Below are 72,089 nucleotides of genomic sequence, written 5' to 3' on the forward strand. Positions count from 1 at the left end.
ATTTTTAAGTTTATTATTATCTTATCAATATTATTATCATTATTAATTATAATTAAAAATTATCATTTTTATCATTAATATTGTTATCATTATTTTTACCATTAATAATATTATTATTATCAATAGTATTAAAAGAATAATTATTATTTGTATTATTATTATTATTATTATTAATATTATTATTATTATTATTATTATTATTATTATTTATATTATTAATATTATTTTGATATTATTATTATTAATATTATCATTATTAATTCTATTATTATCAAAAGCATTATTATTTATTAATAAAAATTAGGTTAGAAATTAGGTAATTTACTTTTTAGTTTTTTATTTATTTCCTTGTAATCAAAATCTGCTTTTAATAAAATCAGATCCAGCTTTTTATTTTTTTAATCGTGATTATTATTTTTTTTTTTATCGTGATATTTTATTATTATTGCTACTGGTTATAATCTTGTTTTCTATCGACTCTTAATCCATTATAAATCAATCAATTCAGTTGTTAAACAAATTCATTCGACTTCCTTTCAGCAATTATCAAATTTAACAAGATATATTATTTATTTATTTTTTTAAAAACCCGTCTGTACTCTGTCGCCATAGCTTTTTAGCATTTGATCGATTTTATTTTCAATTTAAAAATATGGAAATGCAGTTTGGTTTGTAATCTATCACTTAAACTATCTAGAAAATCTCGAGTCTCAATTTTTTCTATCGAGTTCGAATTCTTGAGTCAAACTTTAAAATTCAAAAAGTCAACTAAGTGTTCATCGTAAAATTCGAGTTTGTTTTTATGTTTCAATTTAAATTGAGGATTTTAGAAGTTTATAGGAAGGATTTTGAACCTTTTTCATGTAGGAAACACGAGCTAAATCATTTTAAAATTTAAAATCGCCATTGGAGTTTATTCGAGTTCATCTCATTACAGCAAGTTTTTATTTTTTTTATTGATCAATTATACCCTTCACAAGTCGTGTCTGTTTTTAATGATGAACTAAAATTATTTAGTATTCGATTGTTTTGCCCTTTGGTTGATTTGATTCTGGTCGTTTGAATTAAGAGGGAAGAAGAAGAAAGAAACACAGAGATAGTTTAAATAAAATTTAGTTGTGATATAAATCAGATATGAACGAATAGAGGCATGGTTAAGGGTGTTAGTGAGGTAGCGTGAGGTCTCGGGTTCGAGCCCGATTCGGGGCGATTTTTTTTAGAAAAGCTTTTAGATGTAGTTTTCTTAATCAATATTTTTATTATTATTATTGTTATTATTATTAGAATTATAATTATTATCATTATAATTATTATGATTTTAATTATTATTAATAATAATGGTATTATAATTATTATTATTACTAATAAAAGTTACCATTTTAGTATTATTATCATTATTATGATTATTATTATTATTATTATGAAAATAACACAATTTATTAATATTAGTATTAGTATCATTTTATAATTAATAATATTATTATTATCATTTTTAACATAAGTATAATTATTATTAGTATTGTTATTATTAAAATTATTATCGTTATTATCATTTTTACAAAAATTAACATTTTTGCTATCATCAAAACTATATTATTATTATTATTATTATTATTATTATTATTATTATTATTATTATTATTATTATTATTATTATTATTATTATTATTATTATTATTATTTTTAAAACCTTATTATGATTATTATCATTTTTACTACTAGTATTATTATTGTTATTACAAAATAATACAACTCATTATTCATTATCATTATTAATATCATTTTTTCAAATAAATACTTATATATAGAATATATATATATATATATATATATATATATATATATATATATATATATATATATATATATATATATATATATATATATATATATATATATATATATATATATATAAAAGTATATATATAGAAATATATAACAACTAAAATATATATATATAAACTTATTCGATTACGAGTATATGTGTTAATATATATACTTGATATAGGTTCATGAATCCGAGGTCAACTCTGTACTTGTTCAGTGCCATCCTATGCATATTTACTACAAACTATCGTATCGTATCGTATCGTGAGTTTTCATAGCTCCCTTTTTATCTATATTTTTGGGCTGAGAATACATGCGCTACTTTTATAACTGTTTTTATGAAATGAATACAAATACTAAAACTGATTTTTCGTGAGTTTTCATAGCTCCCTTTTTATATATATTTTTGGGCTGAGAATACATGCGCAACTTTTATAACTGATTTATACGTTAGACACAAGTACCAACTAATAAACTGTGCTATATCTTGCTATGTCCTGCAAGTCCCCACTGTGATATTTTTAATTGCTTTTACATAACACATTCTTAATTATTGGGGGTAGGCCTATCGGGAGTAACGTCCGCGATACATTTGACCAAGTCATTGTATTACAATACAACTTGTCACGGGGCAAACTTTGAAACTGTTTAGTCTAAATATCACAAACTTGGCACTACGTTTATATCCCTGCGAGATCTACTTTTATAGATAAAAATCTTGTGGTCTATATCTCTTACTGAAATTATTATTTATGACAAACCTATGAACTCATTCAACCTCGTGTTAACTTTTTAAAGCATGTTTATTCTCATGTACTTAAATATTGCTTCCGCTGTATATCTGCTGCTTTGATGATGATTTCTTGCCGTGCTTGGAGTCTCATTGCATTACTTACCTCATTTAAAAATATTTAATGCTCTAAATACAATGTAATCTATTTATCTTTCGCTGCAAAACTCAATAAAACGTCTCATATAGAGTTGTTCTTATTTATACAACTGTGATTTGATATAATTAGTCACAAATACCCCAGGCCCTATTTGGGGGTGTGACAGATTGGTATCAGAGCAGTACTGTTATAGAGAACTAAGATTGCATTTTATGTGTGCCTTACGTGTTAGCTAGGGTGCCTTAGCAATCTTTAGGACTATAGCATTTCCTGCTTTAGTTTTAATTACCTATCTCTTATTATCTTGCTATCTGTTATCTATACTTTTACCTCTTGCCTTACGTCTTCCTTAGAACGCTTGTAACCTTCCTTCTCTCATTCTTTTAGGATGACTAGCATGAACCCTATCATCATTACAGACACCGAGGGCTATCACTCATGATTATTGAAATTCTTGACATTCCTATGTCATCTATCATGGTTTTGTGTATTACATATGTATTACATGAAATGTTATCCATGATTCTTGAAATCTCTACCATTCATATTCATTACTTCCAAAATCTTTGCTTTCTCGTTATTTTTTATCATTGAATTTTCTTGACGGGTGGCGTCTATGAAACTCTAGAATGGAAGGGTTTGGATTACCGATTTAAAGGATCCTATAGCTCAAGCCCCTAGACCTGAATAGGCCATTACGAATTGAAAGTTTATCTGATTACATATTTATCATTTTTTTATAGACACGTCATACTGCAATTATTGCATAAATGGAGTATAGACAAATCATATCTTATCATATCTATCCCAATAGACTTTGTCTAACACTTTTCCTAAATTTCCTCCGTAATTTACTGAAATCATTTTGCTATGTATACGTATTCAAGGAGACGAATATATCATTCAGTATCCAACACCCATTTCATATCAAACCCTATTCCTAACACATAATATGGATTTCTCACCTGATTCCTCAAGTTCCTCTAGCTCAGAAGATAGCGTGACGGGAGCACACCCACCGATCAATTACCTCGATTTCTTCAGAAAATGGGGATGGGTTCGCAAAATACTCACCCTATGGAGAAATGTAGAAGGTACTCCTTATCACGAACCAAACTTACCACCAAACGTCGGAGTACTCGATCCGCTTACCGATGAACCTGTTCGCAATACCATTTTCACTCTTTTCGCAAGGATTTTCCGCCTCGAAGGTCGACTCGATGTAGCCCAAGAGAGTATTCGTCCTTTACTCCCGAATTCTAACCAGATAGGGTTATTAGAAGAAGTTAGAAGACTTCGAACTAAATATCAAGAATTGATAAACCTTACGGAGGAATGGGTAGAACAAATCCATAGACTAGAGCGTAAAGTAGAAACCATGGAGGAAACAGTGCACGATTTGGAAGCTAGGCTCACATCTACTACCCAAGTACCATAAGCAATACCAACAGCAACCGCAACACCACCAGCAGTATCGTCAACATCACCAGCATCGACGACACTACCAGAATCAGTAACAGCCTTAATAGTACCGCCAAAATCATCAACACAGCAAGCATTATAAGCACCAGTAGTTGCATCAGTATCAGAAACAACATCAGCACCATCATCTTCATCAACAACAACATCTCATCACAAGCCTCAACATCACAATCTGTGCCACGTGCATCAACATCATACGCACCATAGACACCAAGGAATACCAGTAACAAAAAACGAAGAAGTATTGATTCATAACTACATTGAAAAAATACTCTGCAGAGAATATGTAGTTTCTAAAAGTTTTTGGAGATTATTTATTCTTGTTCCAACCTCAAATCAGATGAGACTAATATGATATTAACTCATTAAATCCATGATTTATATCCGAAGAAAATATATATGTGGGTATATATTCAAATTCTTTTGTACAAAATGTTGATGTTAAAAATATTTTAACGGGTAGGTAATACCCAAGAAATATTTAGAATTCACATTAACATGTTACACTTTACAATCTTCAATTCTGATTCAGCAGACATTAACTATCCTACTCACATCCACAGAAATATGTACCTGTTCACCGAAGAACAACCATTTCATTCAAATTCAATTGGACATCCAAAGCTTTAGCATGTGTTATCTTCCTAAGATCACTACATTCGTAAATTATATTCATTCGCATTCTTATCACATCAAACCACCGAAACCATCATTCATTACTTTTAAGATTTACAACATTTCTAGTTACATCCTACGCTTAAACACTTCAACTCCAAATTCTTGAAAACACCTCAGAACTATAACCAATTATTCAGATTCATTAAACGAGAATGCTGATGAAGCAGCAAAAGCTGTAGAGGGTCTTAATGACCAAAAGCTTGATAATAAAGAATAGTACGATGGAGAAGCTCAAAAGAAAACTTGGTACCCATGAAGGAGGATGTTGACAAATCACGAAGATTAAACCTATACATAAAGAATCTAGATGATTCGATTTCTGATGGATATCATCAAAGATCTCTTTACGCATTCTAAATTTCTACAGAAGAATTTTCCTCGATTATAAATTTTAAGAAATCATCGTATCTTTCGTTATAAATGTGACCAAAATTTAAACTTAATCTTTATATGATTCCGACACGAATAAGCAAAATCTGTAATGTTGAGTCTCAAAATTTTTAAACTATTTTCATTACATTCATTTAACCTCGACCAGTTTCGACGATTTACGAACAATTAATTGTAAATAGATATGTGTGTATATACATATATATGGTAAATTGGAAATATAAATTGAAATATTATATGTTGCTGCTATTAAAATGTAATTATGTAAAGTAAAATAAAAATAGGATATTATAATGATTATTATTTAAAAAGTATCTAATATATATAAATAAAGTATATTGAATATATATATATATATATATATATATATATATATATATATATATATATATATATATATATATATATATATATATATATATATATATATATAGTTTTGAATTTATTTGGAAAATGATAGTAACACTCAATTATCATTCGATTAATAATAAACAAGTTATAAACGAACTTATATGATTTTAAAATAAACGGTGATCCGAAAATGAGCTATATAAATTTTAGGCTTATTAAAATTATATTTAGAAGCTAATTAATAAAATTCAACATTTTTCATATTTTACCCATAATAGAGAGAGACAGTTGGTGTAATTTTGATTTATTAAATTAATAATTGAATTTTATACCATAATGACCAAAATAAATAAATATAGTTAATTTAAAATTTTGAGAATTTTTTGAAGACTTTTATTTGCCATTGATTATCAATGGAGCACAAATTTCAGTCCGTGAATGAAATAGTAGATGACGGCTAAAAATTTACACGTTTATATTTTAAATTATATTATAATTATTATCATATTATTATTATTATCAAATTGGTAATTGAGGTTACTGTACGTCCGTGTATTGATTGAAAACAATATGTTACTGTGCCAAATTCCAATCATACTATACTATTACAAGTCACTACTTCATTTCAATGCAAAATCACACGTTTATTTTCTCTAATAGTTACTTTATCATATTGAGAATATATATATATATATATATATATATATATATATATATATATATATATATATATATATATATATATATATATATATATATATATATATATATATATATATATAATACATGGGTAAACAAACAACCATATCCACCATATATGATCGACCTACGGCTCATCACCTCGATCACCTTTATCACCGCCACCTTGCACCATTCTTGACACCATCACCTTGGCACTTTCCATGTTTCTTAATTCCTGGAGCCAACCGCCACCACCAATTAACCATTACAACACCTTAAACTACTACTATTCGCCACTACTAAATCTATCTATTTTGCTGCGGTATCATTCAAAAACCATCACCAAAACACCATGACCATCGAACTCGTTCTACAACTTGTTGATATTGTATCCCCGTCGTTGTTTCTGTCGGAGCAAACAAACCCCATCCATCTCTCTCCTCTCTCTCTCTCTCTCTCTCCCCTTCTTAGCTTTGCCCTCTTCTTCGTGAAACAAACCAAACACCATTAAACCACTTCTGTTTTTCTTGCAGATTGAATCAACTACTGCTGCTTTAAGCTTTCTGTTTCTATCGGGCTGCTTTAGTGTTCCGTTTCACCTCGAATCAAAATTAAAACACTACCTGCAACACCTATATATCTTGTTTCTGTTTCAGTTTAAATCAACACCACAAAACCATCACGATCCCACCTTAAACTGTTGCTCGTTGTTGTTAGGACAGCCACGAAGCACGATTAACATTACTGAAATCTTTTACTGTTTCCATTCAATGGTGTAACAGTGATAATGATGACGAGAATGATGATGATGAACGAAGAAGAAGATTACGAAGATAAAGAATGATGATAATTAACGAGCATGATGTTTATGATCATGAAGAAGCTAAAGACGATTGTGATATCTATGATATCATTATTCAAGAATGACGATGAGTGACTGCATAATCTTTTTGTTTTTGCCTGCCGTTCCAAGTTTACTTGTACCAAACCAAAACTCGTAAATTTGATTTTAGATCGGGCTTTAGTTAAATGGATCATGTAAATGAGCTGCAATTTTAAACGGGCTTTAATTATAATAGGAATGGTTTAATGGGCTTATGAACCGAATTCAATTTTTGGGCTCGTCATCTTGCTAATAGACCAAGCACACTAAATTTTTGTATGACGATGACGAGAATGATGATGAAATTAGTTGATGATCATATCACGATGATGCTCATCATGATATGTATGATGATTTTATGATAATGATGATGATGTTAAATGATGATGGTTGATGATGATAGAAGTTGGAAGGGATAACAGTTTCATACATATTAATTATATAAACGAGCGAGTTTAAAACAAATACAAACGAATGGTGGAGTGGTCTGGAGGGTGTTTATTGATCGAGAGGTCGCGGGTTCGAGCCCGGGCAGTGGCATTTTATTTTTAGAAGCTTGTTTCTTCAAAGGTTGTATTCTAAAATCATTTATTATTATTATTATTATTATTATTATTATTATTATTATTATTATTATTATTATTATTATTATTATTATTATTATTTGTATTATTATTATTATTATTATTATTATTATTATTATTATTATTATTGTTATTATTATTATTATTATTATTATTATAACTATATTATTATTATTATTATTATTATCAAGATTACTATTAATATTATTATTATTATCACAATAGAATTTGTTATTAAAATATTTATATAAAACATATATATAAGTATATATATATATATATAAAAATATAAATAATGGAAATAATATATAATAATATAAAACTTATTCGACTTCAATTATGTGTTTTAATATATATATATATATTACTGAAATAGGTTCGTGAATCCGAGGCCAACCTTGCATTGTTCAGTTCCATCGTATGAATATTTTTACTAAAAAATATCGTATTGTGAGTTTCATTTGCTCCCTTTTTAAATGCTTTTGTAATATATATTTTTGGGACTGAGAATACATGCGCTTTTATAAATGTTTGACGAAATAGACACAAGTACTTAAAAACATTCTACGATTGAGTTACGAGTACACCAGATATCACCCTTTTATAGTATGGTAATCTAAGAATTAGGGAACCGAGCCCCTAAATGACGTGAATCCTAAAGATAGATCTATGGGCACTCACAAGCCCCAGTCAGAGAATTTGAACTGCTTTACTAATTCGAAATAGGTATACAACTGTCAGCTTTAAAAGATATGATCTGTTTGTGAGGTGTACACAACCATCATATTTAAAAGAGTGGCATGTTTGTATGCTTTTGCATGACCGTGCGAAATGCCGGTATGTGGGGGATATTCTATATGCATCTTGTTAAGGTCGATTACCAGGTGTTTATATATCGTTTGAATGATTTTACAGCAGTGAGCAGACCTGTACAGATTGTTTTCGAAATATGAGTATCTTGTGGTCTATTATATTATTGGAAATGATTGTTTATGATAAACTAATGAACTCATCAACCTTTTGGTTGACACTTTTAAGCATGTTTATTCTCAGATATAAAAGAAATCTTCCGCTGTGCATTTGCTCATTTTAGAGATATTACTTGGAGTCATTCATGACATATTTCAAAAGACGTTGCATTCGATTCGTTGAGTTCATCAAGATTATTATTAAATCAATTATAGTTGGATATATTATGAAATGGTATGCATACCTGTCAACTTTCGATATAATGAAAGTTTGTCTTTTAAAAAACGAATGCAATGTTTGTAAAATGTATCATATAGAGGTCAAGTACCTCGCGATGTAATCAACTATTATGAATCGTTTATAATCGGTATGAAAGGGGCATTTCAGTTGGTATTAGAGCGGTGGTCTTAGCGAACCAGGTCTGCATTAGTGTGTCTAACTGATAGTCGTTAGGATGCATTAGTGACTCTGGATTTTGACCGTGTCTGCGTGTCAAAAGTTTTGCTTATCATTTTTTTCAGAAATTACCTGTTTATCATTCTTAGTCTAGACACATCTTATTGCATTGATTGCATGAACAGTGTATAGACAAAATTCATATCTTAGCGTATCTATTACTGTAAACTTTGTCTGACATATTTCATAAATTCCTTCGTAATCTATGAAAATCTTTTGCTCTATATATATAGATATTCTATGTAATTTGAATACCCCACGATAGCCGAAAAATCATTTCATATCTAAAAATCCTTTATTCAATCGTACAAAATGAAATTCGTCATTAGTTCAAGTCACTCGGATTCCGAAATGGAATCCCACTCAAGCTCCGAAAGCAGTGTGACTGGAATGGATCAACTAATCAGCCATCATCTATTCTGAATGAATTAGGGAGAAGGCGATCCTTTCCATCCACCATATTGCCCTCTTGGGCAAAAAACCTGAAGCACTTACCAGCGAACCTGTCCGAAACACCATTTTCTCTCTCATTTCCAGAGTATCTCGTCACGACTATATACTATACCAAATTCTAGATCTTATTTATCCGTTTGTCCAAACCGACAATCACCCCAGAGTAATGGAAGAAGTTAATGAAATTCGTTCCCGAGTTGTAGCCTTGGAAAATATGGTGCAAAACGTACCAGCTTCAACAACATCACCGGCACCAACAGTACCAGCAACATCAACACCAGTACCACCAACAAACCAAGCTTCAACACCACATGCCTCAACATCTCATTCTGTACCTCGAGTATAATTATCATTCTACGAATCGTTCTACATCAATTATCTTCATTCTACGTGACGATTATATAATTTCTAATGTATTAGAGATTATGTGTTCTACTTCTAACGATAAATCAAATGAGATTAATATAATGTTGACTCATTAAATCCATGATTACATTTGAAGTAAATATATATGTATATATATTTTCATAAAGATTGTGATTAAAAGTCTGGTTGTACAAACTATTAATTGTGAAAATATTTTAACGGGTAGGTATTACCCGAGGAATATTTAGATTTCACCTTAATAATTTACACTGTACATTCTTCGAATCTGATTCAACAGTCATTTATTATCCTACTTACACCCACAGATATACGAATCCGTTCACCGCAGAATAACCATTTTCATTCAATTTCATATTTGGATTTTAACCTATCAGAATCCAACAAGTGGCATAATGAAGAAAACATTTGACAAAATAAAATTTGTTAGAAACAAACAAATTAATTATGAGAAATTTTGTTAAGAATCCACTCTAACAGAATCCTAGCTAACTGTTCCTAGCTAACTGTTAAATTCCTTATTACATTTATTTATCGCAATTTATTTATCGCAATTTTAATTCTCGCAATTTTATTTATCATCATTTAATTTCTGTTATTTATTTTACGCACTTTATCGGGACACGTATACAATGTTTTGACATATCATATCGACGTCATCTATATATATATTATTTGGAATAACCATAGACACTCTATATGCTGTAATGTTCGAGTTCGCTATACAGGGTTGAGGGTGATTCTTAAATAATATATATACTTTGAGTTGTGATCGAGTCTGAGACATGTATATAATGGGTCACGATACGTATCAATTAATTCGAATATTATATATTATACTATATATGAATTGTTGAACTATTAATTGTGGACTACTAACTGTGAACTAATAACATTGGACAATTAAAATGAATTAAAATATTGATTTATAACATATGCGACTTGATTTCATCTTAAACCTCATTTGTATCTTGACGATTACAATCTACGTTTAAACCTTTCATGATTCTTGAAAACACCTCAATCGAGAGGATGAACCAACCGCACTTCATCTACGGAAGGAAAGATTGATGCATACAGTTATGCACCCGAAAACACTCGGAACCTGAGTAAACATTTAACACGTAGCTGTGCTAATTTCTTTAGCGTTATTGTTACCGAAAATAACTTTGCAACTCCTGTTCGAGATAGCCAGTTTTGTCACAGCTCCATCAAGTCAACTTCGACTTTTCATTCGAAACAACCTTATTATAACCTTGATATATATGCGTGCTCTTTTATTGTTACAGGGGAACCTTTTATATTCCATCATATTACCAGCAGACGTACCAGCAACCTCGTTGCTCCTTGGCTTAAATCTCTCCGACAAATCTCTATATTTATCTATTGAAGTCTTATCATGAACTCATCGGCATCTTGTAACGATAATTACCATACCAAATACCAAGAGGCATCAATCGATAATCTCGGATTTCTCAGCGATTCTACGATAATAATTATATATATATATATATATATATATATATATATATATATATATATATATATATATATATATATATATATATATATATATATATATATATATATATATATAACTTCTATCTCCTGGATTTACGAACTTCAATTCTGAATTTCTGAAAAGTGCTTTCGCCTATGAATCAGTTTTCTGAGTTTTGAAAAATCTGATAAAGCAGTGAAAACTGAAGACTGCCTTAACAGTCAAAAGTTTGATGATAAAGAGTGGAGTGTTGAAAAAGCTCAAAGATTTTGATACAAAAAAAATAAAAAATGAATTGAGCAAACCATGAAGGAGACTCTGAACAAATCACAAGGACTAAACTTGTACATAAAGAATCCTGATGATTCTGTTCTGATGAAATCTTTAGCGAATACCTTGCTCCTTAGTTATTCTAAATTATTGTGAATTAATTTCTTCATCACAATTTGATTATAAAAACATAAGATATCATCGTATCTTTCATTATAAATATCCTCAATATTTCTGAATATATTGATGTGCGTTTTAGTGGTGTACGAAACAGTTATCAGTTTTATATTATTTACTATAGGAAATTACCTAAATTAAACTAAAACACAATAGGCAAGTATACCTATCGTGTAGTAATATAGCTAAGGTAAAGTCCGGGAGGTCGATCCGTGGACACTTTTATTGGGTGCTCTACTAGGGTTAACTAGGTAAATTAAGTAATTAAGTTAGAGTTAGTAATTTATATTAATTTTAGTAACTTTGGGGGATTTACCGTTTAACGACCGGATTGTCTTTTTAGCTTTTCTTTTTAATTTAAACCACAAGATAATAAATTTAAACTAGATTATAGCAATGAAGTAAATAAAAATTACTGCGGTAAATAAATATTACTTTAACTAAACGAGATGAAAATACAATAAAAAGAGTATTATGCTTATTTAACTTCCGTAGTTATAATGTTTGACTTTTACTTTTTTACTTTTTTTTTTACCCTGGGTTACTTTTCCTTGCACCCGTAGAATATTTAATATGTCCACCTGGAGTTGTCCAGCGCAGTCCTATAATTACAAGCATCAAATGTGAGTGTCCTCGTCATTCTATCTTGTAACCACAGTTAAATATTCTAACTAATTACTATTTAGATGGTTTGGCGCGGTTGTCACGTATATCAATAATTACACCAGTTGTCACTGAATGTAACCCACCTTAATTTTAACTAGTCTTTTAACCATTAATCCATTCACATGTCCGTTTCAATGAATAATATACCATATATAAATAACCCGTCTTCCGTGTCCGGTCAACGTATGTGATTATTTATACATATAGTAAATTATAAGTAGTGGTAATTTAATAAGTTGTCACGTAATTATTTTACCATACCCATTAATAGTAAAAACCCCAATTTCCCTTAAGGTCATTCTTTATCTAAATATTAATCGTTGTACAAATTTAGATTAACCCATTTCCTATTTTTAGTCAAACATAATAACTACTTTGGTTAAATAAGCATAATATTAAATTAGTTACTACACATGGTAAAAGAATAAATAACACTTACAGAAAAGTTCTTAGCTTCCATTATTTCGATGCGGTAGAAACTTGATAGAAAATCACCCGTGCAATAATCTTTTTACAATACCCAAACTACTAATTACTAGAAGTGAAATAGAAATTGAAATTGAAAATAGAAGTACTCCGTAACTACACCACTTCTCAGCTCTCTCTGACTCCTCCTCTATCTTCTTATATCACATAAAGCAAGATTATAATAATGATTGGTGTTTGTGAGTTGTCTCCTCCCATATGCATCTATGACTTTTATCCAACTCAAAAGTACAAAGTAATTATTTTTAATATATAAAGAATTATGAGTTATGGGTTGTGATTTGTGAGATGTATCCCCAACCATATACGTACTCATCTTCATTTAAATATCAATTTTTGAATTGAATATATGATTGTGCCTTGAGTTGGTGAGCATTTGTCTGACCACTTGAATTATATATATGTTCAGTTCTATTGAGCATCCAATAATATACTCCGTAAAATCCATCATGCATACCCCAACCATCCATGAATTCCGTATTGAAATTCTTCTTCTTATTTCTTTAAGATCAAAAGTAGCAGCCAACATGATAAGTGGAGACCAAGACCAACTTATTAATTTTATTTATATCTTGTGTGCTTTATTGACTTGTATCTTGCATTTCTTTCACTTGTACACTTTTAGATGATAATTTGTACCTTGCGTGTTTTGGCGTTTTCTTGACATATTCTTTAATCTTCATTTTCGCACTCCGTGTGCACTTTTATTTATTTATACAATCACAATAGAAAAGTGATATAAAAACATATACAAACTTATTATTTCGGACTGATATTGTGCCTAAATATATGTTCATTTTGAGCAATATCAAAATTCTCACACTTGAACATTGCTTGTCCTCAAGCAATTACTGAATTAAAACTGCTCCGATAATAGAAAATCACACTTCACACAATTTACTCCTTTATTTTCACACTCTATTTTTCACACTTTATACAATGATAATGATTTCTTTTTCATGTCACGATACAAATTCCATTAATTCAATTCATAACACGAACAGGTTTCAAGTTAATGAAACTTAAGGGTCGTAGTTAAAGTCTTACGTGACTTAGAAAAATTTGGATCCTTAGGGAAAATAGGAACCTGATGAAAATGTTTTGTATTTTGAAAATGCATGCTAGTTTTTACACTAGACACGTTTTTCGGATTAACCCATCACCGATGTAAGTTTTCATAAACATTTTGTGGGTTGTGGGTTTCGTATCTTCTTTTGATTTTAAGCTAAAAACTTTCAGTTTTGTGTACCCACTGCTAACCCTGTGTTTCGAATTAATTAATACGTGTCGTGACCCGTATACGTCTCAGACTCAATCACAACTCAAATTATATATATATTATTGTAGAATCAACCTCAACCCTGTATAGAGAACTCGATCATTACTGCATATAGAGTGTCTATGGTTATTCCAAATAAAATATATAAATGCGTCGATATGATTTGTCAAAACCTTGTATACGTGTCCCGATATTTAAGGTGCGAAAAATAAATACAGAAATTAAATGACAATAAATAAAGTGTGTAAAGTAAATAACAGAAATTAAATGACGATAAATAAAATTGCGAGGATATAAATTGCGATAATTAAACTGCGATAAATAAATTAAATGGTAATAAGGAATTAACAGTTAGGTAGGAACAGTTAGCTAGGATTTTGTTAGCGTAGATTCTTAATAGAATTTCATGTTGTTAATTAGTCTGTTTCTAATCAATTTTTTTTATTGTGTTTATTATTTCTTCATTATGCCACTTGTTGGATTCTGGTAAGTTAAAATCCAAATATGAAATTGAATTTGAATGAAAATGGTTATTCTGTGGTGAACGGATTTGTATATCGGTAGATGTAAATAGGATTGTAAATGACTGTTGAATTAGATTCGAAGAATGTACAGTGTAACTTATTAATGCGAAATCTAAATATTCCTCGGGTATTACCTACCCGTTAAAATATTTTCACCATTAACAGTTTGTACAATAAAAATTTTAATTACAATCTTTATGAAAACATATATACATATATACATATATATTTTCTTCAGACGTAATTATGGATTTAATGAGTCAATGTGATATTAAACTCATTTGGTTTACCATTAGAACTAGAATACATAATCTCTAAAACATTTAGAGATTACTTAATCGTCATGAGGAAAGAAGATAATCGATGTAGAATGATACGTAGAACGATTATTATACTCGAGGTACATAATGAGATGTTGAGGCATGGATTGTTGATGGTACTGGTGCTGTTACAGATGGTACTGTTGGTGCCGATGATGTTGCTGAAGCTGGTACATTTTGTACCATATTCTCCAGATTGATTACTCGAGCGCGAAGTTCGTTGACTTCTCCTATTATTCCAAGATGATTGTCGGTCGGAACAAGCAGATGAATAAGGTTCAGAATTATGGATAGAATATAGTCTTGTCGAGTTACTCTGGAAATAAGACTGAAAATGGTGTCTCAAACAGGTTCGCCGGTAAACGCTTCAGGTTCATTGTCAAGAGGTGAATTCGGTTGGTGAAAGGGATTGCCTTCTGCGCGTTTCCATTAATTAAGTCGACTATGAAGGCATCAGATGAATTGGGGATGGCTGATTGATTGATTCATTCTGGTGACATTGCTTTCGAACCTTAGGTGAATATCCATGTCGAAATAGCTGTCAGAATAACTGTCGGAATAGTTATCAAAATCTGAGGGACTCGAACTGGTTGAGGGATTCATCTTATACAATCAGATGAAGGATTTTCGATAAGAAATAGATTATAGGATGTAAATTAGTACCCTGCAATACATAATTTACATATACATATATAATACTAAAATCCCATAAGTTGCGGAGGAATTTACGGAATATGTCTGATAAAGTTACAGTAACAGATACGCTAAGATATGAAGTAGCATATATGCTAAGATATGAATTTTGTCTTTACACTATTCATGCAGTCAATGCAGTAAAACGTGTCTAGACTAAGAATGATAAGCAAGTGATTCTCTAAAAATGATAAGCAGGTAATTTTTCGACACGAAATGATAAGCAAAACTTTTGACATGCAGACCAGGTTCAAGTCCAGACTCCTTAAAGTAACCTAACAACTATTAAGTCGAAGTCCAGACTCACTTATGTATCCTAACAACTCCTAGTTAGACACACTAATGCAAGACCTGGTTCGCTACGACCACGGCTCTGATACCAACTGTGAAGACCCGTCCTAATCCATCCGGACGAAGTCCATATAAATTATAAACGATTCACAACAGTTGATTACATCGCGAGGTACTTGACCTCTATATGATACATTTTACAAACATTGCATTCGTTTTTGAAAAGGAAATCTTTCATTACATCTAAGGTTGACGACATGCATACCATTTCATAATATATCTTACTATAATTGACTTAATAATAATCTTGATGAACTCAACGACTCGAATGCAACGTCTTTTGAAATATGTCATGAATGACTCCAATTAATATCTCTAAGATGAGCAAAAGCACAGCGGAAGATTTATTTCGTACCTGAGAATAAACATGCTTTAAAGTGTCAACTAAAAGGTTGGTGAGTTCATTAGTTTAACATAAATAATCATTTCATAATTTTAATAGACCACAAGATTTCATATTTTCATTTCTCATAAACATACGTCCCATGCATAGAGACAAAAATATCATATGGATTGAACACCTGGTAACCGACATTCACAATATGCATATAAGAATATCCCCATCATTCCGGGATCCTCCTTAGGACATGATATAAATTTAGAAGTACTAAAGCATCCGGTACTTTGGATGGGGCTTGTTGGGCCCGATAGATCTATCTTTAGAGTTCGCGTCAATTAGGGTGTCTGTTCCCTAATTCTTAGATTACCAGACTTAATAAAAAGGGGCATATTCGACTTCGATCATTCAACCAAATAATGTAGTTTCGATTACTTGTGTCTATTTCGTAAAACAGTTATAAAAGTTGCGCATGTATTCTCAGTCCCAAAAATATATATTGCAAAAGCATTTAAAAAGGGATTAATGAAACTCACGCATATAAATATTGTAAAACAGTTAATAAAGAATTTGCATGTATTCTCAGTCCAAAAACGTAAAGAGTAAAAAGGGCAAATGAAACTCACCATACTGTATTTTGTAGTAAAAATACATATAACATCATTGAACAAGTGCAAGGTTGACCTCGAATTCACGAACCTATATCAAGTATATATATATATATATATATATATATATATATATATATATATATATATATATATATATATATATATATATATATATATATATATATATATATTAACACATATCATATTTAATCAACTAAATTTATTTATATTTTATAATGTGTTAAGATTAATATCTTTATATATATTTAATTACATTATTGCTTATAATTTGTCATAATATATATATATGATATATAATTTATGTTATATCAATATGAATACTATTATATTAGTTTGTATATTAAAACATATTAGTATGTATTATTAGTTTACTTGTAATCTATTTTTATATAGATATCAATCGTATGTTGAAATAATACTACAGTAATAATAGTTTTGATAAAAATATAATAATGATAGTTTTTAATGATAATAATAATAATAATAATACTTATTTTAATAATAAAAATGATAAAGTTAATAATAATAGTAACAACAATATATAGTGATAATAATAATATTGATATTAATAATAATAATAATAATAATAATAACAAAAATAATAATAATAATAATAATAATAATAATAATAATAATAATAATAATGATAATAATAATAATAATAATAATAATAATAATAATAATAATAATAATAATAATAATAATAATAATAATAATAATAATAATAATAACAAAATTGCTACCTTCATGGAACAAGCTTTTAAAAAAAATCGCCCTTGCTCGGGCTCGAACCCATGACCTCCCGCTCAACCGCAACACCCTTAAACCAATCTGCTAATCTAATTTTCTGTTATAATTCATATCCCATATTTATCTATCCTATTATTTTTGGCCCAGCCATAATTTACAGCCCAACATGGATTTCCAGCCTAACAATAACCCAGACAGCTTCTGTGGTTAATTAAAACCAAAAAAAAATTATGCTGTAGCCAAGTTTCGAACCTCAGACCTCCAGTTTAAATCCACACTCGCAAACCATTCTACCAAGCTTGTTTATCTGATTTATACCCATCTTAGTTATTTATTACCCTTATTTAAATTCATCAATATTTACCTCCTTCATCATCATCTTACATAACCTTATCATCATCATCTAAACTTAATCCTAATCATAACCATTTATAAACTTCGAAGCCCAACAGAAATATATTAGCTCTCAGCCCAAGCAACAACAAAGAAACAACCACTAATCTTCATAAAAAAAAATATGATGTTGGCTCATCACCGTGATTAAAAACCTTCGGTCTATACTAAACAAAGATATCTTGACATTTAATCAAAATGGAGCCCATTTGCAGCATATACTTTATTCTAGGATTCGGTTTTTGTAACAACAACACAGACATAAATGATGCCATGTGCAACATCCAAGCTACCACTCCCATTATAAAAAAAATAATACTTAAATACCACCTTTAGGATTTATAGTGTCGGCCATGAAAATCAACTAGTCCCACATGTATAGTTATATTATACCAAAGCACTTGAATCCAATACAAATCGTTATATATATAGCTGTGACCCATCGTGTATTTTATTTTATTTTTTTATCCTTTATTGGCTGAAATAGAAATCCAAAAAAAAAATATAATGGCGTGTGGTTTTGTTTGGGTCAAGCTGAAGCATCGAAGAGGAAATGGAAGAAAAACAAAGTAATTGAATGGTGGCGGTAATGGAGTGCTTCCGACTGTTTACAACGATATTAACAACCATATAAAAGTGTGGTTTAGATACACGTGATTAAAGGTGGTTAGTCGATGGTTTGTGGTGTAGTGCAGGATATGAGGGTGTGTTGGTGTTCGATGAAATTGGTTAGAAAACAGAAATCATGGCATCGTTAATGGAGATTAGGAGAAAGAAAGATGAGACGGGTTGTGGTGATATTAGGTGGTTTATGGTTTAGTGTGGTGATTCACACGACTTAGAACCGAAGATGAATAGTTGTAGTAGCAATCATATTGTAGTAGCATATGATGGTCGTTCTTGGTTTAAAACAGAAAATAAATAAAGTATACGATGAATAGATGATAGTTCTTGGTGGTGATGTTCGATTATGCATGTGATTTATGGTTGTACTTAGCAGGAGGTTTGTAATGGTGATTGCAAGTGGTGAAAGAAGGTGGTTAATCAATGGTGGTGTAGCCTGTGATGGTTCTCGCAAAAGAGTAGAAGAAAGATTTTGAAATTTTGAACTCAAGAACAGGGTATATCCGGGTTTCTTTCTGTTAGATTTTTAATTTAGAAATTTCTATCTGTGAATGATGTAGTTGATAGTAGAAGTAAAGAGTTGGATGGTTCTTCCCAAGATAACATAGTGTAATCGCTTGTTTTATTCCCAATTATGTCGACAGATACTTCAGTCAGATATAGATAGGTAACGGAATTAGATCAAAACAAAATATAGAAAGTAGATGTGATTGAGTTTTGTAAGGTTGTGGTGGATGACAGAATATTTGGGAGTAGACATGACATATGAAAATGATTTAGAACAGACATGGAGGATATTTGTATGATCTTTATATATAATAAATAATAATGATTAATAAATATAAATATAGTAATAATATTAATACTAATAATATTAAAAATATTAAGAATAATAATAATAGAATCAATAATAATAATAATAATAATAATAATGTCCAACTAACACTAGTGATAATAATATTATTGTTAAGAGTAATAAAAGGAATGATAAAAATAAATTTAAACACAAATGTGAATTTTTAGTAATAACAATAATAATAATCCTAATAATAACTACATTTATAATTTATAATATTACTAATAATGATATTCAAAATAATAATAATATCAATAATATTAGTAATACTATAACAAATTAAATGTATCAGATTTTCGTATATATATATTATAATAAATTTAATAATAAATATATTTATATTAATATTTATCTTAATAATAATGAAAATAATAATAATAATAATAATATTAACTATAATAACTATATTTTAACTTGAAATTTTTAATATATATATATATATATATATATATATATATATATATATATATATATATATATATATATATACACTTTTATATTTATTTTTATTTACGTAATTACTTACACACAATGGTTCGTGAATCGTCGGGAGTGGTCAAAGGTTAATTGAATCCATATAAATAATTCAATAGTCAAATGTATGCATGAACACAGTTTAAAGTTTATGAGACTTCAATATTACAGTTTTTGCTTATCGTATCAGAAACATATAAAGATATAAGTTTAAATTTGGTTGGAAATTCCCGGGTCATCACAGTACCTACCCGTTAAAGAAATTTCGTACCGAAATTTGAGTGAGGTGGTCATGGCTAACAATAAAAATGTTTTTATGACCAATATGAGTTGATAATTAGAGGTTTATCATCATTGAATAATAATGATAAAATAATTCGATTATTCTAAGAATACGAATGAAGCTATCGCAAAAGGGTGAATTGAAGAAAATAAGATTTTCTTTAGCTTTTGACGTAAACAGGGTTGAATTCCGGAATTCAAGGGATTTAAAGAAAATCTTCGAAATCTAAAAGATTTGATTCTCCGGCGAGTAAGGAAATTAAAATCTCTATAATTAAATACGGTGATCTGCCTCAATTGCTTGGTCTGGTATTTTCACTATAAATGAACTTCTTCTGTTCTATTACTTCCTACCACTCCCATTTTCTATATTTTAATTCATACTTTCAAATCATCAGTCTATATGCTTCATCTAGTTCTAATCCTTAATATTTTCCTAATTATCCTTTCTGTCATCCTTCTTTTTAATCTTCCTCCAGAAGAATTTGTTTACTTCTACTATTATCTTGGGGTGATACTATTCTTAATTATACCGTGTCTTTATATTGCTATTCGTATTAATATCCACGATTTGTAATCTCCGTGTTGTTGTTAGGCTTTATATTTTCTCTTATATTTGGGAGCTCTTTTGCCTTTTTATTCTTTTCTCGACCTCTAGTAAAGCGAGTAATGGTCCAGAATTCGTAAGTATGAAGTTTTGAATGAACTTAATGTTCTAAGCAGGAAAGAACGTGATAGCACGATTTGATTTGTCAAATTACCAGAGTCACTAAGAATAGAACTATCAAGAATATACTTTCTTGATATGTTCAGAAGTTAAGCAGAATAAAAGAGTTATGTAACATGGCACGTGATGACGTTAGGATCTGTGAATCATCACGTCCCATTAGAAACTCAGCATGACTTACTGTAATATAATCACGTTGATCAAGTGTCATTATATTATACTAATTCATGCATCAATTTCTTTACATTTCTCCAGAATTTATTTATAAATTAAACCTAGATTTTTCAGAAGTTTCCAATATAATAAAACACAGGAAGCACGAAGAGGTATATAATTTCGGACGAGAATATTTATGAAAATATCCTCAGAAATATCGAAGATATTGATGATGATATTTTGGAATTTCTAAGTTCGATGGTTGCTGGAGAAAGATTTTCCGCAAGATTTTAACATGACTTCGGAGCAAGATATTCTCTAAAGATTTCAATGGATTCAGAATTACTTGGATTCTTTGAATATAGGGTATGACCCTTGTATTTGTCCTTGGTCTCCTTCGTGATTAGCTCAATCCATTTTACAGTTCCAACTTTTCTGAGCTTTTCCAACATACAATTTTTTTATCATCAACTTTTGGCTGTTGAGGTCGTTTACAGTTTTTGTTACTTCATTCAACTTTTCAAAATTCAGAGTATTAATTCGTAGATTAGGTGCTTTTCAGAATGGAAGATCATAGTTCTAAGAGATAAATGTTATATGGATACATATAACTGTTGATGTGGAAATGTTGCGAGGCCCACAATACAGATTTGCCGATTTTCGGTAATTGGTATGGCAATTCTTGTTACAAGATGCGGATGAGTACATGATGAGACTTCAATAGATAATTATAGTGATTTGTCGGAGAGATTTAAACCAAGGAGCGACCAGGTTGATGGTACATCTGCTGGTAATATGGTGGAATATAAAAGGTTTCCCAGTAACAATAATGAGTACGTATATATATCATGGTTATAATGAGGTTGTTTAGGACGAAGATTCGGAGTTGACTTGTTGGAGCTGTGACAAAATTGGCTAATTTGAAAAGAGATTGCAAAGTTATTTTCGGTAATAATAACGCTAAAGGAATTATCACAGCTACACGTTAAACGTTTACTCATTTTTTGAGAGTTTTTAGGTGCATAACTATATGCATAAATCTTTCCTTCCATAGATGAAGTGCGGTTGGTTCATCCTCTCGATTGAGGTGTTTTCAAGAATCATGAAAGGTTTGAATGCAGAATGTAATCGTGAAGATACAAATGAGGTTTAAGACGAAATCAAGTGGCAAACTTGAAGAATTGTTTAGTTTCATATGTTATAATCAATATTTTAATTCATTTTAATTATCCAATGTTGATAGTCCACAGTTAGCATTTCAATAATTCATATATAATATTCGAATTAATTAATACGTGTCGTGACCCGTATACGTCTCAGACTCGATCACAACTCAAATTATATATATATTATTGTAGAATCAACCTCAACCCTGTATAGAGAACTCGATCGTTACTGCATATAGAGTGTCTATGGTTATTCCAAATAAAATATATAAATGCGTCGATATGATTTGTCAAAACCTTGTATACGTGTCCCGATATTTAAGGTGCGAAAAATAAATACAGAAATTAAATGACAATAAATAAAGTGCGTAAAGTAAATAACAGAAATTAAATGACGATAAATAAAATTGCGAGGATATAAATTGCGATAATTAAACTGCGATAAATAAATTAAATGTTAATAAGGAATTAACAGTTAGGTAGGAACAGTTAGCTAGGATTTTGTTAGCGTGGATTCTTAATAGAATTTCATGTTGTTAATTAGTCTGTTTCTAATCAATTTTTTTTTATTGTGTTTATTATTTCTTCATTATGCCACTTGTTGGATTCTGGTAAGTTAAAATCCAAATATGAAATTGAATTTGAATGAAAATGGTTATTCTGTGGTGAACGGATTTGTATATCGGTAGATGTAAATAGGATTGTAAATGACTGTTGAATTAGATTCGAAGAATGTACAGTGTAACTTATTAATGCGAAATCTAAATATTCCTCGGGTATTACCTACCCGTTAAAATATTTTCACCATTAACAGTTTGTACAATAAAAATTTTAATTACAATCTTTATGAAAACATATATACATATATACTTATATATTTTCTTCAGACGTAATTATGAATTTAATGAGTCAATGTGATATTAAACTCATTTGGTTTACCATTAGAACTAGAATACATAATCTCTAAAACATTTAGAGATTACTTAATCGTCATGAGGAAAGAAGATAATCGATGTAGAATGATACGTAGAACGATTATTATACTCGAGGTACATAATGAGATGTTGAGGCATGGATTGTTGATGGTACTGGTGCTGTTACTGATGGTACTGTTGGTGCCGATGATGTTGCTGAAGCTGGTACATTTTGTACCATATTCTCCAGATTGATTACTCGAGCGCGAAGTTCGTTGACTTTTCCTATTATTCCAAGATGATTGTCGATCAGAACAAGCAGATGAATAAGGTTCAGAATTGTGGATAGAATATAATCTTGTCGAGTTACTCTGGAAATAAGACTGAAAATGGTGTCTCAAACAGGTTCGCCGGTAAACGCTTCAGGTTCATTGTCAAGAGGTGAATTCGGTTGGTGAAAGGGATTGCCTTCTGCGCGTTTCCATTAATTAAGTCGACTACGAATGCATCAGATGAATTGGGGATGGCTGATTGATTAATTCGTTCTGGTGACATTGCTTTCGAACCTTAGGTGAATATCCATGTCGAAATAGCTGTCGGAATAACTATCGGAATAGTTATCGAAATCTGAGGGACTCGAACTGGTTGAGGGATTCATCTTATACAATCAGATGAAGGATTTTTGATAAGAAATAGATTATAGGATGTAAATTAGTACCCTGCAATACATAATTTACATATACATATATAATACTAAAATCCCATAAGTTGCGGAGGAATTTACGGAATATGTCTGATAAAGTTACAGTAACAGATACGCTAAGATATGAAGTAGCATATACGCTAAGATATGAATTTTGTCTTTACACTATTCATGTAGTCAATGCAGTAAAACGTGTCTAGACTAAGAATGATAAGCAAGTGATTCTCTAAAAATGATAAGCAGGTAATTTTTCGACACGAAATGATAAGCAAAACTTTTGACATGCAGACCAGGTTCAAGTCCAGACTCCTTAAAGTAACCTAAAAACTATTAAGTCGAAGTCCAGACTCACTTATGTATCCTAACAACTCCTAGTTAGACACACTAATGCAAGACCTGGTTCGCTACGACCACGGCTCTGATACCAACTGTGAAGACCCGTCCTAATCCATCCGGACGAAGTCCATATAAATTATAAACGATTCACAACAGTTGATTACATCGCGAGGTACTTGACCTCTATATGATACATTTTACAAACATTGCATTCGTTTTTGAAAAGGAAATCTTTCATTACATCTAAGGTTGACGATATGCATACCATTTCATAATATATCTTACTATAATTGACTTAATAATAATCTTGATGAACTCAACGACTCGAATGCAACGTCTTTTGAAATATGTCATGAATGACTCCAATTAATATCTCTAAGATCAGCAAAAGCACAGCGGAAGATTTATTTCGTACCTGAGAATAAACATGCTTTAAAGTGTCAACTAAAAGGTTGGTGAGTTCATTAGTTTAACATAAATAATCATTTCATAATTTTAATAGACCACAAGATTTCATATTTCCATTTTTCATAAACATACGTCCCATGCATAGAGACAAAAATATCATATGGATTGAACACCTGGTAACCGACATTCACAATATGCATATAAGAATATCCCCATCATTCCGGGATCCTCCTTCGGACATGATATAAATTTCGAAGTACTAAAGCATCCGGTACTTTGGATGGGGCTTGTTGGGCCCGATAGATCTATCTTTAGAGTTCGCGTCAATTAGGGTGTTTGTTCCCTAATTCTTAGATTACCAGACTTAATAAAACGGGGCATATTCGACTTCGATCATTCAACCATATAATGTAGTTTCGATTACTTGTCTCTATTTCGTAAAACAATTATAAAAGTTGCGCATGTATTCTCAGTCCCAAAAATATATATTGCAAAAGCATTTAAAAAGGGATTAATGAAACTCACGCATATAAATATTGTAAAACAGTTAATAAAGAATTTGCATGTATTCTCAGTCCAAAAACGTAAAGAGTAAAAAGGGCAAATGAAACTCACCATACTGTATTTCGTAGTAAAAATACAAATAACATCATTGAACAAGTGCAAGGTTGACCTCGAATTCACGAACCTATATCAAGTATATATATATATATATATATATATATATATATATATATATATATATATATATATATATATATATATATATATATATATATATATATATATATATATATATATATTAACACATATCATATTTAATCAACTAAATTTATTTATATTTTATAATGTGTTAAGATTAATATCTTTATATATATTTAATTACATTATTGCTTATAATTTTTCATAATATATATATATGATATATAATTTATGTTATATCAATATGAATACTATTATATTAGTTTGTATATTAAAACATATTAGTATGTATTATTAGTTTACTTGTAATCTATTTTTATATAGATATCAATCGTATGTTGAAATAATACTACAGTAATAATAGTTTTGATAAAAATATAATAATGATAGTTTTTAATGATAATAATAATAATAATAATAATAATAATACTTATTTTAATAATAAAAATGATAAAGTTAATAATAATAGTAACAACAATATATAGTGATAATAATAATATTGATATTAATAATAATAATAATAACAATAATAATAATAATAATAATAATAATAATAATAATAATAATAATAATAATAATAATAATAATAATAATAATAATAACAAAATTGCTACCTTCATGGAACAAGCTTTTAAAAAAAATCGCCCTTGCTCGGGCTCGAACCCATGACCTCCCGCTCAACCGTAACACCCTTAAACCAATCTGCTAATCTAATTTTCTGTTATAATTCATATCCCATATTTATCTATCCTATTATTTTCGGCCCAGCCATAATTTACAGCCCAACATGGATTTGCAGCCTAACAATAGCCCAGACAGCTTCTGTGGTTAATTAAAACCAAGAAAAAATTATGCTGTTGCCAAGTTTCGAACCTCAGACCTCCAGTTTAAATCCACACTCGCAAACCATTCTACCAAGCTTGTTTATCTGATTTATACCTATCTTAGTAATTTATTACCCTTATTTAAATTCATCAATATTTACCCCCTTCATCATCATCTTACATAACCTTATCATCATCATCTAAACTTAATCCTAATCATAACCATTTATAAACTTCGAAGCCCAACAGAAATATATTAGCTCTCAGCCCAAGCAACAACAAAGAAACAACCACTAATCTTCATAAAAAAAATATGAAGTTGGCTCATCACCGTGATTAAAAACCTTCGGTCTATACTAAACAAAGATATCTTGACATTTAATCAAAATGGAGCCCATTTGCAGCATATACTTTATTCTAGGATTCGGTTTTTGTAACAACAACACAGACATAAATGATGACATGTGCAACATCCAAGCAACCACTCCCATTATAAAAAAAATAATACTTAAATGCCACCTTTAGGATTTATAGTGTCGGCCATGAAAATCAACTAGTCCCACATGTATATTTATATTATACCAAAGCACTTGAATCCAATACAAATCGTTATATATATAGTTCTGACCCATCGTGTATTTTATTTTATTTTTTATCCTTTATTGGCTGAAATAGAAACCCAAAAAAAAAATATAATGGCGTGTGGTTTTGTTTGGGTCAAGCTGAAGCATCGAAGAGAAAATGGAAGAAAAACAAAGTAATTGAATGGTGGCGGTAATGGAGTGCTTCCGACTGTTTACAACGATATTAACAACCATATAAAAGTGTGGTTTAGATACACGTGATTAAAGGTGGTTAGTCGATGGTTTGTGGTGTAGTGCAGGATATGAGGGTGTGTTGGTGTTCGATGAAATTGGTTAGAAAACAGAAATCATGGCATCGTTAATGGAGATTAGGAGAAAGAAAGATGAGACGGGTTGTGGTGATATTAGGTGGTTTATGGTTTAGTGTGGTGATTCACACGACTTAGAACCGAAGATGAATAGTTGTAGTAGCAATCATATTGTAGTAGCATATGATGGTCGTTCTTGGTTTAAAACAGAAAATAAATAAAGTATACGATGAATAGATGATAGTTCTTGGTGGTGATGTTCGATTGTGCATGTGATTTATGGTTGTACTTAGCAGGAGGTTTGTAATGGTGATTGCAAGTGGTGAAAGAAGGTGGTTAATCAATGGTGGTGTAGCCTGTGATGGTTCTCGCAAAAGAGTAGAAGAAAGATTTTGAAATTTTGAACTCAAGAACAGGGTATATCCGGTTTTCTTTCTGTTAGATTTTTAATTTAGAAATTTCTATCTGTGAATGATGTAGTTGATAGTAGAAGTAAAGAGTTGGATGGTTCTTCCCAAGATAACATAGTGTAATCGCTTGTTTTATTCCCAATTATGTCGACAGATACTTCAGTTAGAAACAGAAACATGAATAAAAAATATTTAAAGCAGATATAGATAGGTAACGGAATTAGATCAAAACAAAATATAGAAAGTAGATGTGATTGAGTTTTGTAAGGTTGTGGTGGATGACAGAATATTTGGGAGTAGACAAGACATATGAAAATGATTTAGAACAGACATGGAGGATATTTGTATGATCTTTATATATAATAAATATTAATGATTAATAAATATAAATATATTAATAATATTAATACTAATAATATTAAAAATATTAAGAATAATAATAATAGAATCCATAATAATAATAATAATAATAATGTCCAACTAACACTAGTGATAAAAATATTATTGTTAAGAGTAATAAAAGGAATGATAAAAATAAATTTAAACACAAATGTGAATTTTTAGTAATAACAATAATAATAATCCTAATAATAACTACATTTATAATTTATAATATTACTAATAATGATATTCAAAATAATAATAATATCAATAATATTAGTAATATTAGTAATACTATAACAAATTAAATGTATCAGATTTTTGTATATATATATTATAATAAATTTAATAATACATATATTTATATTAATATTTATCTTAATAATAATGAAAATAATAATAATAATAATATTAACTATAATAACTATATTTTAACTTGAAATTTTTAATATATATATATATATATATATATATATATACTTTTATATTTATTTTTATTTACGTAATTACTTACACACAATGGTTCGTGAATCGTCGGGAGTGGTCAAAGGTTAATTGAATCCATATAAATATTTCAATAGTCAAATGTATGCATGAACACAGTTTAAAGTTTATGAGACTTCAACATTACAGATTTTGCTTATCGTATCAGAAACATATAAAGATTTAAGTTTAAATTTGGTCGGAAATTTCCGGGTCATCACAGTTGACACCCGATTTAGTTCAGGTGACCTAGTGAATTTCGGTAAATTCCTAGGATTTTACGTTCAACAGTAATGAACGTACTGAAAATAATTTCTTTGAAAACAAATCAGTTTTTATTTTTCAAAACATTTTCTCGATCAAGTTCGAGTATAGATATCATCGAATTCCATGAGTTTGTAATTCTCAATCTTTAATGTCAATCTCAAAGATTGAGTAATATCAGGCTTAAATGCTGATTTTTAATCTTTAAGGAGATTATCCTTTCTGGAGATCTGGTTCATCAGTCTTATCCAGCTGATTTGCAAGGCGTCCTCCCCATTTTACGAGACAGATCCTCTCATGGATAGAATAAGTCTGACCACTTGGCTGTAGTGACCCGAACTTTTCCATGTTTATATATATATATTAAATAAAATTGTTATTTACATGATTAAGTGTTTCCAACATGTTAAGCAATCAAACTTGTTAAGACTTGATTAATTGAAATAGGTTTCATATAGACAATTGACCACTCAAGTTGACCGGTAATTCACGAACGTTAAAACTTGTAAAAACTATATGATGACATATATATGGTTATATATATAGTTAACATGATATTATGATAAGTAAACATATAATTAAGTATATTAACAATGAACTACATATGTAAAAACAAGACTACTAACTTAATGATTTTGAAACGAGACATATATGTAACGATTATCATTGTAACGACATTTAATGTATATATATCATATTAAGAGATATTCGTACATCATAATATCATGATAATATAATAATTTAAAATCTCATTTGATATTATAAACATTGGGTTAACAACATTTAACAAGATCGTTAACCTAAAGGTTTCAAAACAACACTTACATGTAACGACTAACGATGACTTAACGACTCAGTTAAAATGTATATACATGTAGTGTTTTAATATGTATTCATACACTTTTGAAAGCCTTCAAGACACTTATCAAAATACTTCTACTTAACAAAAATGCTTACAATTACATCCTCATTCAGTTTCATCAACAATTCTACTCGTATGCACCCGTATTCGTACTCGTACAATACATAACTTTTAGATGTATGTACTATTGGTATATACACTCCAATGATCAGCTCTTAGCAGCTCATGTGAGTCACCTAACACATGTGGGAACTATCATTTGGCAACTAGCATGAAATATCTCATAAAATTACAAAAATATGAGTAATCATTCATGACTTATTTACATGAAAATAAAATTACATATCCTTTATATCTAATCCATACAGCAACTACCAAAAACAACTACAAACACTTTCATTCTTCAATTTTCTTCATCTAATTAATCTCTCTCAAGTTCTATCTTCAAGTTCTAAGTGTTCTTCATAAATTCTACAAGTTCTAGTTTCATAAAATCAAGAATACTTCCAAGTTTGCTAGCTTACTTCCAATCTTGTAGAGTGATCATCTAACCTCAAGAAATCTTTCTTATTTACAGTAAGATATCTTTCTAATATAAGGTAATACTCATATTCAAACTTTGATTCAATTTCTATAACTATAACAATCTTATTTCGAGTGGAAATCTTACTGAACTTGTTTTCGTGTCATGATTCTACTTCAAGAACTTTCAAGCCATCCAAGATCCTTTAAAGCTAGATGTAGTGACCCGAACTTTTCCATGTTTATATATATATTAAATGAAATTGTTATTTACATGATTAAGTGTTTTCAACATGTTAAGCAATCAAACTTGTTAAGACTTGATTAATTGAAATAGGTTTCATATAGACAATTGACCACCCAAGTTGACCGGTGATTCACGAATGTTAAAACTTGTAAAAACTATATGATGACATATATATGGTTATATATATAGTTAACATGATTTTATTATAAGTATGTATCTCATTAGGTATTTTAACAATGAGTTATATACATAAAAATGAGACTATTAATTTAAGAAACTCGAAAACGATATATATAACGATTATCGTTATAACAACGTCTTACTAGGTACATATGAATCATATTAAGATATTGATACACTTGGTTAATTATGTTAAATGATAAGTAATTATATCATTAAGTATATTAATAATGAACTACATATGTAAAAATAAGACTACTAACTTCATGATTTTGAAACGAGACATATATGTAACGATTATCGTTGTAACGACATTTAATGTATATATATCATATTAAGAGATATTCGTACATCATAATATCATGATAATATAATAATTTAAAATCACATTTGATATTATAAACATTGGGTTAACAACATTTAACAAGATCGTTAACCTAAAGGTTTCAAAACAACACTTACATGTAACGACTAACGATGACTTAACGACTCAGTTAAAATGTATATACATGTAGTGTTTTAATATGTATTCATACATTTTTGAAAGACTTCAAGACACTTATCAAAATACTTCTACTTAACAAAAATTCTTACAATTACATCCTCGTTCAGTTTCATCAACAATTCTACTCGTATGCACCCGTATTCGTACTCGTACAATACACAGCTTTTAGATGTATGTACTATTGGTATATACACTCCAATGATCAGCTCTTAGTAGCCCATGTGAGTCACCTAACACATGTAGGAACCATCTTTTGGCAACTAGCATGAAATATCTCATAAAATTACAAAAATATGAGTAATCATTCATGACTTATTTACATGAAAACAAAATTACATATCCTTTATATCTAATCCATACACCAACGACCAAAAACACCTACAAACACTTTCATTCTTCAATTTTCTTCATCTAATTGATCTCTCTCAAGTTCTATCTTCAAGTTCTAAGTGTTCTTCACAACAACAACTACAACAATCATCCTAACAACAATAACAATGGCAACAACAACAACAATCAGAAGCATCTATGCCAAAGGTGTGAAAAGTATCACTTGGGGTTCTGCACCAAATTTTGCAACAAGTGTAAAAGAAATGGTCATAGCGCAGCAAAGTGTGAGGTCTACGGACCAGGGGTTAACAGAACGAAAGGAACAAATGGTATCAGAACGAGTAATGGTGGAGCAAGTAGTGTCAGAGCAAGTTATGCCAATGTAGTTTGTTATAAATGTGGAAAACCGGGCCACATTATTAGAAATTGCCCAAACCAGGAGAACACGAATGGACAAGGCCGCGGAAGAGTTTTCAATATTAATGCGGCAGAGGCACGGGAAGACCCGGAGCTTGTTACGGGTACGTTTCTTATTGACAATAAATCTGCTTACGTTTTAATTGATTCGGGTGCGGATAGAAGCTATATGAGTAGAGATTTTTGTGCTAAATTAAGTTGTCTATTGACGCCGTTGGATAGTAAATTTTTACTCGAATTAGCAAATGGTAAATTAATTTCAGCAGATAATATATGTCGGAATCAAGAAATTAAACTGGTTAGCGAAACATTTAAGATTGACTTGATACCAGTAGAGTTAGGGAGTTTTGATGTGATAATCGGTATGGACTGGTTGAAAGAAGTGAAAGCAGAGATCGTTTGTTACAAAAATGCAATTCGCATTATACGAGAAAAAGGAAAACCCTTAATGGTGTATGGAGAAAAGGGCAACACGAAGCTACATCTTATTAGTAATTTAAGGCACAAAAACTAATAAGAAAAGGTTGCTATGCTGTTCTAGCACACGTCGAGAAAGTACAAACTGAAGAAAAGAGCACCAATGATGTTCCCGTCGCAAAAGAATTTCCCGATGTATTTTCGAAAGAATTACCGGGATTACCCCCACATCGATCCGTTGAATTTCAAATAGATCTTGTACCAGGAGCTGCACCAATAGCTCGTGCTCCTTACAGACTCGCACCCAGCGAGATGAAAGAACTGCAAAGCCAACTGCAAGAACTATTAGAACGTGGTTTCATTCGACCAAGCACATCACCATGGGGAGCTCCTGTTTTGTTTGTCAAGAAGAAGGATGGTACATTTAGGTTGTGTATTGACTATAGAGAGTTGAACAAACTTACCATCAAAAACCGTTATCCACTGCCGAGAATTGACGACTTATTTGATCAACTACAAGGCTCGTCGGTTTATTCGAAGATCGATTTACGTTCTGGATATCATCAAATGCGATTAAAGGAGGATGATATTCCAAAAACTGCTTTTAGGACGCGTTATGGTCATTACGAGTTTATGGTTATGCCGTTTGGATTGACTAACGCACCAGCTGTGTTCATGGACCTTATGAACCGAGTGTGTGGGCCATATCTTGACAAGTTTGTCATTATTTTCATCGATGACATACTTATTTAATCAAAGAATGATCAAGAGCACGAAGAACATTTGAGAAAAGTGCTAGAAGTATTGAGGAAAGAAAAACTGTACGCTAAGTTTTTAAAGTGTGCATTTTGGTTGGAAGAAGTTCAATTCCTCGGTCACATAGTGAACAAAGAAGGTATCCAGGTGGACCCGGCAAAGATCGAAACCGTTGAAAAGTGGGAAACCCCAAAAACTCCGAAGCATATACGTTAATTTTTAAGATTGGCTGGTTACTACAGAAGATTCACCCAAGATTTCTCCAAAATAGCAAAACCCTTGACTGCATTAACGCATAAAGGGAAGAAATTTGAATGGAAGGATGAATAAGAGAAGGCGTTTCAATTATTGAAGAAAAAGCTAACTACGGCACCTATATTGTCATTGCCTGAAGGGAATGATGATTTTGTGATTTATTGTGACGCATCAAAGCAAGGTCTCGGTTGTGTATTAATGCAACGGACGAAGGTGATTGCTTATGCGTCTAGACAATTGAAGATTCACGAGCAAAATTATACGACGCATGATTTGGAATTAGGCGCGGTTGTTTTTGCATTAAAGACTTGGAGGCACTACTTATATGGGGTCAAAAGTATTATATATACCGACCACAAAAGTCTTCAACACATATTTAATCAGAAACAACTGAATATGAGGCAGCGTAGGTGGATTGAATTGTTGAATGATTACGACTTTGAGATTCGTTACCACCCGGGGAAGGCAAATGTGGTAGCCGACGCCTTGAGCAGAAAGGACAGAGAACCCATTCGAGTAAAATCTATGAATATAATGATTCACACTAACCTTACTACTCAAATAAAGGAGGCGCAACAAGGAGTTTTAAAAAAGGGAAATTTAAAGGATGAAATACCCAAAGGATCGGAGAAGCATCTTAATATTCGGGAAGACGGAACCCGGTATAGGGCTGAAAGGATTTGGGTACCAAAATTTGGAGATATGAGAGAAATGGTACTTAGAGAAGCTCATAAAACCAGATACTCAATACATCCTGGAACGGGGAAGATGTACAAGGATCTCAAGAAACATTTTTGGTGGCCGGGTATGAAAGCCGATGTTGCTAAATACGTAGGAGAATGTTTGACGTGTTCTAAGGTCAAAGCTGAGCATCAGAAACCATCAGGTCTACTTCAACAACCCGAAATCCCGGAATGGAAATGGGAAAACATTACCATGGATTTCATCTCTAAATTGCCAAGGACTGCAAGTGGTTTTGATACTATTTGGGTAATAGTTGATCGTCTCACCAAATCAGCACACTTCCTGCCAATAAGAGAAGATGACAAGATGGAGAAGTTAGCACGACTGTATTTGAAGGAAGTCGTCTCCAGACATGAAATACCAATCTCTATTATCTCTGATAGGGATAGCAGATTTATTTCAAGATTCTGGCAGACATTACAGCAAGCATTAGGAACTCGTCTAGACATGAGTACTTCCTATCATCCACAAACTGATGGGCAGAGCGAAAGGACGATACAAACGCTTGAATACATGCTACGAGCATGTGTTATTGATTTCGAAAACAGTTGGGATCGACGTCTACCGTTAGCAGAATTTTCCTACAACAACAGCTACCATTCAAGCATTGAGATGGCGCCGTTTGAAGCACTTTATGGTAGAAAGTACAGGTCTCTGATTTGTTGGAGTGAAGTGGGGGATAGACAGATTACGGGTCCGGAGATAATACAAGAAACTACCGAGAAGATCATCCAAATTCAACAACGGTTGAAAACCGCCCAAAGTCGACAAAAGAGCTACGCTGACATTAAAAGAAAAGATATAGAATTTGAAATTGGAGAGATGGGCATGCTTAAAGTTGCACCTTGGAAAGGCATTGTTCGATTTGGTAAACGAGAGAAATTAAATCCAAGGTATATTGGACCATTCAAGATTATTGATCGTGTCGAACCAGTAGCTTACCGACTTGAGTTACCTCAACAACTCGCGGCTGTACATAACACTTTCCACGTCTCGAATTTGAAGAAATGTTTTGCTAAAGAAGATCTCACTATTCCGTTAGATGAAATCCAAATCAACGAAAAACTTCAATTTATCGAAGAACCCATCGAAATAATGGATCGTGAGGTTAAAAGACTTAAGCAAAACAAGATACCAATTGTTAAGGTTCGATGGAATGCTCGTAGAGGACCCAAGTTCACCTGGGAATGAGAAGATCAGATGAAGAAGAAATACCCGCATTTATTTCCAGAAGATACGTCAACACCTCCAACTTCTTAAAATTTCGGGACGAAATTTATTTAACGGGTAGGTACTGTAGTGACCCGAACTTTTCCATGTTTATATGTATATTAAATGAAATTTTTATTTACATGATTAAGTGTTTTCAACATGTTAAGTAATCAAACTTGTTAAGACTTGATTAATCGAAATAGGTTTCATATAGACAATTGACCACCCAAGTTGACCGGTGATTCACGAATGTTAAAACTTGTAAAAACTATACGATGACATATATATGGTTATATATATAGTTAACATGATTTTATTATAAGTATGTATCTCATTAGGTATTTTAACAATGAGTTATATACATAAAAATGAGACTATTAATTTAAGAAACTCAAAAACGATATATATAACGATTATCGTTATAACAACGTCTTACTAGGTACATATGAATCATATTAAGATATTGATACACTTGGTTAATTATGTTAAATGATAAGTAAATATATCATTAAGTATATTAATAATGAACTACATATGTAAAAATAAGACTACTAACTTAATGATTTTGAAACGAGACATATATGTAACGATTATCGTTGTAACGACATTTAATGTATATATATCATATTAAGAGATATTCATACATCATAATATCATGATAATATAATAATTTAAAATCTCATTTGATATTATAAACATTGGGTTAACAACATTTAACAAGATCGTTAACCTAAAGGTTTCAAAACAACACTTACATGTAACAACTAACGATGACTTAACGACTCAGTTAAAATGTATATACATGTAGTGTTTTAATATGTATTCATACACTTTTGAAAGACTTCAAGACACTTATCAAAATACTTCTACTTAACAAAAATGCTTACAATTACATCCTCGTTCAGTTTCATCAACAATTCTACTCGTATGCGCCCGTATTCGTACTCGTACAATACACAGCTTTTAGATGTATGTACTATTGGTATATACACTCCAATGATCAGCTCTTAGCAGCCCATGTGAGTCACCTAACACATGTGGGAACCATCATTTGGTAACTAGCATGAAATATCTCATAAAATTACAAAAATATGAGTAATCATTCATGACTTATTTACATGAAAACAAAATTACATATCCTTTATATCTAATCCATACACCAACGACCAAAAATACCTACAAACACTTTCATTCTTCAATTTTCTTCATATAATTGATCTCTCTCAAGTTCTATCTTCAAGTTCTAAGTGAAAGCATTTCATATGCCCGAGAGACGTATTAAATCAATGTGGCTAATATGTTATGATCCAAGTCGGGTCATACCCAATAACAAGCTTACCGACACCTTATAAGTATTTAATCTTAACGATTGGGTCGTTAAATAAAAACGCGACACTTGGACTTTAGAAAATCGGTTTTCTGAAATATTTTCACTTGAGATAAATTATTTGGATAATTTATATATAATGAGGAATTGATTATTTATAAGTTTAAATAATCATATTATGTTGTAATTTGTAAAATGGTTTACAAAATCACAAGTAACCAAATAAATACATAATGTATTTATTAAGTTTTATAAAAAAAATTAAATTTTTTATAATCTAAGGAAGGAGCCGGTTTTGGGGACTCCAAGAATGAGTCACCCATGCTTGCTTGGTTACTTGTAGCAACATATTCTATAAGGGCATGCTAGGACTCACTTTGACCAAGATGGGCACAAGTCTTTAAGTCCTTTTTCCCTTGACTCAAACACTCTTACATGCACTTCCAATTCAAGTGAAAATAAGCAAAAACAAACTGCACAAAGCAGCTCATTCTGCCATGGGTTTCATAAGGAACAAAGGGGTTGTTCTTGCTCATTTGCTAGTCTAAATTCAAGTGTTCATAAATCCTAACCAAAGGCTAAGGTGTTGGGATCATTGCTTGTGGGTATAAGTCACTTGAGGCTTCAAGTTAGAAGCTAATTAGTCATCAATTCCATCAAACATTCTGCTCAAATCAACCTTGCTGCTGGTCGGTTTTGGAAGCCAAGCAAGTGAGTTTTCAAGCTAGGTTTCAAGGTGTACAAGGTTTATAACAAGGCAAGGGTGTTTTGGTGCTTTGCTTCTTCATTTCCTTCATCATCATCCAAGCATTTTGCAGCCCTTAAACTTGTTTAAGGAGGTATAAACATCTTAACTTTCTACTTAGTTTGTAAGCATATTTGTTCACAACTTGATCCACATGGGATTTGGCTTTAAAAGGTTAAAGTTTAACAAGTAAAACTTGTTAATTACACGCTTCCGTTTATAATGTTTCATAAAATGTTTTAGAACTTATGAACTTGTTAAATCCCAACAATGGTATCTAGAACCGAAGTTGTTGAAATATGCTTCGAATTATTGTTTTAAACCCACTATATTTGCATTCTAAGTACATGCATGAAAGAAGACTGCAAAAATTGTTGGTGTTGGGTGGGTACTTCATTATGGCCGAATTTATTAGGGTTCAAAATTGGGTTTTGAGCTCTATCATTTGGTCATATTTTGTTGCATGTTACAGTTCACAATCCTAGCCTTGACCTTGTGTTGATTGCATGCTATATTTGGTTGATTTGTTATATTCTTTTGGTATGTAATATTATTCATTCAATTGGAATGTAATAATTATTATTTTGGCTATGTAATTTGTTTTACATTTGGTATGTAAAATAGAATAGGTTGTATTTCATTTTCTAGATAAAAATGTATTAGGATACATATTTTGTAAAATGAAGATACAAGATGATGAAGACTTGAAGAACACAAGGAACATATGGATGCAAGGTTAAGTGGGAGATTTGAAATCTCCTACTTTGTATTATTACCCCTTAACCCGGTGACATTTGTTTTCGGCTAAACAAATGTCCACCAAAATGGCTAGATTGTGAACATACTTGTTTTGCATGTGTGGTTGTTTGTTTGTTTATTGTATTGTATGTTTGGTTGATACAATTAATCACAAAATAACAACAAGCAAAACGACAATTTAATTGGTTAAATTATACGTATTAATAACATGCAAGACGACAATTTAATTGGTTAAATTAAAAGCAACTAAAGACCTTAATAAATGGTTATTAAGAACAAGAAAAGGATCACATATATATAAAATGGTTTATATCAAGTAATTGGCAAATTACAAGACTTGAAAATGGATTTCAAATGAACCATACACTAAATGCATGTTGGTGTATGGCAAAAATGTTTTCTTAAACTAGAATTAACGAAAACTTAAAATCCCTTAATCGACAAGGTAAACAAGTTTAACGCCATCCTTTTGTGGGACACTTAAACATAGTAGGGAACTCATAATGGGATAAAGGTCACCTAACCGTTATGAGGTAACTAATATGGTTAAGGTAAAATTTGCATGCTTGTGGGATAAAGGTCACCTAACCACTTGTATGTTAATTTTACATGTTTACACAAGTAGGACGATTTGATTTGGGAATCATGAACTTAGGGTCACCGAAGCATGAGGAACAAATAGGCGTTGATGGGATAAATATGCCATGCAAAAGGATTGCATGATCCCATAATTTAGAAGCTGCAAAAGGATTGCAATTGTCATATAAATGACTACCTAGCTAAATCAAATAACGGGATAAAGGTCACCTAACCGAAATTTGATTTACCGTTGGATTCTAATATTTAATAAAACAATTATATATAAAAGGGTATTATTTATTAAATTTAAAATCGATACTTAAATGAACTTTGTTAATTTTGTAGATGGCCGCAAATAACAACAACATGCAAAATGCACCACTTAACCTAAACAACCTATCATTAAGGTCTCTCCTCGAGAAAGACAAACTCAACCATATGAACTTTATGGATTGGTTCCGTAATCTTAGAATTGTCCTCAAACTTGAGGATAAAGCGTATGTGTTGGAGGACCCTATTCCCGACCAACCGGATGAGGAAGATCTAGAGGGCATGGCTTATTATGACAAGTATTGCGCCGATTCGGTGCAAGTCGCTTGCCTAATGCTTGGGACTATGATACCCGAACTCCAAAAGGATTTCGAACATCATAGTGCATATGACATGATTACGCAATTGAAGGAGATGTTCCTTCAACAAGCACGTGTCGAGCGCTTCGAAACGGTTCGAGCGTTACATGCATGTCGTATGGATGACACCCAATCCGTATCCTCTTATGTCCTCAAAATGAAAAGCCTTATTGATCGTGCAAACCGTCTTAATCTCAACATATCTAATGAGCTAGCCACTGATCTTATCCTAAACTCCCTGTCAAAGAGGTTTGACCAATTTGTAATTAATTACAATATGAATGGGATGGATAAGACCATTGGTGAACTTCATGGCATGTTAAGGACGGCCGAAACTAGCATGGGTAAGAGGGCTTCACCCGTGCTAATGATCAATGATAGTGGGTCCAAAGGTAACAACACCTCTAAGCCAAAGGCGGCTAAGAGGAAAGGACCCGCCCATCAAGGCAAGGGAAAGGGGAGGATGGTTACCCCAACCAAAAACAAGAACAAGAAGCAAAAGGTTGACGGACAAGCAAACCCCAAGGAAGACCTGTGCTTTGGTTAGGTGAAATGGGTAACTGGAAACGCAATTGCCCGGTCTACCTTAAGGAGTTGAAGGAAAAGAGGGATGCGGGGCAATCCTCAGGTAATATATATATGGTATATATAGAGCTTAGTATTACTTCTTCAAATACATGGGTATTAGACACTAGATGTGGAACTCACATTTGCAATTCTTTGCAGGGGTTCAAAAGAAGTAGCAAGCAAACGGGAACATCAAGTCTCTTTATGGGCAATGGAGCCAAAGTGCTAGTGAAGGCTCAAGGAGACTATGTATTAAAGCTTCCAAGTGGTTTGGAACTTATTTTGAACAATGTTTTGTATGCACCGGATTTATGTCGAAACATTATTTCAGTTTCCCGTTTAAAACAATGTGGTTTTTATCTTAATTTTGTTAATGATGATATACACGTTTATTTAGATAATGTATTCTATTTTAAGGCTTCGCCTTCAAATGGAATTTATGAATTGGTTCATGATGACACATCATCTAATAGCTCAATATACCATACAAGCACCAAGAAACTCAAAAGGGATTTGAATGATTCCTACTTATGGCATTGTCTCCTTGGTCACATAAACAAGAACCGAATGCATACACTTCAAAAGAATGTACTTTTGAAATCAAATGAGATGGACTCGTTTGATGTATGTGAATCTTGTTTACAAGGCAAAATGACTAAAGCACCTTTCAAAGGGACCTATGAAAGGGCTAAAGACTTATTGGGATTAATACATTCGGATGTGTGTGGACCCTTTAAGCCCATGACTAGGAATGGTGAAAGATACTTTGTTACATTCATTGATGACTTCAGTCGTTTCGGATATGTCTACTTGTTAAGGCATAAGGATGAAACTTTTGAAGCATTCAAAGAATATCAAAACAAAGTACAAAATCAACTCAACAAGATAATCAAGGTACTGCGTACCGATAGAGGAGGTGAATACCTAAGCGATGCTTTCCAAGATCATCTTAGGAGTTGTGGGATTATCTCGCAACTTACTCCACCAGGAACACCCCAACTTAATGGAGTTTCCGAAAGGAGGAACCGAACCCTAATGGATATGGTTCGATCTATGATGGCAAGAAGCTCATTACCTCTGTCATTTTGGGGTCATTGTCTATGCTCCGCGGCTCGTATTTTAAATATGGCCCCAACCAAGAAAGTGGAACGAACTCCTCACGAGATGTGGTTTGGAAAACCTCCTTCTCTTTCATACTTGAAAGTATGGGGATGTGAAGCTTACCCAAAGCGCTATAATGCTAATAAGTTGCATGCTCGATCCACGAAGCGTATCTTCATAGGATATCCCAAGGATGATATGGGATACTATTTCTATGATCCGACCGAGCAAAATGTATTTGTTGCTCGAAAGGCGGAATTCCTTGAAACTAAGTTCCTAATGGAAGGTAATAGTGAAAGGAAGATAGATCTTGAAGAGGTTCAAGATCAAGTAGATGATACACAATTGGTTGACACTAGCACTCAACATGAAAATGTTGAGAGTGATCAAATGGATGATCAAAATACACAAGACGTCCGCAGATCTGGTAGGATTAGTAATCCTCCTGAGAGATATGGGTTTCTCATGGATGGTTGATATGTGGTTGATTTGGATGAACCAACAAACTACCAAGATGCTTTATCAAGGATTGATAAGGATAAATGGCAGGAAGCCATGAACGCTGAGATGCAATCCATGTATGACAACCAAGTTTGGGAACTTGTTGAACAACCTACTGGCTCAAGGCTAGTTGATTGTAAATGGCTTTTCAAGATGAAAACCGACATACATGGAAACTTGGATACATATAAAGCTAGACTTGTAGCAAAAGGTTTCACTCAAACTCAAGGGGTTGACTATGATGAAACTTTTTCGCCTGTGGCAATGCTAAAGTCTATTAGGATATTACTTGCCATTGCTGCTCATTATGATTATGAAATATGGCAAATGGATGTCAAGACCGCTTTCCTAAACGGACATCTTGAGGAAGATGTCTACATGGTTCAGCCTGAAGGTTTTGTTGATCCGAAATATCCTAAGAAGGTATGCAAGTTAAAGAAGTCAATCTACGGATTGAAACAAGAATCTAGAATGTGGAATCATCGTTTTAATGAGGAGGCCAAGATATTTGGCTTCATTAAAAATGGTGATGAAGCTTGTGTATACAAGAAGGCTAGTGGGAGCACCATTATGTTCCTTGTATTATATGTGGATGATATATTATTATTTGGAAATGATGTTCCGGCAATGCAAGGAGTTAAAACTTGGTTAAGTAAATGCTTCTCCATTAAGGACTTGGAGAAGTACAATACGTTTTGGGGATTGGGATCTACAGGGATAGATCCAAGAAGCTGATAGGTTTGAATCAAAGTGCATACATTGAAAAGATCTTGAAAAGGTTCAAGATGGAGAACTCTAAGAAAGGTTTGGTACCTATTCAAAAGGGAACACTTCTCAGTTCATCTCAGTGCCCCACCACGAAAGATGAACAAGAGAGAATGAAGAAAGTCCCATATGCGTCTGCCATTGGGTCAATCATGTATGCAATGATATGCACTAGACCGGATGTGTCATGCGCTCTTAGCCTGACAAGTAGATACCAGAATAACCCAGGAAACAGTCATTGGATTGCTGTTAAAAGTATATTGAAATACCTTAGGAGAACTAAGGATATGTTTCTAATATATGGGTCTGGTGAGGAGGAACTCGCTGTAAAAGGTTACGTGGATGTGAGTTTCCAAACTGATCGAGATGATTCTCGATCACAATCCGGTTATGTCTTCACATTAAATGGTGGTGCGGTCTCTTGGAAGAGTTCAAAACAGGATGTTGTTGCATTATCCACTACAGAGTCGAAGTACATTGCTGCCTCATTGGCAGCTCAGGAAGCTGCATGGATGAAGAAATTCATAGACGACTTAGGAGTGGTCCCATCCATTCAGGACCCTCTTGAGATCTTTTGTGACAACGAGGGTGCGATTGCTCAAATCAAAGAACCTCGTGCTCACCAAAAGACCCGTCACATTGAGCGGAGATTCAACTACATAAGGGATGAAGTTGAAAAGGGAAAGATATGTATTCACAAAGTTCACACAGATCTTAACATAGCAGATCCTCTCACGAAGCTCTTACATGGAGCAAAACATACAGGACATGTTTGTGCATTAGGGCTTCGATATTCTAGTGATTGGTCATGATCTGTTTTAAGTATTGTAACGGAACGAAATTATTCAAACTCATGAATATAATTATGGTATTAATTTATTTAGAGTCATGTTCCTATTTTGCATATTTTATCCATGAATAAGTAATTATTCTAAATTCCGTAGTCGATCACATTCGTGGGAACAAGTGTGAGGTTTAGACTATTATGAACTTGGATTGGTATACATTCACGGACTGAATGTGGGGCAAGGTTGCTACCAAGGTTCATAGATATTTGTGAGATGCAAATATTGGAAGACCCGCCCTCAAGATTTGCTAAATGGAGCCTTTGTGGTTGATCACATGTAATCTTGAGTAAAGGCGAATATCATTGTATCCTCTGACCTGAGATACATATTGGGTTCAGATATTTACCAAGTATTGTGCCTTGATTCTTTCCTTCGCTATTCTGAAATATGGTAGTTCATAAGGAAGAGCTCAGGTACAATGCAAGGTACATATTTAGGACGTATGTAGTCAAGATGGAATTTGTCCCTCTTATTCGTTGAGAGTCAGATGTCTAAGGCCTGATAAAGTTAAATCTAGAAAGAGAGTGATCACTATGTGTCTCTTGGATTTAACATGACATCTAGGACGAAAGGAAATAATGAAAGATTCACCTATTCATATTCGAGATGGAAACTCGAAGAGGATGATGTTATTGAATGGCACAAAGTCATAACATATTGGGGGTGATGGACGGTCGTTAGGTGGTATCCATCACTTGCATTAATTTCTTATGGTTCTCGTGCAAGTGGGAGATTGAAAGCATTTCATATGCCCGAGAGACGTATTAAATCAATGTGGCTAATATGTTATGATCCAAGTCGGGTCATACCCAATAACAAGCTTACCGACACCTTATAAGTATTTAATCTTAACGATTGGGTCGTTAAATAAAAACGCGACACTTGGACTTTAGAAAATCGGTTTTCTGAAATATTTTCACTTGAGATAAATTATTTGGATAATTTATATATAATGAGGAATTGATTATTTATAAGTTTAAATAATCATATTATGTTGTAATTTGTAAAATGGTTTACAAAATCACAAGTAACCAAATAAATACATAATGTATTTATTAAGTTTTATAAAAAAAATTAAATTTTTTATAATCTAAGGAAGGAGCCGGTTTTGGGGACTCCAAGAATGAGTCACCCATGCTTGCTTGGTTACTTGTAGCAACATATTCTATAAGGGCATGCTAGGACTCACTTTGACCAAGATGGGCACAAGTCTTTAAGTCCTTTTTCCCTTGACTCAAACACTCTTACATGCACTTCCAATTCAAGTGAAAATAAGCAAAAACAAACTGCACAAAGCAGCTCATTCTGCCGTGGGTTTCATAAGGAACAAAGGGGTTGTTCTTGCTCATTTGCTAGTCTGAATTCAAGTGTTCATAAATCCTAACCAAAGGCTAAGGTGTTGGGATCATTGCTTGTGGGTATAAGTCACTTGAGGCTTCAAGTTAGAAGCTAATTAGTCATCAATTCCATCAAACATTCTGCTCAAATCAACCTTGCTGCTGGTCGGTTTTGGAAGCCAAGCAAGTGAGTTTTCAAGCTAGGTTTCAAGGTGTACAAGGTTTATAACAAGGCAAGGGTGTTTTGGTGCTTTGCTTCTTCATTTCCTTCATCATCATCCAAGCATTTTGCAGCCCTTAAACTTGTTTAAGGAGGTATAAACATCTTAACTTTCTACTTAGTTTGTAAGCATATTTGTTCACAACTTGATCCACATGGGATTTGGCTTTAAAAGGTTAAAGTTTAACAAGTAAAACTTGTTAATTACACGCTTCCGTTTATAATGTTTCATAAAATGTTTTAGAACTTATGAACTTGTTAAATCCCAACACTAAGTGTTCTTCATAAATTCCAAAAGTTCTAGTTTCATAAAATCAAGAATACTTCCAAGATTGCAAGTTTACTTCCAAGTTTTCTAAATCCATTCCAAGTAATCATCCAATATCAAGAAACCTTTGTTACTTATAGTAGGTTATCTTTCTAATACAAGGTAATAATCATATTCAAACTTTAATTCAATTTCTATAACTATAACAATCTTATTTCGAGTGGAAATCTTACTTGAAATTGTTTTCGTGTCATGATTCTGCTTCAAAAACTTTCAAGCCATCCAAGGATCCTTTGAAGCTAGATCTATTTTTATCATTTCCAGTAGGTTTATCCAAGGAACTTTAGGTAGTAATGATGTTCATAACATCATTTGATTCATACATATAAAGCTATCTTATTCGAAGGTTTAAACTTGTAATCACTAGAACATAGTTTAGTTAATTCTAAACTTGTTCGCAAATAAAAGTTAATCCTTCTAACTTGACTTTTAAAATCAACTAAACACATGTTCTATATCTATATGATATGCTAACTTAATGATTTAAAACCTGGAAACACGAAAAACACCGTAAAACCGGATTTACGCCGTCGTAGTAACACCGCGGGCTGTTTTGGGTTAGTTAATTAAAAACTATGATAAACTTTGATTTAAAAATTGTTATTCTGAGAAAATGATTTTTATTATGAACATGAAACTATATCCAAAAATCATGATTAAACTCAAAGTGGAAGTATGTTTTCTAAAATGGTCATCTAGACGTCGTTCTTTCGACTGAAATGACTACCTTTACAAAAATGACTTGTAACTTATTTTTCTGACTATAAACCTATACTTTTTCTATTTAGATTCATAGAATAGAGTTCAATATGAAACCATGGCAATTTGATTCACTCAAAACGGATTTAAAATGAAGAAGTTATGGGTAAAACAAGATTGGATAATTTTTCTCATTTTAGCTACGTGAAAATTGGTAACAAATCTATTCCAACCATAACTTAATCAACTTGTATTGTATATTATGTAATCTTGAGATACCATAGACACGTATACAATGTTTCGACCTATCATGTCGACACATCTATATATATTTCGGAACAACCATAGACACTCTATATGTGAATGTTGGAGTTAGCTATACAGGGTTGAGGTTGATTCCAAAATATATATAGTTTGAGTTGTGATCAATACTGAGATACGTATACACTGGGTCGTGGATTGATTCAAGATAATATTTATCAATTTATTTCTGTACATCTAACTGTGGACAACTAGTTGTAGGTTACTAACGAGGACAGCTGACTTAATAAACTTAAAACATCAAAATATATTAAAAGTGTTGTAAATATATTTTGAACATACTTTGATATATATGTATATATTGTTATAGGTTCATGAATCAACCAGTGGCCAAGTCTTACTTCCTGATGAAGTAAAAATCTGTGAAAGTGAGTTATAGTCCCACTTTTAAAATCTAATATTTTTGGGATGAGAATACATGCAGGTTTTATAAATGATTTACAAAATAGACACAAGTACGTGAAACTACATTCTATGGTTGAATTATCGAAATTGAATATGCCCTTTTTTTATTAAGTCTGGTAATCTAAGAATTAGGGAACATACACCCTAATTGACGCGAATCCTAAAGATAGATCTATCGGGCCCAACAAGCACCATCCAAAGTACCGGATGCTTTAGTACTTCGAAATTTATATCATATCCGAAGGGTCTCCCGGAATGATGGGGACATTCTTATATATGCATCTTGTTAATGTCGGTTACCAGGTGTTCACCATATGAATGATTTTTATCTCTATGTATGGGATGTGTATTGAAATATGAAATCTTGTGGTCTATTATTATGATTTGATAATATATAGGTTAAACCTATAACTCACCAACATTTTTGTTGACGTTTTAAGCATGTTTATTCTCAGGTGATTATTAAGAGCTTCCGCTACCGCATACTTAAATAAGGACGAGATTTGGAGTTCATGCTTGTATGATATTATGTAAAAACTGCATTCAAGAAACTTATTTCGTTGTAACATATTTGTATTGTAAACCATTATGTAATTGTCGTGTGTAAACAGGATATTTTAGATTATCATTATTTGATAATCTACGTAAAGCTTTTTAAACCTTTATTGATGAAATAAAGGTTATGGTTTATTTTAAAATGAATGCAGTCTTTGAAAAACGTCTCATATGGAGGTCAAAACCTCGCAACGAAATCAATTAATATGGAACGTTTTTAATCAATAAGAACGGGACATTTCACTAGATCCATTTGTCTCTTTTCCAGTAGGTTTATCCACAAAACTTAAGGTAGTAATGATGTTCATAACATCATTCGATTCATACATATAAAGCTATCTTATTCGAAGGTTTTCATTCGATTCATACATATAAAGCTATCTTATTCGAAGGTTTAAACTTGAAATCACTAGAACATAGTTTAGTTAATTCTAAACTTGTTCGCAAACAAAAGTTAATCCTTCTAACTTGACTTTTAAAATCAACTAAACACATGTTCTATATCTATATAATATGCTAACTTAATGATTTAAAACCTGAAAACACGAAAAACACCGTAAAACTGGACATACGCCGTCGTATTAACACCGCGGGCTGTTTTGGGTTTGATAATTAAAAACTATGATAAACTTTGATTTAACTAAACTATGTTCTAGTAATTTCAAGTTTAAACCTTCGAATAAGGTAGTTTTATATATATGAATCGAATGATGTTATGAACATCATTACTACCTCAGGTTTTGTGGATAAACCTACTGGAAATGAGAAAAATAGATCTAGCTTCAAAGGATCCTTGGATGGCTTGAAAGTTCTTGAAGCAGAATCATGACACGAAAACAAGTTCAAGTAAGATTTCCACTCGAAATAAGATTGTTATAGTTATAGAAATTGAATCAAAGTTTGAATATGAGTATTACCTTATATTAGAGAGATATCTTACTGTAAATAAGAAAGATTTCTTGAGGTTGGATGATCACTTTACAAGATTGGAAGTAAGCTAGCAAACTTGGAAGTATTCTTGATTTTATGAAACTAGAACTTATAGAATTTATGAAGAACACTTAGAACTTGAAGATAGAACTTGAGAGAGATCAATTAGATGAATAAAATTGAAGAATGAAAGTGTTTGTAGGTGTTTTTGGTCATTGGTATATGGATTAGATATAAAGGATGTGTAATTTTGTTTACATGTAAATAAGTCATGAATGATTACTAATATTTTTGTAATTTTATGAGATATTTCATGCTAGTTGCCAAATGATGGTTCCCACATGTGTTAGGTGAATCACATGGGCTGCTAAGAGCTAATCATTGGAGTGTATATACCAATAGTACATACATCTAAAAGCTGTGTATTGTACGAGTACGAATACGGGTGCATACGAGTAGAATTGTTGATCAAACTGAACGAGGATGTAATTGTAAGCATTTTTGTTAAGTAGAAGTATTTTGATAAGTGTATTGAAGTCTTTCAAAAGTGTATGAATACATATTAAAACACTACATGTATATACATTTTAACTGAGTCGTTAAGTCATCGTTAGTCGTTACATGTAAATGTTGATTTGAAACCTTTAAGTTAACGATCTTGTTAAATGTTGTTAACCCAATGTTTATTATATCTAATGAGATGTTAAATTATTATATTATCATGATATTATGATATATTAATATATCTTAATATGATATACATACATTTAAATGTCGTTACAACGATAATCGTTACACATATGTCTCGTTTCGAAATCCTTAAGTTAGTAGTCTTGTTTTTACATATGTAGTTCATTGTTAATATACATAATGACATGTTTACTTATAATTTATCATGATTTAACATAGTGTAAAAATATCTTAATATGATTCATATGTAATTAGTAAGACGTTGTTATAACGATAATCATTATATATATCGTTTCGAGTTTCTTAATTCAATAAACACAATTTTATGTATATAACTCATTGTTAAAATACCTAATGAGATACTTACTTATCATAATATCATGTTAACTATATATATAATCATATATATGTCATCATATAGTTTTTACAAGTTTTAACGTTCGTGAATCACCGGTCAACTTGGGTCGTCAATTGTCTACATGAAACCTATTTCAATTAATCAAGTCTTAACAAGTTTGATTGCTTAACATGTTGGAAACACTTAATCATGTAAATATCAATTTCATTTAATATATATAAACATGGAAAAGTTCGGGTCACTACAGTACCTACCCGTTAAATAAATTTCGTCCCGAAAATTTAAGCAATTGGAGGTGTTGACGTATCTTCTGGAAATAAGTGCGGGTATTTCTTCTTCATCTGATCTTCTTATTCTCAGGTGAACTCGAGTCCTCTACGAGCATTCCATCGACCCTTAACAATTGGTATCTTTTTTTGTTTAAGTCTTTTAACCCCACGATCCATTATTTCGACGGGTTCTTCGATGAATTGAAGTTTTTCGTTGATTTGGATTTCGTCTAATGGAATAGTGAGATCTTCTTTAGTAAAACATTTCTTCAAATTCGAGACGTGGAAAGTGTTATGTACAGCCGTGAGTTGTTGAGGTAACTCAAGTCGGTAAGCTACTGGTCCGACACGATCAATAATCTTGAATGGTCCAATATACCTTGGATTTAATTTGCCTCGTTTACCAAATCAAACAATACCTTTCCAAGGTGCAACCTTAAGCATGACCATCTCTCCAATTTCAAATTCTATATCTTTTCTTTTAATGTCGGCGTAGCTCTTTTGTCGACTTTGGGCGGTTTTCAACCGTTGTTGAATTTGGATGATCTTCTCGGTAGTTTCTTGTATTATCTCAGGACCCGTAATCTGTCTATCCCCCACTTCACTACAACAAATCGGAGACCTGCACTTTCTACCATAAAGTGCTTCAAACGGCGCCATTTCAATGCTTGAATGGTAGCTGTTGTTGTAGGAAAATTCTGCTAACGGTAGATGTCGATCCCAACTGTTTCCGAAATCAATAACACATGCTCGTAGCATGTCTTCAAGCATTTGTATCGTCCTTTCGCTCTGCCCAACAGTTTGTGGATGATAGGCAGTACTCATGTCTAGACGAGTTCCTAATGCTTGTTGTAATGTCTGCCAGAATCTTGAAATAAATCTGCCATCCCTATCAGAGATAATAGAGATTGGTATTCCATGTCTGGAGACGACTTCCTTCAAATACAGTCGTGCTAACTTCTCCATCTTGTCATCTTCTCTTATTGGCAGGAAGTGTGCTGATTTGGTGAGATGATCAACTATTACCCAAATAGTATCAAAACCACTTGCAGTCCTTGGCAATTTAGTGATGAACTCCATGGTAATGTTTTCCCATTTTCTTTCCGGGATTTCGGGTTGTTGAAGTAGACCTGATGGTTTCTAATGCTCCGTTTTGACCTGAGAACACGTCAAACATTCCCCTATGTATTTAGCAACATCAGCTTTCATACCTGGCCACCAAAAATATTTCCTGAGATCCTTGTACATCTTTCCCGTTCCAGGATGTATTGAGTATCTGGTTTTATGAGCTTCTCTAAGTACCATTTCTCTCATATCTCCAAATTTTGGTACCCAAATTCTTTCAGACCTATACCGTGTTCCGTCTTCCCGAATATTAAGATGCTTCTCTGATCCTTTGGGTATTTCATCCTTTAAGTTTCCCTCTTTTAAAACTCCTTGTTGCGCCTCCTTTATTTGAGTAGTAAGGTTAGTGTGAATCATTATATTCATAGCTTTTACTCGAATGGGTTCTCTGTCCTTTCTGCTCAAGGCGTCGGCTACCACATTTGCCTTCCCCGGGTGGTAACGAATCTCAAAGTCGTAATCATTCAACAATTCAATCCACCTACGTTGCCTCATATTCAGTTGTTTCTGATTAAATATGTGTTGAAGACTTTTGTGGTCGGTATATATAATACTTTTGACCCCATATAAGTAGTGCCTCCAAGTCTTTAATGCAAAAACAACCGCGCATAATTCCAAGTCATGCGTCGTATAATTCTGTTCGTGAATCTTCAATTGTCTAGACGCATAAGCAATTACTTTCGTTCGTTGCATTAATACACAACCGAGACCTTGCTTTGAGGTGTCACAATATATCACAAAATCATCATTCCCTTCAGGTAATGACAATATAGGTGCCGTAGTTAACTTTTTCTTTAACAATTGAAACGCTTTCTCTTGTTCATCTTTCCATTCAAATTTCTTCCCTTTATGCGTTAATGCAGTCAAGGGTTTTGCTATTCTGGAAAAGTCTTGGATGAAGCTTCTGTAGTAACCAGCTAGTCCTAAAAACTGGCGTATGTGTTTCGGAGTTTTTGGGGTTTCCCACTTTTCAACGGTTTCAATCTTTGCTGGATCCACCTGAATACCTTCTTTGTTCACTATGTGACCGAGGAATTGAACTTCTTCCAACCAAAATGCACACTTTGAAAACTTAGCGTACAGTTTTTCTTTTCTCAGCAACTCTAGCACTTTTCTCAAATGTTCTTCGTGCTCTTGATCATTCTTCGAGTAAATAAGTATGTCATTGATGAAAACAATGACAAACTTATCAAGATATGGCCCACACACTCGGTTCATGAGGTCCATGAACATAGCTGGTGCGTTAGTCAATCCAAACGGCATAACCATAAACTCGTAATGACCGTAACACGTCCTAAAAGCAGTTTTTGGAATATCATCCTCCTTCACCCACATTTGATGATATCCAGAACGTAAATCGATCTTCGAATAAATAGACGAGCGTTGTAGTTGATCAAATAAGTCGTCGATTCTCGGTAGTGGGTAGCGGTTCTTGATGGTAAGTTTGTTCAACTCTCGGTAGTCCATACACGTCCTGAATGTACCATCTTTCTTCTTGACAAACAAAACAGGAGCTCCCCATGGTGATGTGCTTGGTCGAATGAAACCATGCTCTAAAAGTTCCTGTAACTGACTTTGTAATTCTTTCATTTCGCTGGGTGCGAGTCTGTATGGAGCACGAGCTATTGGTGCAGCTCCTGGTACAAGGTCCATTTGAAATTCAACGGATCGATGTGGGGGTAATCCCGGTAATTTTTTCAGAAATACATCGGGAAATTCTTTTGCGACGGGAACATCACTGATGTTCTTTTCTTCAGGTTTAACTTCCTAGATGTGTGCTAGAATGACGTAACAACCTTTTCTTATTAGTTTTTGCGCCTTCAAACTACTAATAAGATTTAATTTCGCGTTGTTCTTTTCTCCGTACACCATTTGTAACAACCCAAACCAAACCACGTTCGAACCCGCTTAAAATAACACAAAAAAAATTTATTTTGGTGCACAGCTGTGACGACCCGGAAATTTCCGATCAAATTTAAAACTAATCTTATATGGTTTCGACATGATAAGCATAGTCTGTTAAACTGAATCTTAAAAAAATCTTGAACTGTTTCAGATATCTATTTGACCTTTGGCTATTCTCGACGATTCACGAACGATTAATTGTAAATATACATATATATTTATACATACAAATGTAAGTATATATAATAATTGAATATAATAAAATATGGATGAAACATTAAGAAAATAATTATGTAAAATAATTTACAAGATTAGAAAGTTATTACTATTATAAATCTATGAATAAATATATATGATTTATATAATAATTGTTATCTTATGTTTATATTTCATCCATGTTAAACTTTTAGACACAATTAAATGAAATTAGACGGCTGCTAACTGTAACTTAAAAGCCATGTGTTTATTATTAATAGTATTTTATATTATAATTATTATTATGTTAAAATTATTAATTAGTATTAGTAAATTTATATGTTATGGATTCGGTTTTCTGTCCAAATCATCACACAAATAATTAAACCCGTGAATGATGAATGATTTAGCAATGCACAGTATTTTTTTGTTTCTATCTTTCATCCACTCACATCATATAGATGTATATATAGATAATATATAAACATATATAACTAATCAGATTTTTTTTTATATATATACATGCACACATATGAGATATATATATCTATCACCACTATTATCTTCAATCATCCACCATTTTCTTCTGGCTTGCTGCTCGACACCAACCATCATATTTTCGCATTTCTTCAACCACCAAATTAATAACAAAACCATCAAAACTCTCGTGAGATCCTTCTCTTCTCGTTATGATAATGGCCGAATGATGAACCTGCAAGATATCAATAACCATACTGTTTTTCTGTTTCATCCACATGACAAAACGATCAACCTTCACCATTTTAGATCGGACACCACCTTGAATCACAATCACCATCACCTCACCCATCGAAGTCATTAGTCGTCTACTACTATCATCAAACCATCAAATATATCTACTGAACCGTTCCTTCGGCTCACAAACCACAAATCGAACCACCTTATATGTGTTCCTGTTTACGGTTACCAAAACGAAACCCATAAACCACATATCTCTCTTCCTCTCTAAAATTTGTTTTCATATATATTCTATATGTCTCGATCGCCATTAACTCAGCACCTCGTCTACAAGAACAAACGTCAGTCACCTTCATTCAATACACCACCACACGCTCACCATAAAATACTTTAACCATAACCGCCATCATACTTGGCCATCACCATAATCTTTTGCAATCGCCACCCTCCTCACGCCAATATGAACAACCCACCGTCGACAACCACTATCCACAATCAATCACCGAGAATCACCACTCATCCATCACCCTCAACCTCCTTTGAACCATCATCTCCATCTATTTTTTTTTCTTTCTCTCTCTACGATTTTGATCGTGAATCACCAAACTTCACTGCCACCCTATACTCACCATACCCTTCATCACCGTCGGCCACCACTTAATCGCCATCATGTTCGTTATGACCGTTACCACCCCCAATAACCAATACCCAAACCGCCACCTTCATCAAACCAAAACTGTTTTATTTTCCTGCTGCAGCCCTACTTAATGTTTCTGTTTCGAACAAGCTATAAAATCAAACAACCATCGACCTCCATAGCATTTTACTACTGCTTCTCTCTCATGCTTTCTGTTTCACGTTCAGAACACGATCACCATCATCAATTTAAATTTTTTTTCAGCTTTAACCACCATAAATTTCGATCACTATCATTGAAACTGTTAACTGTTGCTGCTACTATTTCTTTTCTGCTTTTGCTTGTTGACGAGACCAAGAGCCAACCTAAAACACTCATCAATACAGCTCATATTGAATAAATTATGTTGTGTGTTCCCCACTTGTCGGCTATAAAAAAAATGAATAAAGGTATAGCAGAAAGGCGGCTGTTTATTTATGTGGTTCTATCTCTATACTTTTCGAAAGTACCAGGATAAACAAACCCATATGTTACGGGCTACAACTTGGGCCATCATTACTAATTAGATTTAGGAGACAACTTGGGCCGAATTGCATTCATTGGGTTCCTTTTTCTTTTTCTGATCCGAAACACACACATACAATATATATATAAATGATGATTTAATGAATATGATGATGATGATGATGATGATGATGATGATGATGATGATTGGGTGATAAGATGATATTAGATGATTAAAATTAAGATGATGATATTAGTAAGATGTCATGAAAATGATGATTGTGATGATGTTGTGGTATTGATGCTCGTTAAAATGATGACGATGTAATAAGGTTGATGATGATCATACAATAATGATCATGATGGTAGGATGTTAGACGATGATGGCAAGATAATGATATTGATGGTATAATTTTGCTTATTATTATTATTATTATTATTATTATTATTATTATTATTATTATTATTATTATTATTATTATTATTATTATTATTATCATTATTAGGAAGTTAGTTTTAATATTAAAATAATGATTTTATAATTTAAAAGTATTAAACTAGATATTAATAAAATTATGATTAAAATATAAAGATAATATAAAATATTATATTAAAATAAGAATTATGTAATATTTTAACTACTTTTACAAAGTCTATAAGATGTAAAGGTAGATATAAAAAAAAACTCTTTTTAGTAGTATTAATATTATTATTAAGATTATTATTGAAATGATTTTAATATTTAATATTTTTATTATCATTAATATTGTTTTATGAATATTACAATTTTATGAATATTATAATTATTATAACTATTAACATTATTATTTTCTTTATTAAAACTATCATTATTATTATTAAAATTATCATGACTTTTACCACAATTAATATTATTTTTATACAACATATAACAAATAACTATTATATACTTATATTAATGTTACATAAAATTTTATATTAAACATATTAAAAATTTAGTTTATAAATATTACATTATAAAATATATAAACTTAGTTGACTAATATTATGTGTTAATATATAATTGATATAGGTTCGTGAATCTGAGGCCAACTCTATACTTGTTAAATGTCGTCATATGTATTTTTACTACAAAATACAGTATGGTGAGTTTCATTTGCTCCCTTTTTAATTGCTTTTGCAATATATATTTTTGGGCTGAGAATACATGCGCTGCTTTTATAAATGTTTACAAAATAGACACAAGTACTTAAAAATATATTCTACGATGAGTTGTACCACTGGCATATTTCCCTGTAGCTTGGTAACTACTATTTACATGGGTATTGTAAACGCGAATCCTGTTGATAGATCTATCGGGCCTGACAACCCCAACCGGACTGGACGACCAGTATTCAACGGTTGCACAGTACTTCGTTTCGGTGACTACACTTGGTACGGTGTAGGGAGATTTCATAATAAAGGGAATATGCGACGTTGATTAAATGTTAAGTATGGTTACCAGGTGCTCAACCACTTAGAATGCTTTACATACACTTGCGAGTGTATTATGTTTATGATTATGAAATCTTGTGGTCTATTAAAATATTGAAATGATTGTTATGATAAACCTATGAACTCACCAACCTTTTGGTTGACACTTTTAAGCATGTTTATTCTCAGGTACGAATTAAGTCTTCCGCTGTGCATTTGCTCATTTTAAGGACATTATTTGGAGTTGATCATCGCAATGGGACCAAATGTTGAAGACTTCGTCCAGGTGGATAAGGGCGGGTCGTCACAACAGCTATTGGCGCGGCGCGCCAGGACCCCACGCGGCGCGCAGAAAGGCCTGGACAGGCTGCTGTCCCAAAAAGTCAAAAACGTGAAAATGTTTGACCACCTCCCGACATAATTAGACAAAACGCTTTTCACCACATATTCAAATATATAAAACTAACACGTTCCATTAATAAAACGAGTTTTACGAGACCGGGCCCACATCGGCCATTTTACGACTTTCGTACAAAATTCAAGTTTTCAACCACATGATTTTTTAACACAAAATAAAGCCGAGCATGGCGATTGGGGATACGCTACCCAATCCTAATCAAATCCAAAAGCAAGCCTTCTAAAGCAACTACGCGAGTCCACAAGTTCCCACGCTTACCCGAACCACCGCATCCAAGCAAATCTATAAAAATGTAAACAACGAAAGGGTAAGCTAATGCTTAGTGAGTGAAAATATACTACATACATATATATGCATAAAATGGACACGCCACACCAATAATCAAATACCGGATACCGGAGCATCCAAGCATAAAGGCAAGCTAAGCTAAGCATACCATATAATCACTAAGCAGCAAGCTAGTAACAACAACCATAAAGTAAGTCACCAACGACGATGTGAACAACACCAATAAGCTACACCTAGAGGGTTAGCTACATCACAACAATACATTAATATATATATAACAGAGCATAAACCCACCCAAGGTTAACCAATCGCACAAAGGAATGGTACTCGAATTTCCCATCGGTGTTCGTAACAACCGTTAGTGTACAACACATATATCACTAACCCTTGGACAACACATATCCGTTCATAAAACCGTCAGCGTACAACGCATATATCACTAACTTGGACAACACATATCCATTCATAAAACCGTTAGAGTACAACACATATATCACTAACTTGGACAACACATATCCATTCATAAAACCGTTAGAGTACAACACATATATCACTAACTTGGACAACACATATCCATTCATAAAATTAAACACATCACAATTCAATATCAACCCTTCGCCATTGGAGTTATCCAATTCACAACCACGTGTGATAATGTACACACAAAACGTGCACCTCGCCAAAGGTGGTCAACCAAAATGCACATCCGTGCTAATTGGGCCTATACACAAGTCTATCAAATCCACCTATTTGTGAAGTGAGTTCTATAACCGAGAACCACTTCACCCGACCCGCACCCATCCTACACATACATATGCACATAGGATATTAACACTCACCTTGAAGTCTTGATGGATGCCAAAACAAAATACGAAATCGCCGATGGAATGTACCTATTCCATTTATCACATAACAAGTAACACAATTAGGGTTGACTTACAAACCAACCCAATTGACACTTAGTGCAATTTCGACCCAAATGCACTTCCAAGTACAAATCGCGCCCAAAGTTAACCAATAATCACTAACACAAGTGAGAAAGGTTCTAACACGCCAATTAAACCCAATCATTGGTGTTAAACACCTATCTTGCCCAAAATGACACTTAAACCCTAATTTGACCCATAAGAAGTCAATATCACGCCATTAGCAAGTTTTGACACCAAAACATATTTAACTCGGTTCTATGCTTCAACTTAATCCATTTTAAGTTTATAAACCTTATTAAATCGGCAATTGAGTCATAATCATCAACAAACCCTAATTTTGACTCTAGTCAAAATTAGTCAACCATAAGAACCCTAATGGTCTCCAAACATCAATAATCACTAATACTAGTGATTATACACTATTTACAAGTCTTAAACATGGTTAAATCATTAACCAACCCAAAACCCGCCAAATATCAAAATTGCAAGTTCCATAAACCCTCTTCATCAACTAAGTGGGTTTTACAACTAACTAACACCAACCCTAACATTGAATCTCAAATCAAACAATGAAATTCGGAGTTTGAACTTACCAATTCCGCCAAAATGATGCCGTTGACGAGATGAACAACTTTAATACTTTAGACTTGACCCGAATCAAACTTCTTCTTCTCCAAATGGAGCTTTCTCTCACTTAAAATGGGTTTCTCACTCTAGGGTTTGATGAGAGTGTTTGATGAGTGAAATGTGGTCCAAAATGATCAATGGATCAGTTTTGATGACCCCAAACCGACCCCAAGTGAAAAGACCAAAGTACCCCTCATTTAAACCTTTTAAAAAGGCTGAAAATTGCATCAGACGGGATCGGAGCGCTGCTCCATAAGTTGGAGCGCCGCTCCAACCTTCAGGTCAGTTTTCAGTTTCTTGTTTTGGCCATAACTTTTTGACCGTAGCTCCGTTTTCGATGAATCAAATATCGTTGGAAACGTAATAAGATTTTCTTTCCAATGGTAAGGCTTTGAAACATCAACTCGAACTTTATTTGGGGTTGAAAAGATACGTACACATCTTGTCACTTCAGACAACGTCCAGTTTCCTTCGACGTTCGAGCAAGCAACACGTACACGCTGCGTACACTTCATACACGCATCGTACACCATAAATACATTATGTACAATAAATATTTGGGTCTTACAACTCTCCCCCACTTAACCATTCGGACCTACACTCAAAGGTCCTCAACATATGTTCCAATCCGACTTTCTTAGGCAATCCTTCCCAATGAATCGCCTTTAACAACTAAACCGTCACCCGCGATTTAACAAAATCACCATCCGAGCACTAAAAACCCGCTCTTTTCCCCATATCGGGAGAAACACAACCAATCTCGTACCGAGATATCAATTCCTTAGCGTACCTTTACCAAGGACAACGCTAAAAGCGACCAAGTCTCAACCTAAAGTCAACAATCCGAACATTGAAGATCGAACCACAAAAATCCTTACGGATTACACTTACCACTAAACATCCTTTGTAGCGCGCAATACAACCAATTCGCCACTATCCTAACATCATAAGCAACGGCTAAGACCGATAGCGTCCAAAACGACTATCGCAACGTTAAACCCAAGGTGCATAAAAATCGACTATGGTTACACCCGTAACAACATGTGAGAGAAACACGGCTATCGCCTCACTAATCCCACGACATGGTCCTCACGACCCCACCATCGGCGTATAAAACCACCGTTAGTTCACACAACGTGGTCCTTACAACCCCACCATTGGCGTATAAAACAACCAATAGATCACACATCCAATAACATGAAGGTTGGCAGAAAACTACACGCGACCCACTTCCCAAATCTCAACACCGGATGAAGTCAGCAGACCCCGTCAACGGTCATGCTTCATCGATATAACACTACACCCATGATGAAGTCAGCGGACCCCGAAGGTCATACTACACCAATCAACGATCTCATGATGAAGTCAGCGGACCCCGAAGGTCATGCTTAACCAATCAACGATCTCATGATAAAGTCAGCGGACCCCGAAGGTCATGCTTCATCAATCACCAATACCATGATGAAGTCAGCAGACCCTGAAGGTCATGCTTCATCAATCAACGCCCTTTTGGCCTCGAATGATGAGTAGCGTAACATCGTGCTCTGCTACGCCATAGTGAATCCTAACGGATACCACTAACCATTCACACAATCGAGCAAGAACCACCTATATCAAACATAGGTACAAAACAATAATTCTCTAAAAGAGGATCTGATACGCACATCCCTTAACCGGGGGATTTCACCTTCCTCACCATACCCGTCCATTATCTCTCAACGAGATTTACCACATTACTACCTTGGTGATATTTCAAATCCAAAATCATAAGTACAATTTAACCGAAATTGTACCCTACCACAAATCGACCAAATCTCGGTCCCGACACAAATTTCGGATCTACCAAAATCATTGACCGAAATCTCACACTAAAACCTCCTCGTGCGGGAGTGTAACTCCCCCACTTGGAATTACGTTCCATAACCGCATCTCGTACACCCGTATAATGCTACCAAAGGTAGACTTTACCAATAATTGGGTTCACACGGCCCATCACCATGTCTTGCTCCAACTTTGAGCATACCAAGGATCCTAACCTATCCTTAAACACTTCGAACGAAAAGTGTACCACAAATTACACGACTATACACTCGCAATCATCCAATTGCTTTAGTTTGTCGAATTTCACCCGATCACTCATGAACCTAAGGGTTTCACTTCGGTACCCTAAGTACAATGTAACCGTAACACAATCAGAGTCGAACACCACGCTAGTAGGTATAAAAAGGCACCTAATGTCGCGTCACTTAGACTCCTTTACCAACATGCATCGAGATCAACACTCGATTTCAAGAGTTTCAATCCACCCGACGAACCACATGGTTCATCAACTTCAACACGAAAGCGAACACGCGCTTAACGACCGAACACCAAAACCCATTTCCATGGTTTGGTAGAAACATTTTGAAATGTCCCGTTCATATTGATTATAAACGTTCCATATTAATTGATTTCGTCGCGAGGTTTTGACCTCTATATGAGACGTTTTTCAAAGACTGCATTTATTTTTAAAATAACCATAACCTTTATTTTATCTATAAAGGTTTAAAAGCATTACGTAGATTATCAAATAATGATAATCTAAAATATACCGTTTACACACGACCATTACATAATGGTTTACAATAAGAATATATTACATCAAAAATAAGTTTCTTGAATGCAGTTTTTACATAATATCATACAAGCATGGACTCCAAATCTTGTCCTTATTTTAGTATGCAACAGCGGAAGCTCTTAATAATCACCTGAGAATAAACATGCTTAAAACGTCAACAAAAATGTTGGTGAGTTATAGGTTTAACCTATATATTATCAAATCATAATAATAGACCACAAGATTTCATATTTCAATATACATCCCATACATAGAGATAAAAATCATTCATATGGTGAACACCTGGTAACCGACATTAAAAAGATGCATATAAGAATATCCCCTATCATTCCGGGAAATCCTTCGAACATGATAAAAACGAATTCGAAGTACTAAAGCATCCGGTACTTTGGATGGGGTTCGTTAGGCCCAATAGATCTATCTTTAGGATTCGCGTCAATTAATAGATCAGTTTACTAATTCTTAGGCTACCAAGCAAAAGGGGCATATTCGGCTTCGATCATTCACCCATATAATGTAGTTTCATTTATTTGTGTCTATTTCATAAAACATTTATAAAACTGCATGTATTCTCATCCCAAAATATTAGATTTTAAAAGTGGGACTATAACTCACTTTCACAGATTTTTACTTCATCGGGAAGTAAGACTTGGCCACTGGTCGATTCACGAACCTATAACAAATATGTACATATATATCAAAGTATGTTCAAAATATATTTACAACATTTTTAATACGTTTTACTATTTTAAGTTTATTAAGTCAGCTGTCCTTGTTAGTAACCTACAACTAGTTGTCCATAATTAGATGTACAGAAATAAATCGATATATATTATCTTGAATCAATCCACGACCCAGTGTATACACGTATCAGGCTAGATCACAAATAAACAGATGAGCCTTGTAGTTGATCAAATAACCATAAACTCGTAATGACCGTAACGCGTCCTAAAAGCAGTCTTTGGAATATCATCCTCCAGAACGTAAATCGATCTTCAAATAAACAGACGAGCCTTGTAGTTGATCAAATAAGTCGTCGATTCTCGGTAGTGGGTAGCGGTTCTTGATGGTAAGTTTGTTCAACTCTCGGTAGTCGATACACAACCTGAATGTACCATCTTTCTTCTTGACAAACAAAACAGGAGCTCCCCATGGTGATGTGCTTGGTCGAATGAAACCACGCTCTAAAAGTTCCTGTAAATGACTTTGTAATTCTTTCATTTTGTTGGGTGTGAGTCTGTATGGAGCACGAGCTATTGGTGCAGCTCCTGGTACAAGGTCTATTTGAAATTCAACGGATCGATGTGGAGGTAATCCCGGTAATTCTTTCGGAAATACATCGGGAAATTCTTTTGTGACGGGAACATCACTGATGTTATTTTCTTCAGGTTTAACTTCCTCGACGTGTGCTAGAATGACGTAACAACCTTTTCTTATTAGTTTTTGTGCCTTCAAACTACTAATTAGATTTAATTTCGCGTTATTCTTTTCTCCGTACATCATTAAAGGTTTTCCTTTTTTACGCATAATACAAATCGCATTTTTGTAACAAACGACCTCTGCTCTCACCTTTTTCAACCAGTCCATGCCAATTATTACATCAAAACTCCCTAACTCGACTAGTATTAAATCAATTTTAAACGTTTCATCCCCCTGTTTAATTTATCTCTCCCGACATATATTATCTGCTGAAATTAATTTACCGTTTGCTAATTCGAGTAAAAATTTACTATCCAAAGGCGTCAATGGGCAACTTAATTTAGCACAAAATTCTCTACTCATATAGCTTCTATCCGCACCCGAATCAAATAAAACATAAGCAGATTTATCATCAATAAGAAACGTACCCGTAACAAGCTCCGGGTCTTCCTGTGCTTCTGCTGCATTAATATTGAAAACTCTTCCACGGCCCTGCCCATTAGTATTCCCCTGATTCGGGCAATCTCTAATAATGTGGCCCTGTTTTCCACATTTATAACAAACAGCATTGTTATTACTTGCTCCGACACTATTCATTTCGGCATTACTTGTTTCGACATTATTTGTTCCTTTAGTTCTGTTAAACTTTGGTCCGTAGACCTCACACTTTATCGTGCTATGACCATTTCTTTTACACCTGTTGCAAAATGTCGTGCAAAACCACTGATGATTTTCTTCACACCTATGACATGGCTGTTTTTGGTTTTTATTGCCGTTGTTGTTATTGAGGTTGTTGTTGGGATTGTTATTGTTGTTGAAACAGTTGTTGTAGTAGTTGTTGTTGTTGGGATGTTTGTTGTAGTTATTGTTAGGATTGCGGTTATTGTTGCGGTTATTGTTGCGGTTGTTGTTGCGGTTGTTGGGATAATTGTTGCGATTGTGGTTGTAATTGTTGTTGTTGTACTGGTGACTCTTGTCACCGTTTTCCTCCCACTTCCTCTTGAGTTATTTTGTGTTGGCTTCTTCGGCCACATGCTCTTTAATTCTTCCCTCAATCTGATTTATGAGTTTATGAGCCATTTGACTTGCCTTCTGTATAGAAGCGGGCTCGTGTGAACTCACATCTTCTTGAATCCTTACTGATAACCCTTTTACAAACGCGTCAATCTTCTCTTCTTCATCTTCGAATGCACCCGGACACAATAGGCATAACTCTGTGAATCGTCGTTCATATGTGGTAACGTCGAACCTTTGTGTTCGTAACTCTCTAAGTTTTGCCTTGAGTTTATTGACTTCGTTTCTAGGACGGTACTGCTCGTTCATCAATTGCTTTAATGCCGACCACGGTAGTGCGTAAGCAGCATTTTGTCCTACCTGTTCAAGATAGGTGTTCCACCACATTAATGCAGTACCTGTGAAGGTATGCGTAGCGTACTTAACTTTGTCCTCTTTAGTACACTTACTTATGGCAAACACCGATTCGACTTTCTCGTTCCACCGTTTTAATCCAATTGGTCCTTCAGTTCCATCAAATTCCAAAGGTTTGCAGGCAGTGAATTCTTTGTAGGAGCATCCTACACGATTTCTTACGCCGTTAGCTGCATTGCTAGATTCAGAGTTATTGTTGGTATGTAGCGCAGCCTGTACTGCTGCTATGTTTGCAGCAAGAAAGGTACGAAATTCCTCTTCGCTCATATTCATGGTGTGTCGAGTAGTCGGTGCCATTTCCTTCAAAATAGCCAACTGAATCGAGTTAATCATACAGAATATTAAGAGTAGTCAATAGTATTTCGTAGCATAATATGAACTCATTTATAAAAGCTTTTTCTTCATATTAGCGTTTTATAAGTTTAAATTCGGGTACTACCTACCCGTTAAGTTCATACTTAGTAGCTAATATACAATTCAACTACTACAATTCCATATGAAAATCTAATTATAATAATATATCACATATAAATATTCTTCAAACTTACAACATCGCTATATTACATATAACATGAAATATAGTACACTTTGATATAGGACAGTTTTGAAGATAAATCTAGTTAATACGCAAGTTGTTCAGCAAAGTAAATAAAGACACGTAATTCATAAGTCCAGAAATAAGTCATGCATTCTGGTTTTACTAAGACGACTTCCCATCCTTGGTCTTGTGGAAAATAACCATTATGACCATTGGCTAGGCAGCATGTTGTAATGTCGTCAAAAGGACGAGGGTTTCGTAATGTCCAACAGCCCCGTAATAATCTAAAAACCTTGTTTCTCACCCCAACTACTGAATCCGTCACTTGTGGGAAGGTTTTATTTAAAAATTGCAATCCAATGTTCTTTTTCTCACTTTGGTAAGAAGCGAACATCTCTAACCCGTAAGCATAACATGCTTCTTTATGTTGCATGTTAGAAGCTCTTTCTAATTCACAAAATCCTATGTTGGGATATGTTGAGTCAAAATAGGTTCTTAACCCGTAGCGTAAAATTGCATTTGGGTTCCCCGCATTTAATGCTTTAAAGAAAACACGGCGTAACTTACGGTCTCCCCAATGTGATATACCCCACCTATCAAAGGAAAGCCTTTTATAAACTAAGGCATTTCTAGAAAGTCTTTCAAATGGTTGACAAGTTAATTTCGCCATAACTAAATGTACTGATGAATTCTGACTGACTCTAGACAAGATTTCCTCAATCATATCCTCTGGTAGGTCTTCTAAAATATTCGGTTGTCTACCCTTAAAGTCCATTTTGTTTTTATACTGTAAAATAGACAAGGATTAGATTCGTAAAAGATAATTAACAAACAATACAAGCAATTTTTACATAGAACATAAAAGTACAAGCACACTATAATACATATAATACACAACATGATTACAACTTTCTAATCTAAATCACTGGTTTCTTCTTCTTCGGACTTGGTTCGTTTTCCTAATTTTCTAGGAATATATGGTGTTCCTCTAATACGAGCCGTCATTTTCCATAATGGTTTAGAAAAACATGGTGGTTTAGAGGTTCCCGAGTCATTGTTACATTTTAGGAAATACAGATGTTGTCGATACATATAAAGTTCATCGGGGTTGGAATCGGGTTTCTCTATTTTTATACCTTTTCCCTTATTATTTTCTTTATCTTTATTAAATTGGTTGAGGTAATTTCTATAACATCATCGAAATCCTCATCGGGATCTGATTCATCGGAAAATTGGTAATCTTCCCAATATTTTGCTTCCTCGGCAGAAACACCATTGACCATTATTAACTTTGGTCCGTTGGTTGAGGATTTTCTTTTATTTAATCGATTTACTATAGGTATCAATATTTCTTCCTCTGGAACCTCTTCTTTTTCTGGTTCCTCCTCTTTCGATTCATCCTCTTCTGGTTTCTCTTCTTCCGGTTCCTCCTCTTCCGGTTCCTCTTCGGGAATTTGTGAATCTTCCCAAAATATATTCGACTCTTCATTATTATTAGGTGAATCAATAGGATTTGTACTAGAGGTAGACATCTATCACACAATATCAAACACGTTAAGAGATTAATATATCACATAATATTTACATGTTAATAATATATAGTTTCCAACAAAAAAATGTTAAGCAAATCATTTTTTAAGAAAAACACGGTCGAAGTCCAGACTCACTAATGCATCCTAACAAACTCGGTAAGACACACTAATGGAATTTTCTGGTTCTCTAAGACCAACGCTCGGATACCAACTGAAATGTCCCGTTCATATTGATTATAAACGTTCCATATTAATTGATTTCGTCGCGAGGTTTTGACCTCTATATGAGACGTTTTTCAAAGACTGCATTTATTTTTAAAATAACCATAACCTTTATTTATCTATAAAGGTTTAAAAGCATTACGTAGATTATCAAATAATGATAATCTAAAATATACCGTTTACACATGACCATTACATAATGGTTTACAATAAGAATATATTACATCAAAAATAAGTTTCTTGAATGCAGTTTTTACATAATATCATACAAGCATGGACTCCAAATCTTGTCCTTATTTTAGTATGCAACAGCGGAAGCTCTTAATAATCACCTGAGAATAAACATGCTTAAAACGTCAACAAAAATATTGGTGAGTTATAGGTTTAACCTATATATTATCAAATCATAATAATAGACCACAAGATTTCATATTTCAATATACATCCCATACATAGAGATAAAAATAATTCATATGGTGAACACCTGGTAACCGACATTAACAAGATGCATATAAGAATATCCCCTATCATTCCGGGAAATCCTTCGGGTATGATAAAAACGAATTCGAAGTACTAAAGCATCCGGTACTTTGGATGGGGTTCGTTAGGCCCAATAGATCTATCTTTAGGATTCGCGTCAATTAGTAGATCGGTTTACTAATTCTTAGGCTACCAAGCAAAAGGGGCGTATTCGGCTTCGATCATTCACCCACATAATGTAGTTTCATTTACTTGTGTCTATTTCGTAAAACATTTATAAAACTGCATGTATTCTCATCCCAAAATATTAGATTTTAAAAGTGGGACTATAACTCACTTTCACAGATTTTTACTTCGTCGGGAAGTAAGACTTGGCCACTGGTCGATTCACGAACCTATAACAAATATGTACATATATATCAAAGTATGTTCAAAATATATTTACAACATTTTTAATACGTTTTACTATTTTAAGTTTATTAAGTCAGCTGTCCTTGTTAGTAACCTACAACTAGTTGTCCATAATTAGATGTACAGAAATAAATCGATATATATTATCTTGAATCAATCCACGACCCAGTGTATACACGTATCAGGCTAGATCACAACTCAAACTATATATATTTTTAGAATCAACCTCAACCCTGTATAGCTAACTCCAACATTACTGCATATAGAGTGTCTATGGTTGTTCCAAATAATATATATAGATGGGTCGATATGATATGTCAAAACATTTGCATACGTGTCTATGGTATCCCAAGATTACATAATACATTAGAATACATGTATAATACAATATAAGTTAGCTAGGATATGATTAATATAGATTTGTTACCAATTTTCACGTAGCTACAACAAGCAAAAATAACCAATCTTGTTTTACCCATAACTTCTTCGTTTTAAATCCGTTTTGAGTGAATCCAATTGCTATGGTTTCATATTGAACTTAAGTTTATGAATCTATACAGAAAAAGTATAAGTTTATTGTAGGAATTACAGGTTACAAGTCATTTTTGTAAAGGTAGTCATTTCAGTCGAAAGAACGACGTCTAGATGACCATTTTGGAAAACATACTTCCACTTTGAGTTTAAACATCATTTTTGGATATAGTTTCATGTTCATAAGAAAAATCATTTTCCCAGAACAACAACTTTTAAATCAAAATTTATCATAGTTTTTAATTAACTAACCCAAAACAGCCCGCGGTGTTACTACAACAGCGTATATCCGGTTTTACGGTGTTTTTCGTATTTTTCGATTTTAATCATTAAGTTAGCATATTATATAGATATAGAACATGTGTTTAGTTATTTTAAAAGTCAAGTTAGAAGGATTAACTTTTGTTTGCGAACAAGTTTAGAATTAACTAAACTATGTTCTAGTGATTTAAAGTTTAAACCTTCGAATAAGGTAGTTTTATATATATGAATCGAATGATCCTCAGGTTTTTTGGATAAACCTACTGGAAATGAGAAAAATAGATCTAGCTTCAAAGGATCCTTGGATGGCTTGAAAGTTCTTGAAGCAGAATCATGACACGAAAACAATTCAAGTAAGATTTCCATTAGAAATAAGATTGTTATAGTTATAGAAATTGAATTAAAGTTTGAATATGAGTATTACCTTGTATTAGAAAGATATATTACTATTATTAGAAAGATTTCTTGAAGTTGGATGATCACTTTACAAGATTGGAAGTAAGCTAGCAAACTTGGAAGTATTCTTGATTTTATGAAACTAGAACTTATAGAATTTATGAAGAACACTTAGAACTTGAAGATAGAACTTGAGAGAGATCACTTAGATGAAGAAAATGGAAGAATGAAAGTATTTGTAGGTGTTTTTGGTCGTTGGTATATGGATTAGATATAAAGGATGTGTAATTTTATTTTCATGTAAATAAGTCATGAATGATTACTCATATTTTTGTAATTTTATGAGATATTTCATGCTAGTTTCCAAATGATGGTTCCCACATGTGTTAGGTGACTCACATGCGCTACTAAGAGCTGATCATTGGTGTAACGACCCGGAAATTTCCGACCAAATTTAAACCTTAAACTCTTTATGTTTCCGACACGATAAGCAAAATCTGTAATGTTGAGTCTAGAAAGTTTGAAATTTATATTCGGTTAATCAATTACCCTTTGACTATGCCCGACGATTCACGAACCATTGTTGCAAAATTATATGTTATGATTATTAATATTAATATTAATATCGTTACTTGTTAAAATAGTATCTTCAATATATAAAAGTTAATACATGAAGAGTATTATAATTACTAATACTATTATTATTATTATTATTGTTATTATTATTATTATTATTTCTATTATGATTATTATTATTATTATTAGTATTTTTACGAAATTCTAATGTCAAAAACTGCATTATTATTATTATGAATGTATTAACATTAAATATATAAAATATACATGATTAAATCCTATATGTATCACGATCATGCTTAATTACTTAATTGATAACAAAATCTTTAATGTGTACAAGCAATCTGTATCTGTTTATTCTTCTTCTGATTCAAATTGATTCCATATGTCGACTCCAATTCACTACAAAACAACTACAGAAACAATTCCGTGAGACATCGTGATCAACTTTATTCATTTTGATATTTTCTTTTGATTCTTTTCTTCTGCTCGAATCTTCCTGTCGATCCCATATCACCACTACAGACAATATTGTTACTGTATCCATCATATACATACATATAGGAACACGAACCTTTTTCTTGTTTTCTTGATCGGACACGTACATCCACCACCTTCAACATCACCATGACAATTATTGAAAAACTCACTAAATCGCCACCACCTTGCGACTGCAGTTTATTGTTGCAGCTATACCTCGACCACAAACATGATATTTTTATTGTTGATTGTTGCTGATCTCCGACGAAGTAAACAAACCACAACCTTCAATATCCACTATTGCTCGATGAGTGTTGTTGTTTGATCATACCCGAAACTATCAACACTTAACAACTACAAAATGTTTTATGTTTTTTTTTTTTTGTTTATACATCTCCACCACCATATCATGACAAGAACAACAACCGGCAATTATTATTTTTGCCTTGTTTCTTCATGTAAACAACGACCACCAAACCCACTTGACCCTTATGATCGAAAAACCACAGCTGCTATTATTTTCTGTTGTAGCTGCTGCTACACGACCTGTTTCTCTTCAATGGATATTACACAACCAACAATCAACTCGAACCACTTTGATCACAAACACATCTCTCTCTTCTTTCTCTTTCTTTTCCTGTAATTCATGACTACTATGGTTTCTGTTTATTCCGTGAACAACAAATATCAAAACTGCAAACAACCATCAAAACCCATTAATGATTTTGTGCCACGATTTCTGTTTCTAATTCTTTCTTTCTGTTTCCGGACTAAATCATCACCACCATCACCGTAAACCTTTATTTCCATACCTACATACTATTTTTTTTTCCTTCTCTTTCGTGACTTACAGCAAAGCTTGCTGTTTGTAGAGAGATCAAAAACAAATAGAGTTATGCTATAGCAGGAAACGGTAATAGATAATATAGGGTTGATAAAGTGATGAAAAGTGAAGTGGAGGAGATTAAAGCCATGATAAGAACGTAGCATGATGATTGATTATAAGCCTTGGATCCCACCCACTAAATTCCTGTTGACAATTCTCAAACATAATAACCCCACAACCACCGAACGAACATGTTCTAAATCGTGCGTATTATTTTTTTTTCTCCTGCCGACAATTTCATATACCATAATCGGGCTAGGTAATCTCTTCTTGGGCTTAACACTCATGTGGACTGCTGATGGGCCGTAACAAAAACTTAATTGTTTTCCATTTTGATCCAAGCCCAATCTCTTGCTATTGATTCATTTATTTTTCTGTATTTATAAAACGATGAGGAATTGTTAATGATGGAGAAAGAGTGATGATGTTGAACCATGTAAAATGACGATGATGATGGTGAGCAATAATGATTCGTGAATGATGATTCAATGAAGGATGATAACACGAGATGATGATTAGGCTACGTATTTTTCTGTATCAATTGCCGTTTGAAACTCCTTGATACATCGGTTCCTATTATATTCGAAACCCATTACCACTAAAACCACCACCATAATCATTCCTTTTCCTGTTATCTCGTTCCTGTATCTATATTTTCTTTGTGTCGACTGAAAACCCACAACAGGAGACAATTATACGATGGGATCACGGTTACAGTTTTTGTGATTAGGGTTAAAGGATCACTTAGTTGATAAACGAATTTTGGGTTGCTTGTGAATTGGATCATTTATGATAAATGGACTTAATTGCAAGATGGGCTTCCTAAATCGGGTTAGATTATTATTAAGTGATAATAATTTCCGTAATGAATTATTGGAAGAATGGTTTGGAGTGTGTGCATTTAAACGAGAGGTTGGGGGTTCGAGCCCGGTCTCTGACAATTATTTTTAGGAAGCTTATTCACTAAGGTAGTACCTTTATTTTTTTATCATTATTATTAATATTATTATTATTATTATCATTATCTAAGAAATATTAGATACATAAAAAAAATATATTTGATACATAATATATTAGTATTACATAAAATTATAAAATAAACGTATTAACACTAATTATATAAATATTTACATATAACAACTTATTGATTTTCAACATAATACTAATCATATATATATATATATAAAACTATCTAAATATTAATTATTTTAAATGAATATACAAACTAAAAATATAAGATATATAATTTAAGATATAATATATAAATTTGTTCGACTACAATTATGTGTGTTAATATATACATAAATGCTATAGGTTCGTGAATCCGAGGCCAACCCTGCATTGTTCAGTTGTTCAATGTCATTATATGTATTTTTACTACAAAATACAATATGGTGAGTATATAGTCCCTTTTAAACTTTAAATATTTTTGGGCTGAGAATACATGCGCTGTTTTTATAAATGATTTACGTTATGGACACAAGTGACTCAAATTACGTTCTACATGGGTTTGAATCAAAAATCCCCTAGCTTGGTAACTTTAACTATTGGTTTATGAACTGGTAGGCGCGAATCCTAAAGATAGATCTATCGGGTTTTACACCCCCACCCAGATGTTGTTCTAGTCACTACTAAACTAGAAGAACGGGTGTTTAGTACTTCGAGGTTAACGGAACACACTTGATTCGGTGCACATATTATTATAACTCAGGGGTACACACTCTTGTTAAGGCTAGTTACCGGGTGCCCACTATTTAGAATGCTTTTCATATACTTGCGAGTGTATTATGTTTATGATAACGGAAATCTTGTGGTCTATTAATATACTGAAATGATTATTTTGATAAACCTATGAACTCACCAACCTTTTGGTTGACATTTTAAAGCATGTTATTCTCAGGTACGAATTAAGTCTTCCGCTGTGCATTTGCTCATTTTAAGGACATTACTTGGAGTCGATCAACGCAATGGAACCAGATGTTGATGATTTCGTCCAGGGGGATAAGGACGGGTTGTTACATGTGGTATCAGAGCGGTGGTCTTAGCGAACCAGGTCTGTATTAGTGTGTCTAACTGATAAGTCGTTAGGATGCATTAGTGAGTCTGGACTTCGACCGTGTCTGCAT

Source organism: Rutidosis leptorrhynchoides, chromosome 11 (assembly GCF_046630445.1).
Source record: "Rutidosis leptorrhynchoides isolate AG116_Rl617_1_P2 chromosome 11, CSIRO_AGI_Rlap_v1, whole genome shotgun sequence".
Classification (NCBI taxonomy): domain Eukaryota; kingdom Viridiplantae; phylum Streptophyta; class Magnoliopsida; order Asterales; family Asteraceae; genus Rutidosis; species Rutidosis leptorrhynchoides.